The sequence below is a fragment of the Mauremys mutica genome, chromosome 1 (genome assembly GCF_020497125.1).
Source record: "Mauremys mutica isolate MM-2020 ecotype Southern chromosome 1, ASM2049712v1, whole genome shotgun sequence".
NCBI classification, from domain to species: Eukaryota; Metazoa; Chordata; order Testudines; family Geoemydidae; genus Mauremys; species Mauremys mutica.
This window is the reverse complement of record NC_059072.1, coordinates 59,456,466-59,528,554: the sequence shown is the minus strand read 5'-3', so window position 1 is coordinate 59,528,554 and position 72,089 is coordinate 59,456,466. Positions and strand designations below refer to the sequence as shown.

Genomic DNA, 72,089 nt, shown 5'->3' with positions numbered 1-72,089 from the left:
ACTTAGAGTCAAAATCCAATGATTTAGACTTTTGAATTGGGCTTGTTATAAATGGACTAGCAAATGAATAGTAAAACCAGGTATGATTTGTTGATTGAAGGATATTTACTTTCTGTATTTTGATGTGTGATGTTGACTATTTGTGTTTTAATGGTTTATAAAGCTTTTAACTTTATGAATCTCAACATCTGCCATTAAATAATTGTCTGACCTGCCCCCCATAATTACCTACAACTGTGAAAATGTAAAATTGATAAAAATCTGAAAAAATGTTTCAATTGGATATTATCAATTGAAATTATTAAAAATTAAATTAATCCAACCTATAACCTTTTGCCCAGTATTTAGGGAACTCACCCAAGATATGGGAGACCCCAGTTCTACTCCCCTCCTCTGCCTGATGAGAAGATATTTCAACAGGGGTTTGCTACCTTTCAGGTGACTTCCCTGATCACCAGTCTATAAAGTGATTCCCTCTCTCTCTGCCCAATTACAAGTGCTTTTACATTATGTCGGAGCCCTTAATTTTTAACTGCAAACTTCTTTTAAAGTTACTTTTCTAAAAGCAAATAATTTAGCAACCATGGGGACAAATCCTGAGCCCATTAAATTAGTCTTGTAAAACTCCCATTGGCCCCTTAACTGAAGCTTAATTTTTAGATGTGAGGGGATAGCACATTATTAACAATTATTTGTATTATCTTAGTGCTTAGGACACCTAATCCTGGACCAGGACCCTACTGTGCTAGGCGATGTACAGACACAGAACAAAAAGACGGTCTCTGCCCCTAAAGAGCTTATAATAAAAGCGTGAGATAAGAGACAACAGCTGGATACAGGCAGACTGACGTGGGAGTACAAGGGAACAATGAGACACTGTAGGCCTTGGCTACACTGGCGCTTTACAGCGCTGCAACTTTCTCGCTCAGGGGTGTGAAAAAACACCCCCCTGAGTGCAGCAAGTTACAGCGCTGTAAAGCGATAGTGTAAACAGTGCTGCAGCATTGGGAGCATGGCTCCCAGCGCTGTAAACTAATCCCCTCGGGGAGGTGGAGTACGTGCAGCGCTGGGAGAGCTCTATCCCAGCACTGGCGCTGCGACCACACTCGCACTTCAAAGCGCTGCCGCAGGAGCGCTCCCGTGGCAGCGCTTTGGAGTTTCGAGTGTAGCCAAGCCCTATGGGTCAGCATGATAGGCTGTGGGCTCAGTACCCCAGCAGCTTAACTGGTGTCAAGTTTTTGTAGGCATCACAGCAAAGTTGAGTTTTAAGGAGGGTTCTTAAGGAAGATAATGAGTTCGTTTTGTGGGTGTTTATGTAGAGCTTCTCCCAGGTGTGAGAGGCAGCATGGGAGAAAGCTTGAAAGTGTTTGAAAATTTAACAAGTGAGCAAAGAAGGCTGACATCATGGGCTGATCAGAGGCAGGACTTGACCTAATGTGATCCTTGGATGTATAAACAGGAGAATCTCAAGTAGGAGTAGGGAGATTATATTACTTCTGTATTTGGAACTGGTGTGACCACTGCTGGAATATTGTGTCCAGTTCTGGTGTCCACAATTCGAGAAAGGGGTTAATCAATTGGAGAGAGTCCAGAGAAGAGCCATGAGCATGATTAAAAGACTTGAAAACATGCCTTATAGTGAGAGACTCCAGCAGCTGAATCTGCTTACTTAAACAAAGGAAAAGTAAAGAGGAGATTTGATAATATTCTATAAGAAATTACACGGTGAACAAACATTTGATAATAGACTCTTCAGTCTAGCAGACAAAGGTCTAACAAGATCCAATGGCTGGAAGTTGAAGTTAAACAAATTCAGACTGGAAATAACATTGTTAATGGTGAGGGTAATCTTCTTCTTACTGTATGTGCAACGTGCCTCAGGTGGCACATGACCAGAATTCATCACCAAATTTGGTCAGCTGGTTGGATTATTAGCTTCCTCGGCTCGGGCCGGGTGCTGATGGGGAGTGCATGCCCCCCAGTGAGGGTAAGTAACCATTGGAACAATTTACCATTGGTGAGATAGATTTTCTGTCAATGGACATTTTAAATCAAGACTGGATGTTTTTCTAAAAGATATGCTGTAGTTCAAACAGGAATTAATTCAAGCAAGGCCTATGGCCTATGTTATGCAGGAACTCAAACTAGATGACCACAGAGGTCCCTTCTGGCTTCATAATCTATTAATCTAGTAATCATTAATGCTGCAAATCAACATAGCTGGATGGAAAGATTTTCAAAATTCGCAGAATTCCAGAAAAAATATTACTGTATTAGAGCACTGTGAGCAAAATGCAAACTTCATGATTCTGGACAAATGTTTACAAAAAGTGTAAGAAGATGTTGAAGTGAATGCATGGATTATTTTACTCTCTAGACATGTCTAATTAGGTTGGGAAGCACTGTTAGCAGTACCTTCATTGTTAACCAGGCTTAATCACACTTCTAGTTATAATGGCTCCAGCAAGGCTCTCCAGGCTAGGGTAGTTGGATCTACTGAATCTATATTTTTAGTATTTTCAAAAGTCTGTACATTTAGGCCTCAGTTCAGGAAAGCATCCTTATTCAGAAAAGATGCTTCACTTTAAGCATGTGCTGAATTCCCATTGAACTCAGTAGACCAGCTCCCACTGCACAGCACATCCTTGGCCCATGCCACTTCCCGGAGCCCCCATTGGCCTGGAACTGCGAACCGCGGCTAGTGGGAGCTGTGATCAGCTGAACCTGCAGCTGCTGCAGGTAAACACACCATCCAGGCCCGCCAGCGGATTTCCCTGACGGGCTGCATGCGTGCCAAAGGTTGCCAATCCCTGTAGTAGACGTACATCATGTGCCTAAATGCTCTTCTGAATGGCAATGTGCTGCAGTGCTTTCTTGAATCAGCACTTTATACCATAACCTATTACAGCTCTGAGAGAATCATTATAGGCCACTAAATAATGGTAAAATGTCCTTGTTTGCATTTACACAACAGTCAATAATGGCTTCTATTCAATTTGTCATCTCTGCAAACCTTTCTAAGGATGTATTGCAATGTCAAAAGTATACACTTAAGTCAAAAAGCATCTGTTTAAAAAACTAATAAAATAGAATCAGGCAGGAATACTTAAAAGTCTAAACCACCACTTCATCCTTACCTCATGCCATTTCCCCCCTCTTTTTTAAGCAGTGGCATGATGAGTTGAAAGTCAGAGTCAGAGCCTACATTTTTAGCCTTAACTCTGAATGCCCTTGTTTTGTTGGTTTTAGTCAGGTGGTTATTTTAACATATTTCTATGGTTTAATTTTATACAGACATATACAATTTATTTATTTATTTATCAGAGGGGTAGCCGTGTTAGTCTGGATCTGTAAAAAGCAACAAAGAGTCCTGTGGCACCTTATAGACTAACAGATGTACTGGAGCATACATGAACACCCACGAAAGCTTATGCTCCAATACATCTGTTAGTCTATAAGGTGCCACAGGACTCTTTGCTGCTTTTTACATTTATTTATTTGTAATTTAAGAGATTATTTCCTATATTGTCTGAAATATAGAAAAGGCTCACTTTGTTGACTAAATGTTTTGTGATTCTATTTTTAAATTCTATTATATAACTAGAAAGATGCAAGTCCAAGGGTTAACATGACCCTTGGGAGAATTATAATCTCTGTGGAACACGTTGCTCATAGCTGCGGTGAAATATCCATCACTGAAAGTCTCAGCACTTTTAATTCCATCTTAATGACATCGCTGGGGTAGCTGAAATATTACTCACATGTGGGAAGCAGACTGTATATGTGAAATTATCAAAATGACTTGTTCAAAGATAAACTCTAGTAAGGACAAATCTAGAAAGAATTACTTTGTGTTTATTGTTAGCAGGTTTTTTTAAAAAGCTCAGAGTGAAAAATGTTAGGATGAGGTTGCTTAAATTTTTGGATATTTAAAATAATATACAATTCCTCAAAAGTTTTAAAGACCACAATCCGCAAAAGTAGTTAGGCACCTAAGGATATGTCTACACTGGATACTCCGTATGGTGATATGTAGAGTACATACACTGCATGCCCCACTACTACAGGTATAAAGAGCAGTGTAGATGGTGAAGCACTGCTTAAACAAATAAAAACACACCTGAACTCTGTGGGTATGTACTCAGGGCTGTCTAAATGCTCAAGAAGTGCCTCCTTTGTCTATACTGCTATTTTTAGCAGTGAAGACTCTCACTGCCGAGTCTTTCCCTGCCACAGTGTGCTGCTGGACCCCTTCCCCAAGCAGGGAAACAGTCCAGTAGCAGGGAAAGGCTCTGGCAGCAGGAAAAGGTTCTGGCAGCTCCCTTCTGTTGGAACCTTTCCTTGCTGCCTCCCTCCACCAGAGCCTTTCACTGGCATGTGTACAGTGAAGCTAAACACCACATTGTAGATGCAGCCTGTTTTTCACTGCAGCATGTCGCTACACATACACTACTCCCCACTGCCAATGGTGTGCAGGGTAGACATAGCCTAAATCTCAGGTATAGATGCTTATGTCACAGGCGTAAAAGCATTATAGGAACCACACTGTAGCCCAGAATAAGGTGTCTATCTCTGGGCTTGGCTACACTGGAGAGTTGCAGCGCTGGTGGTGGCTTTACAGCACTGCAACTCACTCACCGTCCACACTTGCAAGGCACATACAGCGCTGTATCTCCCTGGCTACAGCGCTGGCTGTACTCCACGTCTGCCTGGGGAATAATGACTGCAGCGCTGGTGCTGCAGCGCTGGAGTGCCAGTGTAAACAGTGATTAAACTGACCTCCGGAATTTTCCCATAATGCTTTTAACTAAATAACTCTCTTTGTTTTGTTATGATGCCTCTCTTTGTTTTGTTGTGAACTCCGGGCTCCCAGAGCTGCTTATCTAAAAAACAAACACAGATCCTGTTTGCTGTGAATGAGGCAGGCAGGGGGATGAATGTCCACAGCCTAGTGTTTGCTTGAGGAGAGAAACAGCATGGCGAGGGGCGGGGGGGAAGGGAGTCTGTGGGAGCAGCTGCTTATCTGGTCTGCAGGCTATTTGCATTTAAGAGTGAATGAGGAGTCGGGGAAGTGGTCAGAATTTGCAAGGCAGGGAGCATGAACAAGGAGGTGAGAGGAGCCGAGGGTTGCACTGATATCACCTTGGGCAAACTTAAAAGAAAGGAAGGGATCGGAACTTGCAAAGCAGGGAGCTGACAAAAATCCACTCTCTCCCTCGGTCCCTGTCACACTGCACCCCACCCCCCTCTTTTGAAAAGCACGTTGCAGCCACTTGAACGCTGGGATAGCTGCTCATAATGCACCACTCCCAACACCACTGCAAATGCTGCAAATGTGGCTTCACTGCAGCGCTGGTAGCTGTCAGTGTGGCCACACTCCAGCGCTTTCCCTACACAGCTGTACGAAGACAGCTGTAACTCCCAGCGCTGCACACCTGCAAGTGTAGCCAAACCCTCTGTGAGAGGGGCATGGTTTAAGACACAAGCCTCTCGTCAGCATCTCCCACTGGCTAGTTGCCTAACATGCAGGCTTTTGTGGAATCTATTCTTAGGTGTTTATCTCTCCTTATTCATTTTATAGCGAGCCTAGGTGCCTCACTCAGCTTTGTGTATCTCAGTGTTGTTCCTGTGAGTTTCTGTTAGGTGTTGCGACACTGAGCAATGCCTAAGTTCCTTTGTAGCTCTGAGCCAAAATGTTGACTAAGCCTCATCGAACATTCTTTAGTCACTAGCTTTTGTTTCAGGAAAATGGGGATCATATTGTGGAATTATCTTAGCCCCATTTACAGTGACTTGTTTGATCACCTCACTCCCATTTGGCTATTGAGGATCTGCACTGCAGCTAATAGTTGCAATTAATAACTGATGGGTTATATAGTTATTTATATTGTGGGGTAATTAATTTATTATTTATGATTTTTATTATGATATTGCCTAGGAATCAACAAAGGATGAGGCCCCATTGTGCTAGGTGCTATACAAACACAGAGTAGTAGCTGGGCCCTGACTTGACTATAGAGTCATTCTGATTCTCTCTCTAATCCAATGCATTTTTTCATTTAGACAAAGTGGAGCAGCTTTAACAGAAGAGACTAAGGGGGGAGTTAATGTATCAGAATATCCCATGGCTTAGTGGTTAGTGCCCACTTCTGAAATGTAGAAGACCTATGTTCAAATCCTTTCTTTTTATCAGGCAGAGGGGAGAATTGAACTGACTTCTCCCACATTCTGCGTGAATATCCTTAATTACTGGCTAAAGATTATAAGTGAGCACTCCCCTGCCAGCTGTTTTGTGTTGAGTTGGGCATACTCAGAGTATGCCTAGCATATTGGGACTCACAGCTGAGAGAATGTCTATTTTCACCTGGTTTGAGAATCACACTGGGACTTAGGCATCTAGGAACTTGACTGAGGTATCAGTGCTCATCTAGAGCCTCATGTAGGCACCTAGGGGCTTTCACAGTGAAAATTTAGATACCAAGAGAGCTTAGGCATCTACAGGGTTAGGTGGCAGCTGATGCCAGGGTTGAGGCAGAGTCTGCCTAAATTTTGGACTTACGCACCTAAAGTGGGGGTTAAGAGCCTAAATCCTCTTGTGGTCTGGGCTTAGGTATAAAAAGCTTTGCAGAGGTGCAAATAACAACCCAAGGTGCAAGACAGTGGAGAATCAAGCATTATGAGATGAGACCAGCTGTCTCAGAGGGTGAAAAAATGATGTAAAATAACTTTACTATGCAACAGAAAGTCAATACTTCAAAATCCAGTCTCCCTGGACTTCCCAGGCTATTGACAGACACTGTGGCTTTCCAACTGTAAAGCTGGGAATCCCCACATACAGTCATGATGAATTGTGAGATACAGAACCTCAAACCCAGCAATGGTAGGTCACCATCATCATCATGTTCCTATTATGCCGTTGGCATTTAGGGCAGTGACGAAGCTCCTCCACTCCTGTCTGTTTCTGGCAAGTCTTTCAATTAGGACTGAGTACTTCCATTTCTGGTGTTTAAGGTAGTGTGATTTTGGGGGAGAAACTGAAAAATTAGGGTTAAAAGTAGAAAACACTTCTCCGGCAAATTGACTTTAATAAAATAAAATAAAATAAAATAATAGATACAATAATTCAAGTGTTTCAAGCAGCTCAAGTGTCTGAAATGGTAGAATAAGTTTCAAGGAAGATAGATTATTGTACAGGTGAGACAGTCAGAAGTGCGTTATCAATACATAATATCACTAATTTGTATATACTGACTATATCTAACCATATCTATACAGTATCTTTTACTGTTTGTGTATATTATATACATGTGTGAAATATTTATAACAGGCAAAAGTGGATAATGTGGCATTATTACTTATTTTTGTAATATATTTAATAAGTATCCCTTATGGAATTTTTTTACCATTGTAGACATTCGACAACAAAACTACCTGTTTAAGGAACACTGTCAATTTAGAGAAAAATCACACTTCTGTGAAGATTTCACATTTCACTTCTGTGAAAATTTTACCTGCTACTATTACAAATAGCATTTAAGATTACTGTAACTTTAAGAGATTAGAGAAAGAGATATAAGCATAGTCTAATCAGCACTACTGTTTTCACTGTCAGTCAATCTATTTCTCCTGCAGTTTTTGTGGTCTTTCACAAAGCAACACACTTATAAAAATAATAAAATGTCATAAAAAAGAAATTGGTGAGGGAGGGGTTGGCATATTATTAACATATTTATTTATTATCAATATTATGGCAGCACCTACCTGCAACTACTTTTAACTTATTTTTATTTAAATTGACTACATTTCAACTTGAGTGTTCTTTAAAGATTTCTAAAATGAAACTTTTTTCTTCTTTGAAGTTACACAATTGTAAATGTTGATTGTTTAATTAACCTTCCATTCATGCCTTTAACTTCCCACTTAGCCACATGCAGGACATGACTTGAAGACATTAACAATCATTACTACATGTGGATTGCCTTAGGATTCAAGTTTATTTGTAATTGAGGCAAATACTCTGCATTTGGATGAATTCAATAAAAGCTGAACATTTTCTGCTCAAGGCACAACTTTCCAGCTTTTTGCTGGTTGTAATGAGTAATATGCACTCAAATTATGCATAATTTGGTTTTCATGGTTTGTGTCTTGGAGCACATAAAGTCAAGTATAATTACTACCAAAAAGGAGACTTCTACATGCACTTTGGGACATACACTATGGACTTATGATACACCAGAAAGAGATTCACAATTACAGTACTAGGAAATTATTTAAGAATGTTTATTGTTTTTCCTCAAAGGCATGTGAAATTGCAATGAGTATTCACAGGAACTGCAGTAAATGGTCATCAGGTTTTAGTGCTATTATAAACTAAAACTAGTATCAGTTGATATTCGTATATCCATGGGGGGAGAATTACCCTTTTAATCCCAGTCATTTCCCACAGTAAGATTCCATAAAATGGGAATCTTGAGGGCCCCAGGAGGGACCGGAATAGGAGATGGAGAAGTCTTCTGTGTTCAACAAGGCATTCTGCTGGGAGTCTCTAGTTTCCAGACGGGTGCCTGGGGCAAACAGTTTCCACTGTCTGCTGCAAGCTATTTTGTGTATGTGAAAGATCTCCATCTCCACCCACAAGAAGACATGCATGTTTTTGTTTTTAAACAGAAGCAGCATGTGGACTTTGCTGGGCTATTTCTCCCCAAGTTGTGGGCACAGAAGGAGTTGCTTTAGCTTCCCACTTGTCCACTGACACTTTAAAAATCCGTGCACCCCAATCTGGGTCTACGCCAGTTATGTGATATGTTTGTAACTTTTCATCCTTGCAAATGATATCTGTAACCCCTCATAACCCAAGCCTGACCCCAGATGTACAGTACCTTCCCTCTCAACCTGTGTATATTTCACTTCAAACATTCACTTTAATAAAAATTTTAAATCTGAACTCCTGGGTTTTTTTTACATACAACTTAAGTAGCCATGAGAGAGGGAAACTCCAGATAAGGAGTGTAATACTCTTCAGGGTGTGAGTTATCTGTCCTGTACACCAAACAGTTCTACTAACCAGCCCTAAATTGTCCTTTCTGTTTTAAAAGCCACCAGAAAGGACTTTCTGCAAAGAAACTGCTGTGAGAATTTCACTACAAAGATTTTCTTGCTCAATTACATTAAGGATATAGCGTTTACACCCCTAAGATGACAGATCTTTCAGGATCCATGAGAGGCCAGGCCTAGTCACATGATAAGAGTCAGAGGAGAGAGTTAACTTTTTTATTCCTTGTGTTGGGCCAACATTCTTTTGAATAGGTTGGCCATGTGTGCAGTCAGCATGCATATGCATCGTTGGAATTTTGTGCCCTGAGTCCTTTTTTACACACACACACACACACACACACACACACACACACACACACACCAGACACCAGCGAAGGAAGCAGGTGCCTGGGGCGGCCAATAGAAAGGGGTGGTACTCCATCCATTATTGGGGCGGCAGCGGCAATTCGGTGGCGGGTCCTTCAGTCCCTCTCTTCCTTCGGTGGCACTTCAGCTGCAGCTCAATCGTTTTTTTTTCTGTTTTTTTTGCTTTGCCGCTTGGGGTGGCAAAAAAGCTGGAGCCGGCCCTGCATATATATAATAATTTAGAAAATGAGTGACACTATTGATTAGGAGAGGACATAGCTTCATTTATTAGTGTGTGGAGAGAGAGAGAGAGAGAGACTATTATCTATATATATACTAATAAATGGAGCTATGTCCTCTCATACTAATGTCACTCATTTTCTAAATCATTTTATCAAGCATTGATGAGTGGAAAATCTGAAATATTTGACTAGTGTCGAGATTAGCTGTTAATACAAGTTTGTGGGGAAGCCTCATCGCCTGTTTTCCCATACAGGACATAACCTTTGGTGGATGTGACTGGTAATTCTTTTTGATGTTCTGACATAAATCCCAGCAGATATAACTATGCTTTTGATGATGCAGTAAAGAGTCCTTTGAAAATGGACTGAACAGTTCAATTTAGATGCGAATCAACCATTATTAGTTATGTAAAATATATGTCAATTGCAACAGAGGATAGCCCCAATTCAGTCAAAGGCAAAAATTTTAACTTGGTTTCGTTTAGTATTAATAAGAGAAAAATATCTGACATCTGTCTGATTTAGACTCTCATCTCAGAGTTATGTCTATGTTAAAGCAGTATCTTAATTTAAATTAATGCTATCTATAAAATTTTACTTAAACACTTTGTAGATGTTAGTCTGCCTAAAAGTTAATGGACCTTTCAAGAAATACAAATTAAGCACTTGAGCTGGCAAACCCTTATTCAGACTTAAATAAAATTATCATGGCCTGTACGAAGAAACTTGGGATCCCCTGCAAAGCCATTTGACTTCCTAGGTTCAAGACCCAAGAGTCACTATGCAACTTTCTTTCCCCTGCTCCAACCTACCCCAGACTCCTGTGAGCTGTGCCATAGCAGATTGAGGAAGGGCATAGCACCTGAAATTGGATCTCAGCCGGGGGGAATAGATGTATCTTGTTAGACAAGAAGAGGAGACTCAGATGTACTGCAATCAGAGCTATGACTTAAGTGAACCACGAACCCACCTCTCTTTCATTTACTCATGTGCAGAGTGCTATACTCTAAGCAGTAAACATGAAACTAGCATTGGTGAGAGAACCCTATGTGTCCCCATTGGTGGAGTCCCAGGCTCTTGCAGGTTTGACAGCACTGGCTGAACAGGCTCTGGGGACTACTGAAGAGTATGAACTACTTATGTGAACAGAGGTTTGCAGTAGTAGGCTCTGTATTAATAAATGCAAGGGCTTTGAGATCCACTAATGAAATGTGCCATATAAAAGCTAGATATTATTACTTTATTTTACAATTCATAACACGAGAGAGACAAACGCAGCTAAAACAACTCGGCTAAGAAAATACGCAATGTGCTAAATTTAAAATTGCTTTATTGAGCATTAAGAAAAAAAGTAGAGTCCACAAAAAATCCAACTGAATAATTAAATTAGAAGGTAAAGAAATTAGGAAAATTAAAGTATCAGAGGGGTAGCCGTGTTAGTCTGGATCTGTAAAAGCAGCAAAGAGTCCTGTGGCAGCTTATAGACTAACAGAAGTTTTGGAGCATGAGCTTTCGTGGGTGAATACTCACTTCGTCGGATGCATGTAGTGGAAATTTCCAGGGGCAGGTATATATATGCAAGCAAGAAGCAGGCTGGAGATAACGAGGTTAGTTCAATCAGGGAGGATGAGGCCTTCTTCTAGCAGTTGAAGTGTGAAAACAAAGGAAGGAGAAACTGGTTTTGTAGTTGGCAAGCCATTTACAGTCTTTGTTTAATCCTGAGCTGATGGTGTCAAATTTGCAGATGAACTGAAGTTCAGCAGTTTCTCTTTGAAGTCTGGTCCTGAAGTTTTTTTGCTGCAGGATGGCCACCTTAAGTGAACCAATCCATGCAACAAACCTCGATGCCAACTCTGCCCACATATCTACACCAGCGACACCATCACAGGACCTAATCTGCCACACCATCACCATTCATTCACCTGCACGTCCACCAATGTACCGGTAATATATGCCATCATATGCCAGCAATGCCCCTCTGCTATGTACATCGGCCAAACTGGACAGAACCTACGGAAAAGGATAAATGGACACAAATCAGATATTAGGAATGGCAATATACAAAAACCTGTAGGAGAACACTTCAACCTCGCTGGCCACACAATAGCAGATCTTAAGGTGGCCATCCTGAAGCAAAAAAACTTCAGGACCAGACTTCAAAGAGAAAGTGCTGAGCTTCAGTTCAGCTGTAAATTTGACATCATCAGCTCAGGATTAAACAAAGACTGTGAATGGCTTGCCAACTACAAAACCAGTTTCTCCTCCCTTGGTTTTCACACTTCAACTGCTAGAAGAGGGCCTCATCCTCCCTGATTGAACTAACCTCGTTATCTCCAGCCTGCTTCTTGCTTGCATATATATACCTGCCCCTGGAAATTTCCACTACATGCATCCGACAAAGTGGGTATTCACCCACGAAAGCTCATGCTCCAAAACTTCTGTTAGTCTATAAGGTGCCACAGTACTCTTTGCTGCTGTTACAGGAAAATTAAAGACATTTCATGCATTATTTAACACTTCAATCGTATAAAGTTTTCTTAAGACTGTGCACTGAAATAGAGTTTTTTAAAATTATGCTTAACGACCCAGAAAAGACACTATACAATTGTTACATAAAATAGTAACACTTGCACTCTGCAGTGTTTTAAGCTGTGTTTTTTGTGCTTTACTTCCTCAGTTCAGCTATCTCTTTTCCTTTTTAACAGTTCACACTTACACAAAATATATCATTCAGTGTTATGATAAAATAAGTACAGAATGTTTTGCTTTTATTTTTCCTCTTGGATGTAAAAACTGCCAGCTTAACACTTCTGCTACTACTTATCTCTGAGTCACTGCCCTTGCCAACACTCAAGATAAGACAAGCTCGCATATTCCAAACAAAGAGGCACTTGCTGTTCATTCTGAGAACTGTAGTAAAGTGTGCTACCGAACTGTTCATATTCAATTTTATTTTTAATACATGCATTTGATAATTCACTGTGATAGAGATAAAGATTTTCCTCTTTAAACAAGATTTAGATTACTTTGAAGAAGAGACAAATACTAAACTATATAGTTAGCCATGGAATGTGTGGATGTATTTACATCTTAATATGCCAGTGTCTCACTGTGCAGTGAAATCCTGGCCCCATTAAGTCAACAGAAATTTTACCATTGACATCAATAGCAGAATTAGGCCAATGGTGAGTGGCTTTAAAAATCTTGCCTGTGGTGTCCTGTCAGCCTTTTTCCACTGACTCCGCTGGCTACCATGACACCAGGTACACTCCAAAACTGCTGTCTGGAGAGCAATTTGTATCTGAAATGTTTTCAGTTTATATGATTTAAGTGCTGCGGGACGGGACGGTTTGTTTACCTGCAGTGTCCGCAGGTTTGGCCGATCGCAGCTCCCACTGGCCTGGAACAGCGAATCATCGCCAGTGGGAGCTGCATTCGGCCGAACCTGCGAACACTGCAAGTAAACAAACTGTCCCGTCCCATCAGCGGATTTCCCTGATGGGCCACGTGCTAAAGGTTGCCGATCTCTGTATTAGAAAATAGTTTTTCACCACCATTTTAACACATTTATGCCCCATTCATAATGGCATCAAAAACATGCCAACAGAAAGTATTTTTCCAAATGAGACTAATAATGGTTTCCCCACTTGTTTTTTGTAGGATAGGTGGGGGCAAAAACAATAAGACAATGAGCCAAATCTTGGCCCTACCCTGCTGTGCAGTGGAGCCACCAAGCATACAAAACCCACTTGGTTTCCTATCAGCAAAACTGCAATCAGCTCCTGAGGTGGCAACTGTATGTTCAGGTGAATATTATTGCTCAGGTGAGTGCTAGAGAAGCATATAATTTACATGAAGTCCCCAACCTGGAGTTGCTTGGCACTCTGCTTCCAGGGCGTGGAATGTGGTGTAATAGATTCCATTGTAGGATCAGGGTATTTGGGACTTCTGAGCAATAATTAATATTGACTAATGTATAGGCTACCTCAGTCTTGGGAAAGAGATGGGGAAAATATTGTCCCTGTCTCATTTCCATGTACCATGCAACCTGAACAGTGAACGAAGAGGAAGAAATGTAGAGCTCTGATCATTGTGGCTGGCCCAGCTATGCTGGACCTGGATGGGACAAAGCTGACCTGTCACTACCTTTTAAGTTCCTCTGACCTTTGGACTGAGAGGTGGTTTGGACTCTGGCATAAGCTGGAGCAGCCTCAGAGTTGCTCTAACTGTGCCAGTTGGTGTAATATCTGGATGTCCCAGTATGCCTGTTCACGCTCCTTCCCATGCCAAGATCCCTTTGCTGAGGACTGAAGAGTTGGTGTACCAGGGATTCCTCTTTGCTGGTGGAAATCCTCAAGAGATGAAGTAAGCCCCTGGAAGGGTGCAGAGGGGTCTTAGCAGGGGCTAAGCATCTGGCCCCATTATCTGATCATACCCTTCCTCTGCATTATGGGGCAGTCATATCTTTTTGGTATCTCGGTGGGGAGGGCTCTGGGTGCTAGCCAAAACAGAGGGTGGTAATGCATTTCCCCGGGGCTGGGGGGTGGGCAAGGTTGGGGTTGCCCGGATTCTTCACACGAGGGGAGAGGGGGAATGGTTGGTTTCAGGTGAAATCACACAAGTGGCGGTGACTTTGCCAGGTTTCTGACAGTGCCTGGAGCCGCGCTACGCCCCCGTGGCTCTATTGGCAGCATCTTCCCCCCTTCGCGGATTTACTCCTCGGCTGCTGGGCCCCTTCGTGGGGCTCGTCCCCCCTCCGCAGGCTTGTTGTTGTCACGTGGCCGGGGGGCGGGCCGGGCTCAGGGGGAGGAGGCGGAAAGTTTGTGGAGCGGCTGGGGCTGGCGGGGACTGCAGCGGGCTGGGCGCTGTCTGCTTCTCCCTGCGGCCCCGGGGCATGAGCAGGACCTGCCGCCCGCGCTGAGAGCCGGCAGGTTGCGCCCGGGCGCCGTGGGCGAGAGCGGGGCGGCGGCCCAGGGAGCCCCGGCCATGAGCTGCCCGCTCCGCGCTGCCCCAGCTGCCGCGCTGGGCTTGCTGCTGCTGCTCGGCCGCCTGGCGGGGAGCTCGGCCGCCGGCTCCCCCTCGTGCCCGGCTCCGTGCCGCTGCTTCGGGGACCTGCTGGACTGCAGCCGCCTCAAGCTGAGCCGGGTGCCCGAGCGGCTCCCGCAGGGGGTGCTGCAGCTGTGAGTATCCGGCGGGGCGGCAGGGGGACCCCAGCACGGCTCCTGCGCAAGGGGGGCTGGGCATGGCCGCGGGTGGGGGGGACCCCAGCCCGCTCCGTTACCGCTCCGGGCTCCGGCAGGGTGCGGCGGCGCAGCAGCCCCCGAGTCCCCCTCAGCTCGGGGACTTGTTTCTGGGCTGGATTTGGAGGGTCTGGCCCTACAGCTGCGGGGGGAGGGGAGCTGCCTCCCGCCCTCCACGTCCGTAGTGAGTGGCGTCCCCAGCGCCCCCCTGTGCAGGCTGCAGCCCCTGCCCATCTCACGTCGGGCTCAGCCGGGGCATGGGTCACCTAGGGGAGCGTCTCACCCCGCACATGTGACCGCTGCCTTCCTTATCCATCGCCCCGCCGGCCTCCTCCTACGCAGTAGTGCTGACTTGGGGGGACGGGACTCGGGACGGGGGGGGGGGTATGGTCCCGATCACAAAATTGCCCAGAGGAGAAGGGGTGTAAGGGCCCTTTGTCACTTACAAGGCGCTGAGTGTTTTAGTGATGGAGAAAGTTTTTTATAGAGGCGAATAATGCGGGACTGGAGCTATTGGAAGTGACTTGTTCTTTCGCAAGTTGGGGCAGAGTCTGGTATCCTGCCAATAGGATGAAATAAAACTGATTCTGAATTGAAATCTAGGGGGGTTATATTGGAGGGAGGGCTGGGGAAGAAGAGAGATGCTAAGATCGAATGTCTATTTCTGTTTTAAGTTTAAAAAAAACACTAGGAAAAAAAACCTTCTATAAGAAAACAGATTGCTGATAGGCATTGAAAATAATTGGGCCCAGAAAAGTTGCATACTGCTGTTACCAGAAAAAAAAAAGTGCATTCTGGTGACGTTATCTAATGAACATTTTTTACAATTACATTTTTGCGAAGCATAGTGTATCTTTTGTCGGTAGTGTAAAATTAGCTAGTGTGGAATTTATATCCTTTCCTATTGATCTTTTTTTTTCTCTAGTAGTTTTAAGAAATGTATTAAGAAGGCAGCTTATATCAGTTATTTTAGCAAGACAAACTTGAAGACTACTTAGTAACAAATATTAAAGTGTCATATTTAGAATACTTAATTTTAGTAATGAATATTTTTGAACAAATCATAAGATACTGACATTTCCTAAAATGAAGAAAAAAATGATACAATCTGGAACCCTTTTTACATTGATTCTTAATTTCTTTTCACTCATTTGACTTCTATATTTGTCTTATTAATTTTCCATTAAATTTCAAAAACAGATAGAGATAAAGACTTTAATGTAAACAGGAAGGCTTTCAATTAGTTTTGACTAATTCTGTTCAATTGCCTCATCTGGAGGTCATGCTTCTTTACTCATGAAACATGGATGGCTGTATTGACAACATATGGAACTGAACATATGAATGACTTTGGGAGGTGAATATTTCCATGAGTAGTATTGGAAAGTATCTGTGAGAGAAAAGAAACTTAAATTTTCCTTTTGGTTGATATGGTTAAGATGTTTCAATTATATACATATTGAACAATTCATTGTTCTACCTACTGAATGTTGATCCTTCTGATTCTTTTGAGTTGTCTCAGTAAGATAAAATAAATCTTTTGACAAAACTTGTTAATATGTTAGAAAATTAGCATTCCTTTACCTTAATGCTGTTAACTTAACGTTTGAATTTAACATTACGACAAACTAAAACTAAAGGGAAAGCATAGAACCTTTAATTGGAACTTATTTCTAAACGTTGTCTTTAAAATATATGTTGTGTTAACATAAATAACCAAATGTGTTGCCTTTTGCAATTATTTTAGTGATAGGCACTAAAATAAATTAGAGAGTTTTCTGGTTAGCACAATTGGAAGTGTAAATTGTTTTTATGTAAGTTCACATTCCTTTAAAGAAGTGAGAGAAAATAAGTTCCATTTGTATAAATAAATAGGGCCTGTTGTAAGACATCCTGCTGTGATCACTCATTGGACAGCTGTGTCATTTGGTCTTAAATTCACAGGAGTACATCTTTGTAGGTGTCACCAAACCATGTGGTTTGGCTGCTTTTGTGTAAATGTTTCTTTTGTTTGTGTCAAATGCCTTAGAAGTACCCTTAGAAGTACCCTTGTTTCTTTCTTCCTTCCCTTCCCCTTAATAAGAGAGTGCAGAAATATGTGGCATTGTCTTTTACCTCCTCCTGTTTAGTATTTGGAATTTTGACTGCTCAAGGTGCAAGATTATTGGTTACCTGAAACTGAAAATTAAGTTTGAGTTAATGTGGTGATTGTTACTGCAAACTATTTACTTACAAATAGTAACAGATTTTGTGTATTTTGTTGACAAATAGAAGAAAATGTATATAATCTCGAAAGGGAGTAATTTAGTTGAAAAACTGCCAAGCCTCATTAGAAAAGATTGTAATATCCATTAGACCTAATTCTCAAGACCCTTGTGGTTCAGTGGGAGTTCTTGCTTGAGTTAGAATTTCAGGACTAAGCCCATATTGAATGTTTTCCTCTCCTCTTCTGTCTCCCTATCCCCCAATGCCTCCAAAAAGTCTACTGATATATAGTATTATGAAGTGATGGCTCGGTCCTGTCTCATTCAACTTCTCACAAAATTAATTGAATGTTGTGCAAAAAATGCTGGATTGGAGCAGACCTTATGACTACAGACAGTGAAATTAAGAAAATGAGCTTCACTGTCTGAAGGTTGAGTGTTTGCATTCTGTTACTGTGCTGTCAAAGTTGCAGTTGCTCCATTGATACAGAAGCAGCCTCATGAAATGTAGTGTAAATAGAGGACTCCGACCAGCTTTATTGGGGATTTTAAAGTAAAGTGCATCATCTTCCTTAGTGCCATCTTCACATAATTTAATGGAAGTCCATTGAAAACAGAAAACTGATAAATATTTGTAATGGCTTTGTATATAAATATCCTTAAAGTTAGATTTCAGTTTACTTCTAGCATATGTGCTTTGAGATTGAAAGAATGTTGCTTTGTTAGAATTAATGTTTCAAAGCCAGAATTGGGGGAGGGAAAGCAAATACTTGCCAGTGCTTTCGTTATTTTTAAATTCTCATTGGAATTTTAGAATATGTCTTACCAGGTTCACCTTGGAATGCCAAAGCTGTCAATGAGACAGAAGGGAGCATCTAAAAGATGGTTTCAGCTAGTGTTTGTACTGCGTTTTTAGTATTTACATTTTATAAATCCTCTAGTTCTTTACCAGAATTGCCAGAAAAAAAACTCCTTATGGTTTTCACAGCTGTTTTTCAATATTTTCCAGACTAAAACTTTAACATAGCAAGCTGATTTATGAGTCACTTTGGATCAGTGTCTTAAAAAGCCAGGCTGTAGCTGTTTTGTTTTTTAGCTTTCCTGATTTCTGCTGAATTAGCAGCTCTAAAGGCCCCAGTGGGATTGATTAAGAAGCTGTTGCTGGATTTGCATTTTAAAATTGCACTTGAGGCTCAGGTTTCTGAGTTCTCTAAGGAAGAAGATGATAATTGCAACTAAGTGTTGTAAATTAAGTTAGGGTCTAAAATTGTATTTATATAGTGTGTGAAAATGGAGAGGTACCACCTCTTCTGTATTAGGCCATCCCTTTGGTTTTTCATTACATAAATATTAACACTTTAAAGTTGCAGTTCAGCTTTCCAAAGAAGAAGCCTAGTATGAAAGATTGTTAATGCAAAAGTAACTAAATATGAATAATTTTCTTTCATAAAACAGGTTCTTAAAGGACAGGGTCAAAGAGGCTTGAAACACTGCAGCACATAAGTATTACTGTTCTGTTGCAGTATAAATTTTTAAGTGAAGAGTGGAACATATAGTTTCTACTGTCTAGTAAGAATTTCTTAAATGTAAATTTGGTGTCTATCAAGTCTCTGAATTCAGTCCCCATTACATCTTTCATGACTCTTAGAATTCCAGTAGTAAAAGTAACCATAGGAGAGATTTTCTTTCGCCATTTAATATGGTTTTAGTGTGGAGGAGAGAATCAAAAATGGAAAATATTTTGCAACCATAGTATTTAGTGTTTCCCACTCCTATTTCTAAGTGGAAATAAAAAAAAATACCAGTCCACTTGCACCTCACTTTCTTAGTGGGTTTTAATTCAAGGGCGGTAGTTAGATTTTGTGTTGGTTTTGTTTTTTTTAAAAAGTCTGTATCTTACATTTTTATGCCTAGGGCTCATGAGAAACTATAGATTTAAATTTCACCTAAAATACTTTTTCTAATTGCTAATTTTCTAACTGTAGTTGATTCACATTCAAAAGTTCTGTCTTCACTTATAGTTCACCTGCAAGGAACAAACTTCCCCATAACATTTCTAAAAAAAAAGATTAAAATTGAAACTGTGGCCTTATTAACTGCTTTTTATTTTTATTGTATGTAATGTTAAACAAAAAAAAATACACAAGTATGTGTCCTTGAGAGAGAAGGCTCAGAATTGACTGTTTTTGTTGTTACTTTTATCTCCTATTTGAAAAACTGTTGTAAGTGAATCAATGTGGAGTTTCTAGATGTATGTATTTTAAAAAGTAGATGCCACATGCAAAATTTGTGGGTATCTGCAGCATTAAAAACACAAATTTTGTTTGAAACAAAATGTAAGTTGTTACACTCACGGTTGCCTTGATAGACTCCATATGGATGTGAGCTTGAGCTATGAGTGAAAGTGTCTGGCTCCAGTGTGGTGATCATGCACAGCAGTGGTTGTAATTGCAGGATTTTTATAGTTTAAAGACTCTGCCAATTTTTTTTACATGTTATAACTCTAGCAGAACAAATCTACTCACGTCTGTTACTCTCTGGTGGGTCCTTAGGCAAACATGTTTTAAATAAACCTTTTGCAGGGTTTTTAGATGAAATGAAGAAATGCAGGTTTTAGCAGTGATGTTGAAAGCTCTTAGTTGAAATAATTGCTGATTCCTAATTCTTGTCTAATGATGATGAGCAGTAACATATTAGGCTCTAATAGCCATGACTTCATAGAATTGTGACTGTTATTTGCATACTTATCATAATCCCTACAGACAGACCAAAGCCAAATATTGAATTAAGTTTGAGGTGGTGGTGGGGAGTCCTTACTAACTCTCTTTTAAAGTAAAAAGTTTAATTCAGATCACTTTTAAAATCTATTTCTTTGTTGTAGGAGACTTCTTCAAGATTTGTTTTTGAGTGAAAGGGTGAAGATGTCAAATTAAATATATATGTGTGGTTTTTAAATGTAAAATAAGTGGATTTTTCTCAAATCTAGGGTCTGACGGATGGCTACTCTGGTTTTTTAAACAGTGAAAGAATTAATCTTCCACTTTAAGTGTGACCAACCTCATTTACAGGAGAGCTCAGTCATGCTAACAAGACTAACATTTGTAGGTTTTTGAAAATGTTAGAACTGAACTGGTTTCCCATCTTCAAGATGAAGCTCCTTAGGTGCTTAGTCCATTTGCTGTCTCTGGACACAGCATACACTGCTCACTCCAAGAGGACACATGTAGAACTTCACTGACATCATTTGCACTTTCTGATTAATAAACCATGCTAACATGAAGCCCTGTGGGGTTCTCAGTCTGGCATGGAAGAGAGCTGAATTTTATGACACAAGGTTGTTTCCTTAAATACAAGTTTTTATGCTGAAGTTCTGAGTAGGATATAGACTGGCTTTTAAATGTAGGTTGGTTTCAGTCCTATTTGTCTACTTACAGCTCCCGATACTACATATGATCAGTATTAACTTTGTGTACATGAGAATAGGATTCCAAATCAAATGAAAACATCAATTCTGTTTCATGCTTCCTTGCCTGTTGTGTCTAGGCTTTGCAAGTTGTTTTAGATTATTTGGTTAAAAACTATAAATGAAACTAACACATCCTATTCTTTTGAGCCTATATTAAAATGTAAGACTCAAGTGCAGCTCCATCTGTGAATTTCTCTTATAGTAGCCAAGAGGCTACTTTACCTACACTTTTTTTCTGTATGACATGGTTTCCTTGACAATGTATATATATGAAGCTTCCCATGGATGTTAAGACTTTTTCGTGCTATTGCCTTTTTAAAAAACGAAAGGGATTGTTCAGTCACAAAACACCACATACAAACTAAAGGCCTTTCTTTCCAGTTATTGGCAGTGGTCAAAGCATTTAAAATCACCTTCCTTGTTTTCACAAAACAATACTTGAGTGAGTTTCTATTGTAATTTTATTGGTAGCAAAACTAAAATGTAGATTAGTTAGACTACAGGTTCAGTCTAAATATGTATTATGAGAGCTAGTAAAAATATACCTGATATTTCAAAAGTAACATCTCATCTATTTTTGTAATCTCCTAGGGACTTAAGTCACAACAGATTATCTTCAATCAAAGCCAGTTCCTTGAGTCACCTTCATAGTCTTCGAGAAATGTAAGTGATTTGTGTGTGTTTGGGTATAAAAATGTACTTTTCTGTAAGGATGGCTCTCTGAGAGACAAAGGTGTGTGCTCTTATAGTGCTGTGTGCTGCAATAAGTGAGTTTATAATTAACTTTGAATTTTAGGGGGTATTCAGCAATTTAACATATATAGCATATGCACTCCTTGTTTATGTTGCAACAGACTTTCTTTTTTGATCTCAACAGAAAACTGAACAATAATGAATTGGAGACCATACCTAATCTGGGACCAGTCTCTGCAAATATTACTCTTCTGTCCTTGTAAGTAGACTTTGATGGTGCTCTTTCTAACTGTAAAGATGAAAAAAATAGTGGAAATTTGCATTGATGTTAAAGTTAAAAAAACTGGAAGTTTCTCAGATTGTGGCTGGGAAGTTGCTTATATGATGTTGCATCAGGTTATTTTAAAATATATATGTGTATGTACACAGACGCTTGTGTGGGTACACACAAAAAATTAAACTTAATCCTAGTAGTTTTTGATGCTTCCCTAAGATATAGACAAACTGTATTAGTAGTATTAATTTGTATTGTGGTAGTGCCTGCAGGCCCCAACCGCAGTCAGGACTCTGTTGTGCTAGGCACTGTACAAACACTAGTAACTAGCATGCAAAAACTTGTATAATGCAGGCCTTCAAAACAAAAGTTTGTGTCTCTTGGGTGAAATTCTGCCTTCTATTGATGTCCGTGACAAAACTCCCATTGACATTAGTGGACCAAGGATTTCACTCCTTAATTTTAGGACACATATATGATATGTAGACTAGGATTCAGAATAAATCATGTGCCAGTAACTTTGCTACAGCTTGTTTGGTCTATCGAGTGTGTGAGAAAGAGAGACAGAATTATTTCCTGTTATTGCAGATGTTACACAAGCTTTTGTTTGGTTTAGTTTGCATGCGATATGTTTATAATGAACCATCATATTACTAAAAGTATGTCACCTGCGCTCAAAGGCAGAATTTTTACATTCAGGAAAAGTAGATATCAAGTTAAAATGAAGGGACTCAAAACAGAGATGACTTGATTTTCATTTCAATGGGAAACTTGCATAACACTTATATTTTCTTTTCTGTTCATGGCTTTTGATCAGCTTTCATAAAATGTGTGTATGAGGATACTTAAAATAGTAATGTCTAACTACATTTTAATTATTTTTTCATAAACTGTCCAATACCGACATACTAAAACATGGGTATTTAGCTGAGGGGTTTACAAGCAGGATTTTTTAGTGTTAAAGCAGTGTTGTTTAGCCCTACTCTTAATACAGATTGCAAGCTGCCTTGCAGAAGAGGCCTCTGAAGAGTTAAAACAATACAGTACATTTTGGGAAGCTGTTCAATTAATTAAATTGATCACTATTCAATTGCTTACATCTGGTGATTTATAGGGGGTTTGTTTTTACTCTGATCCTAGGTCAGCTAAGTCAGCTGGTGCAGCCGCTGTGTCTGCACTGCTCTGTTTGAATAAGAATTAGGTGACATTTGATACTGATGTGGTTTTTCTACAGATCAAAATCAGAAAAGAATGAAAGAAAAAGCAGATGGTGTCTGACAAATAACTACTGAATTTAAACACACTATCTACTTTCATATTACATTAGTGTTGACGCTTTTTTACAGTGACACATCATTCTATAGTTTAATCATTGTAGTCTGTTTACCATGAGATTAGAAACCTTTGCATAATAAAGCATTAGAAATCTTTCCTGTCTTGTTTCAAAATGTATGCAAAGTTGAGAATTTGTCCTAAAGCATCCTCAACCCCTTTCCATGGAAATTAAACTCTAATTCAGAGGAACCTAAAATTATCCTTCTGCAGCTGTGAAAAGAATTTTTTGATAAAATGAATTAATCCAGCCGCAGTTGGATATTTGTCCCATAACCATGGATCACTAGCTTAGTTTAGTTTACCCACCTGGCCAAACATGGAGAAATCTTTATTAGATTTGATTTGTGCACTGTGTTCTGATTTTAATTTTAAAGTACCCCTTAAAAGTGTTTCAGCTGCCATGCACTGAAGGTATTGCTTGGGAGCTGGCTTGTTGCCATTCTGCTTTGAAGCCCATGCCATGCCTATGTATGATGTCAGGAAACTCCTGAGTATGCTCAGTGGAGCTGAATTAAAGTTACTAATGTTTACCATATACCTCATGACTACTGTGGAGAATCATTGGAATTAGAAATGGAAGAGACCTATTAAGCCATCTAGTGCATTCCACTATCAGTGTAAGACCAATTTGTAGAGCATATTATGTAATGCTCTGTTGGAATGGGTAGTCAGAAAAGAAAGCTAGAGAATGGTATTTCATGGTTCAGGGGGAAAAATTCTCTTGCCCCCAAGGTTTTTCCCCCAAAAGACACCTCACAAACTAGGGATTGTTAATGGCGCAGAGGGTCACAACTTCATTAAATAAACTAGCATGTAAATAAACAGAGGAATGGACATACTCTTTGCAGCAGTGGATGGCTGTAGCTGGTTGGTAGGTCTATAAAAGAATGTACAAGAATGATAAAAGATATATCATTATCACACATCAACACATATATTAGTCTAATGGCATAATTTTTGTTGTTAGAGATAAAGAAAGAAACAGAATACTGCTTGACTTTTTTTCTCATAGACTTTAAGGTCAGAAGGGACCATTATGATCATCTAGTCTGACCTCCTGCACAATGCAGGCCACAGAATCTCACCCACCCATCCTAAATTCAGTTTGTAGTGCTGGCAGTTTTGGGGGAAAAAAAAAACAAAACAAAAAACCCAATCTCATAAACTGAACTAATTTGATTTATATAAGTCAGTGGAAGAGAACAATATACAGCAGTATGATGTAACTTTTTAAAGATGGTTTTCAGAGACTGCTTGAAGCAAACTTCTGATGAACTCTTTAGGATCTTAGTTTTCATGGAAAAAGGAGATTGTGAAATCTTCCCAATGCAAACAACTATTGTGTTCCTTAGTCTTGGATCTGACTCTCAATAGCAGAAAAAAGGGCGTGTTAATTTACCTAAATGGGCGTTCTCCTTCTGAAGCTTGATTTGATTACATTTCTTACAAGATGCGCACAAAAGCTAGCCAGCTTGTTCAACAAGTCTTTTAGGAATGCTGCGTAGGGTGCCTTGATACGCTTTTCTTTCCTTGCCAGACTATAATGGCCCAGGATCTCTCTTCGAAGCAGTGGAAACTTCTCCTCCCTAGCAACTGTTAGTACAGTTCTGGAACCTTAAAATTCTACAGAGTGAATTCCACAGAGGGTATGTCTATAAGTACAGTGCGGCAGTGGTGCAGCTGTACTGATACAGGTGTGCCGCTACAGCACATCTGGAGAAGGCACTCTATGCTTACAGGAGAGAGCTCTCCCGTTGGCATAAAAAAAACACCTCTGTGAGCAGCAGAAGGTGTGTCGGTGGGAGAAGCTCTCTCTCTCTGACATAGTGCTGTGCACACAAGTGTTTATGTTGGTATAACTTATGTCGCTCAGAGGGTGGAATAGTCACACTGCTGAGCAACATAAATTTAGCTGACATAGCCTGAGTAACAGATGCTCCCTAAGCTGCAGGGCATGTACAGTCCTAAGGGCTTGATAGGCAATGTAAGTCTTGACTTAACTAACACTGACTCACGTAACTGCTGAAGAATATACTCAAAATGTCTAGTAAATGCCCTTGTGTGGCATAACAGGACATTACTTGGCACACTGTGATGTTCCTTGAGAAATTCCTGAGGGGACCTTATATCAGCAGTAGCATCTCTTTAACCAAACTGTTTCAGGTTTGGTTTTTGAAAAAAATGATCATGGTTTAAACCAGGGGTCTCAAACTCTAATGACCACAAGGGCCACGTGAGGTCTAGTGCATTGGCCCGAGGGCCGCATCACTGACACCCCTTCCATGAGGCCCTGCCCCTGCCTCGCCTCTTCCCACACCTTCCCTGCCCCTTTCCACCCCCTTCCTCAAAGTCCCCACCCCAACGCTGCCCCTTCCCTGTCACCAGGGGGTGCAGGAGGGGTGCAGGGTGTGGCAGGAGCTCAGGGCAGGGATTGAGGTGCAGGAGGTGTGCAGGGGGCTCAGGGCAGGGAGTTGGTGTGTAGGGTGCAAGAGGGGTGAAGGATGTGGCAGGTAGCTCAGGGCAGGGAGTGCAGGAGGCGTGCGGGGTGCGGCAGGGGGCTCAGGGCAGGGAGTTGGGGTGCGGCAGGGGGCTCAGGGCAGGGAGTTGGGGTGCAGGAGGAGTGCGGGGTGCGGCAGGGGGCTCAGGGCAGGGAGTTGGGGTGCAGGAGGAGTGCGGGGTGCGGCAGGGGGCTCAGGGCAGGGAGTTGGGGTGCAGGAGGAGTGCGGGGTGTGGCAGGGGGCTCAGGGCAGGGAGTTGGGTGCAGGAGGGGTGAGGGATGCAGCAGGTAGCTCAGGGCAGGGAGTGCAGGAGGCGTGTGGGGTGCAGCGGGGGGCTCAGGGCAGGGAGTTGGGTGCAGGAGGAGTGCGGGGTGCGGCAGGGGGCTCAGGGCAGGGAGTTGGGCGCAGGAGGGGTGTGGGGTGCGGCAGGGGGCTCAGGGCAGGGAGTTGGGCGCAGGAGGGGTGCGGGGTGCGGCAGGGGGCTCAGGGCAGGGAGTTGGGCGCAGGAGGGGTGCGGGGTGTGGCAGGGGGCTCAGGGCAGGGAGTTGGGCGCAGGAGGGGTTCAGGGTGCAAGCTCTGGCCCGGCGCCAGTTACCTAGAGCGGCTCTGGGATGGCAGCGGCGTGCATCGGGGCCAGGGCAGGCTCCTGGCCCTACGCTGTGCCATGCCGTTCCGCTCCGCTCTAGGAAGCAGCCGGAACCACGGCCCCTGGGGGAGCGGGGTTGGGCACAGGGCTCTGCTGCTGCTCCTCCAGGTACCTCCCATGAAGCTCCCATTGGCCGCGGTTCCCTGTTCCCAGCCAATGGGAGCTGAGTGGGGTGGTACCTTGAAGAAGCAACGCAGGAGCCCTCTGCCTCCTTCCCCCTCCCCTCCGGCCCAAAGGGACGTGATGCCCGCCACTTAAGGGAGTGGCGCGGGGCTCGCGGCGCAACAGGGGGAAATCCCATGGGCCGGATTCAGCCCACAGGTTGTAGTTTGCACACCCCTGGCCTGGAGGTAGGCAGAGGGGCAGGGGGGTACGGGGAGCTTGGTGAGCCAGACAGAAGAGTCCCGCGGGCTGCGTGTTTGAGACCCCTGGTTTAAACCAAAAATGGAACTGACTTCTCTGACCTACTCTTGGTTGTTTCTGACTCTTCAGATTACACATACAATATCATTTATTTTTCTGCAGGAGAAAAAATGAGCTCTACATCAATTCAGTCCCTAGTTTCCTGCAAATTTGGGTAATCCAAAACTAACACATACTTCTAGTCACTAGAATTTAATTATTAAATATGTAATGTTAACTCAATACAATGTAAACATTTTTTGGGTATACTGGATTTAACAACTACCACAAATATTTACACTGGCTATACATAGTAATATAGTCTCATTTATCTATCCCTAGAACTAAAATATTTTAGATGTTTCCTTATTTGCATTCCTCAAATGCTTGTAAAGCCAGTTACAACTAACATAGGACTGTTTTTAAAACTTGTGATAGTTTCATGCTACAAAACTTTGCAATTCTGGGGAAAAAAGCAAGTTGTTTTAAGTATTGCGGGTTGTTGATCACTTATTTGCTATTTTGTCAAGCTTAGAAGTGAATGCTAAATGCCCCAACAGTTAGAGACATCTTTGAATAAAATTTAAATAAGTTTTTGTTCTGAGTCACCTAAATACTGTACTTCTGGTTCTTGCTCTACATGGCAACCTAAAGTCGACTAAACTGATGGTGTCATATTAATCCTGGGGAGATTTAGTGCGGGAGAAGGGACCTGATAAATGAGTGAGGTGGTGCGTAGGTTAAAACTAAAGGGAACACGATTTGCCAGCTAACACAACCACGCTGTTGTGTGGATGCAGGTTAGCAACGCTCAAGTGCTTCTAGCCCTCCAATGTGTTCCCACATTTTCCCTGCCCGCCATGCCCAGAAAGGCAGATAAGTTTTCCCGCAGTTCACTGGAAAAGAATTAATAAAATAGCCCAGCTTACTACATTAAGGATGTGCACCCCACAATCTGTGTTTTTTCTCAGTGTGACTGAGATAGGTTAACTGGAGAGAAGTAATATGAGTGTTGATTTGAGCTAACTCTGCAGTAACTACGTAGCCAGAGTCTTGCATGACTTTTTAATGCTCAATTCTGTACCTAATGTGGGATGAACTTTGAAATTAAAAAGTGCAAAAACATACAGGTAATCAGTTTTTAAAAAGTCACTTGTCCTTCATAGCATGAGTCCATTCTCTAGAAGAGCCTTATGGTTCATAATGATTACTTAGGTTGGTATAACTTTAATCCCAGGGGATGACAAACTACTTAATATGTAGCTAAGAACACTTGAAGCTACTTCTGGGGTGACACATGATTGTTTCAGTGTATAACAACATTATAAAGCAGTTCAAGAAAGGAAGGAAATTATACCATATCCAACACAATGGGCACTATACAATAGGGAAATTTTAGGCATGTGAGATATAATTTGGCCTCAGCACCAGGGTATAATAATTTCCATGTGTTTGAAAAAAGTATAATGTGATACTTAATTACCACAAGTGGTTAGGGACCTCTCTCTTTATATATTAATATTGTCTGAAAAATTAACTTTCATTGGTTTCAGTACTCCCTCATAAGGAAGAGGGCCTTCTGTGAAATTGCAACACTTCTGCAACACCTATGTTTTCTTTGAAGATATCAAAAATATTGACCAAACTGGAGTCTACTTTATTTATGGAATCATATAAAATACAACCTATGGTGTTACACGTATGATGTCACCAGCATAGGTCATCCTTCAGTACCTCAGAAAATGAAAGGCAGGTTTCAGTATCTTTGGAGACCCTGAAAGACCTTTATTGTGTTGGGATACTGGGGGTATTTTTTTGCCTTAAACCTATTATATCTAAACTTCCAAATAAACTTTGAGCTTCCAAAAAAAAAAAAAAGATGGGGGAGGAGAAGAAGAAATACATCAGATTTATAAGCTAAGACCCAAAAATGTGAAGGGTCTTTCAGGGACTCACAAGCCATTGATATATTGTATAAGGGCTATTGTCTCTCACAATAAGGAAACTACACATTCTGAGATGTGTATTCCATATAGCTTGAAAGACTCCAATTAGAATATCTTAAAATAATGAAGTCTGAAATCTTAGTGAAATTCTTTAAGTAGTAAGCTTAGATTATTTTTTTAAATTTTGTACAGAGCTGACAAGTTCAGATGGAAAAATTCTTGTAACAACCATTGTTAATCACTGACCTGTACCGAACAAAAATCAAGTTTGTCTAAAGCTAGACTGGAAAATTTAAAGTTCTGACAAAATATGTGAAGTAATTTGTATACTTTTCTATGTCTTTAGTGTCTCTATAGTATTGGCAGGAATGAGAAAATACTTGATTCAAGTGGAATAATATTTCTTCTAATATAGAACTTGTGAAAAGTGCCATATAGACAACTCTAGAGAGAGTGAAATATTTTGTTTTATATCCATAGGATAGGTTCAGAATGGACTGCATCAGCTAGACAATTTGTCAGACTAGTATATTAAAAACATTCTTCAACCATGTTCTGGGCAAGCTACCTTTAGGAGGAGGTTCAACACATTAAATACCATGGCCATTCAATTCTGAGCTTTGTGATGGCCCAATCAGGTGTCAGTATTGATGGAAGTTCTTGTGATGTAGCCACTTGTTTTTACTAGGCACTAGACTGAAACCACATGGTCATTTTTCTAAAGGTCATCAGACAGCCTTCAGACTGCAATTACTTTGAATGCATGACCCAGAGTTGAAAGATTGTGCATCCACAGATTGCCTCATTACCAGTGTGCTTGACAATGTTCAGTATTAAAACAAAATCCCTTGCATTCCAGATAGTTTTGTTAAAATAAGAGCTTTAGATCAGTTTACCGAATGCACTGAAATTGAATTTAAATACAAACATTTTATTTTTATACATATTACTTACTTTTGGGAAAATTACTTTTGCTGATTTGTACTATTGTGTGTATGTTGTTATTTTTAGTCATATCTCTCTCTCTGATCACAGAGGTCGGAAGGTTTAGTTGGTTGACAAAACTGTTCCAACTTTCTTGGCCCAGATCAAGTTGAGAGTTCTACTTTCTGGTCAGCTGCTCTAAAATTTGTCTAATGGTTTTGTTAACCTAAAAGCTAAAATCAATTGCTGTGTTGGAAAAATGTAAAATTATTCTATTTTGATTGCAATAAAATTTTTTGCAGCACTCAATTTTTTTTTAAATATTGTCTCAGTTGCTCAGCTTTATAAATGTATATTCAGAGAGAAAAATTCTAGAAAGCTGTGATGGATCAAAATAATGAGTTCTATAAAGGTGTTTTTTCTCTCATTGCTTATCTAGCCTGTGTAAACTTTCAAGGCGTCTTTAGGTTTCAGTCTTTATCAGGCCCAGTGAGTGACTCTTGTGAAATTTAAAAATAAGTTGACATCAGTATGGAGACTAAGCTTTGACTAGGAGGAGCCAAGGTTCATCTTTGCACATGTTGGATGTTTTTCTGCTATCTTGCCTCATTGCCATTGATTCTGACTTTAGCTATCACCAAAGTCTCATCAGTGGGCCGTGCACTTAAATCCTTTTTGGATTACACATTCAGATGACAAGGGAACCAGTTACAACACGATTGTTTCTTGAGATGGTTAAAGCAATTGCTCCATTATGTGATGTAGATAGGACCTAACTATGTTTTGGCAATTTGAATTTTGCCACATTCTCTGGTATTTTAAGCATGTCAGTGGACAAAAGTATAACAAAGTTCTCTCTGCATATGAGGATTTTAGAGTGCTTGGGGCCTTTGATGCTATCAACCTAGCCATCTAATCTAAAAAGGTATTTATCCTTTAGCTAGCCTTTTAACTCTTAAAAATGGAGAAGAAAAGCTGTTTCTTATCTGTAAGACGTTTTTTGTTTAAATCGGTTAAACAAGTTGCCTGATGTATAGCTAAAAGCGCATAAATTGTCCAAGGTTAGTCGGTTTAATTCTTCTGGCTAAAATGAATTTTTAAGGGCCAGGTCCCGTTACTGGGAAGAATGAAAAATGGCTTCTCTTGAGGATTACTGGATGGTTTACTAGCTAGCTATTTTCATCCTTGCTTCCATGTTAAAAACCATATGGCAATCAATCAAAAGTTCACATAATTTCAAAGTATTTGTGTTACTGATTGCCTAGATAGAATACTTGAACAATGTTCTTCAGGCATTAGAACTTGCATTGTCTCATCCAGGTCCTGATTCATTGAAATACAGCATTCTTAAACATGCCTAACTTTAAATGCCTGGGTAGTCCTACTAATTCCAGTGAGATTTCTCATGTGCTTAAAGTAAATTGTGTGCTTAAGTGCTTTACTGAACTATGTCTCTAATCTAAGTAACCTCCTCTGAATGTTTGAAGATGATCTTATACTACTACTCTATGTCCATTTCTTAAATAGAGATGGAAATGTGAGTTAAATATTTGTTTTAAGACAATGGCCATTATGCTCCACGATCTTATTCTCAAATGAAATTACACAAATTTAAGAAAACATACAGAATAGTTTATCCACCTCCACACTTGCTCAAATGTAGTGTAATGGGCAATGTGAAGGGGCAATGTTTGAATCAGGGTGGCAATTTGATGCATCTTTGGCTATGACTTAATGAGAGAATCTTAACAAATGCCTAAAGCAGGAGGACAAAATCATCAAAGATGACTGTCTGGAGGGGATAGGTGTCAGGGGGATCCAGGGCAACAAACTGGCAGGAACCCACCTCTTTGCCATCTTGCAATAGCAAAGGCATGGATCAGTGCACATTCCAAAGGTTATCTTTACAAGTACACCTCTACCCCGCTATAACGTGGTCCTCAAGAGCCAAAAAATCTCACCGCCTTATAGGTGAGACTGCGTTATATCGGGTTTGGTATGCTGGTATGTCATGCCGGACTGGACTGGCTTCCCCGGCGGTGATTTAAAGGGCCTGGTGCTCCAGCTGCTGCAGGGAGCCCAAGGCCCTTTAAATCACCGCCTGAGCCCAGCTGCCAGAGCTAGGATGACCAGATGAGAGACATGAAATATCGGGAGGTGGAAGGGGGGGGTCGCTGGTGGAGCAAAAGGGGGGTGGGGAAGAGCCGGCGGCATAGGAAAAATTGGTGGGGGCTGAGCACCCACTGGCAGCTCCCCCCCCCCCCCCACCGCACCAGCTCACCTCCACCTCCCCTGAGCGGGCTGTCGCGTCCTGCTTCTCCCCCACTCCTGGTGCTTGCGCTGCCATACAGCTGATTCACGCAAGCCTGGGAGGGAGGGGGAGAGGGAGGAATGCGGTGTACTTGGGGAAGAGGCGGGGCCAGGGCTGGGATTTGGGTAGGGATCCAATGGGACAGGGAGGGAGCGGAGTCGGGGCGGGGCCAGGGCTGAGTTGGGAGTATGAGCCCCCTCCACCTGTGCGCCGGAGTGCAAAATATTGGGACAATTCGCATCCCGACCGAACAATGGTCGGGACGTGGGACAAACAAGTAAATATTGGGACAGTCCTGACGTCTGGTCACCCTAGCCAGAGCCCCGGTGGGGATAAGGGCCTGGTGCTCCAGCTCCTGCTATTTGCTAGATAATGGCATTGTCTCAAAGCCAGAATGTCAGATGAAAGCAGAGGATTAGGATATGTAGGCTTTCTGGAAGAGCTTTGTTTAGAAGAGGGACTCAAGAAGAAGAGGTTAGAGCCATGTCAGACTGGGTTTCAGGCATGGCGTGACTTGGAGAAAATCCCAAGAATGAGAGTGATTGTGAACAGTGAGTGATGTGGCAAAGGTTGTGAGCAAAGATGTAGACAGGAGCTAGGTTTTGCAGTCACTTAAATTCAATGTGGTGAACAAGGGGAAAGAAAAAAATTTGAAGAGGAACTGGGTATGATCAGAGTGGCAAACAAGGACGATGGATTTTTTTTTTGTAGCAGCAATTTGGATAGATTGAATGGCAGGAGAAGGAAGACGTGTCTGGAAGATGACAACTTGTCGTAGCTGAGGTATAAAATAAACAGAGCCAAGACAAGGACTTTTGCAAAGATAACAGAGGATATCAAGTAGATTTCTGAGATATTATAGAGGGAAAAACTGTCACGATTTAGTGAGTGTTAGTGTTGGAGGACAAAGTGAATTTAAAAATTAGTATGAGGCTGCAGGTGTAAGGAATGGGGAGGATATTAATTTCAGTGGTGATAAAAAGAGAGGAAAGATGATGAATTCATTTGCTGCCATGTTAAATTTTACTTGATGGTGGGGCATCTAGGAAGAAGTGTCAGATGAGCCCGAATGGAGCGGGGCAAGGTCTGGGTGAGATGGTAGATGTGGTCTCCCAGGAATAAGGCATTAAAAGGAGAAGTGAAGATACAGCCCTAACAAACCCTGGCAGGGAGTGGGAAGAAAAGGAGCCCCAAGACACGCAAAAGAAGCCCCAAGACACGCTCAAGGAGCAGGTGGAGACTGGAGGTGGACATAGAACCAGGGGAAAGCACACTGTCTCAAGCTCAGAGAGAGGATAGTTTGTGAAAGGGAGCAATCTACCGTGTGGGGAAATGAAGAGCTGTTGCTACTTAGTGTTAAGTCAGTGGTGACTGACAAAAGCAGCTTCAGTGGAGTGGGGAAAGGGTGGCACCAGATTGTAGTTTAGCAAGGGAAAAGTTAATATTGTAGTAAAGCGTTGCTTTCTCTGATAGGATAAGGGAAAAACAAAACAATCCCCCACCCCCATATTTTCACCCTTTCTTCTCTGGACACTTTTCCTGGAATATATCATTTCATAGCTCCTTTCCCTTCCTCCCCTCATCCGTGCCTGGCTTGGGCATCAGTTTCCCTTCCAGAAACTCATGGCCACTCACATGACATCCTCTCTGCCCCTTCCTTCCTTCCTAGGAAGGAGCCAGGGTCATTCAGTAGATTAGCATGAGAAAGGAGGGGACTTAATGTTAATTTTGTACTTTTTGTGCCTAGATACCACACATACAGGCATAATAAATGCATAGAGCCAGGGCTGCTGTAAAGTCTGATCTGAAAGCCTGTCAAGAATATCACAGAATGTGAAGTTGGAAGAGATCCTCACAAGGAAAGCAGCAGTGTGGCTCAAGGAGTGTCCAGTGTCTGTGTGTGAACCAGGCAGCAGACCTGTAGACTTATCAGCTGACTTGAAAGGAGCCAGAATGCTGTCCTGGCTCTACTTTGGCATCTGCTTCTCTGGGATATGAGTGTCTCTTAAGGATCTAAACATAATATTTTAATGACTGAAGAGAGAATGTTCCAACTATAAATGTCTCAGGCTGCAGTCAGGTGCACAGTTGTGAGAAAGGTGCATAGTCTCATTTATGGCAGTAGGGTGTTAACTTTGAAACATGACAGTTTAAATGACATCATTATTAATTATACTACCGATAATTTTAGTAGAAACATCCTAGCTAACGTGCTTTTTAAGTTGGATTCCATAACACTGGAAAAGACGTCAGAGATCATTGTCTCTCTTTCTCCCCTGTGGCCACTGGAGAATTGTTTGCCACAGTAAATGCTGCAGTAATGTGTGCAGTTCTATGTGCCACAAAATACTGGGCTGTCATCACTTACCTTGGGAGTTTATTGCACAGAAATTGTCCTGCTTTTTTTTCCAGCTTAAATTTTCCTTTCTTTATTGTCCTCCCATTATTCCTTGTCATACCATGGGCCCCAGATCTCATAGCATAGTGGGAGCCATCACTAGGAGACTTGGAAGAAGAAACCAACCATGGAACAGAGTAACAGCCAAAATGAAAGAAGCAGGCACCAGTGAAGGTGGAGAGGAGAAGCTGGGGGAACCAAAGAGGAGAGATTGTGTGCCAAGTGGAATGTGACTAGGTTATTTTTTTTAACCACTTTTTCTCCCCCTGCCTGTCTCCCCTTCTCACCTTCCACACTTGTCAATAGATCATGAAATAAGGCCTGACTAGGAGTGTAACAAAAGACAAGGACCAAGAACAGGTTCGAGGGAGAACTTTACTGCTGGAAGGGGGAACAGTAATATGTTGCATATTGGGACTTTGGACAGAGTTCAGCATAAGGGTGAGAGAGAGGACACCAATTCTCTCCCTGTTGTAGTAAATGTCAGCCTTCATGCGGTAGGAGTCCATAGCCTAGATAAGAGTTCAAAGTTCCACAGGTGTTTCTTTAACATATGGCATACAGGTTGAAAATAGTTATCAGTAGATATTTAGACATAATCTTCGGAATAAAAAGTAGTGGTTTCCTTTAACACGTTCGGGACATGTCCACACAGCAGTTAAGAGCTGTGATTCCCTGTGCAGGTAGACAGATTCGCACTACCTTAGTGTGAGCTAACTTGCTAAAAATAGCAGTGTGGACATTACACCATGAGAGATGACTTGGGCTAGCTGCCCAGGCTTGGAAACGGGTTCAGGTGGGCTTGGGCTTCTAGCGGCCAGTGACTCAACATCCACAGTGCTATTTTTAGCACACTAGCTCAAGATGAGCTAGCACAAGTCTATCTACCCGCCCTGGGAAACACAACTCCCAGCTACATTGTAAATATATCATTTAAATACTTTTTCTAATGGCATCACAAGACAGATATGGAAGTTGCTGTCCCATTTTTTTATTTCTCCCAGAAGCAAGGAAACTGTACAAGTCAATATGTTGAATATGCTGTAGCTGCTATTTTGTATGGGATAACCCATTATTTCATGATTGGATTGCTATAAACTTCATGGACATTAGTGATGTGGTAAAAGTCATGAATGCTGAGATGATAAATGTGCTATATTTTAATAATCCTAATCTAAAACTAATTCATGGCACATTCTAAACTCTTACTAATATTAATATTTTTACCATTGGTCTACACACAAACTTGTATGGATCTAACTAAATCCAGTTTGAATTCTCACATTTTGTTGTTTTTGTGCAAGCCTGTGTGTGTACACTTGAATAAGAAAAGGTATAAGTTCAAACATCAATGCTAGTTATTTTGGTGTGTTTGCAAGTAGACCAGCCCCTGGTATCTTTGCCTCCTCTTCAGCCACCACAAGAAAAGTCTTTTACTTTATTAGTACTTCATTATGTCAAGATATAGGATATTGTTTGGTTCTTCTCTGAGATGTTAGCTAAAATGTTCTCAAAAATGTTCTTTGTGCCTAATATAAAAATAACTTGGAATATAGGTGTCTGATATAATTTACTGTTTAATTTGCTACAATGATTATAAAGAGAAAATCAAATTAGAATGGTTCAGTAGGCTTCCAGCACTGGAAAGTCAATTTCTTTCCCCCACCCCATGTCTTTATTTTAGAAGTTTTAACAGGTAAATACCAGAGACAATACAGTAATCATTACAACAGAGAGACATTATACGGTAGGATAATCATTGGATCTCTATTTAACAGGTGTTACTGTGTTACAGAATGAGCATCTTTACACTACCCACTACATGTCATTTCTAGTGATTTTTATTACATTGAGTGAAATCTCTGATTACATAAACATTTCACACATCAGGCATGCCTATAAAATGTCAATATTGAAAAAAGTGGGCAAGTGTACAGAGGTTCTTTTGCAGGTGAATATACCGAAGTCCTTTGTCTATTTTCCTTGGTATGTAAATGGCACATCAATTTTTCCATAAAGAACGCCTCCCATATTTTTTTTGGAACCACTGCTCTAGAGTTGGACTATTTTTTTCCCCAGTGGGAAGCCATCAGCCTAGCAACTATTAGCAGATGAAAGATTAATTCTTCATTTCCTTTGTATGATTGTTTCTGCTAAGAAGCCCCTGGAGGGATTACCAAAGGACCAGTTGGTAATAAATATCTAATAATTTGTGATACTTGGTTACAAACTGCATCACAGTAATGGCTGGATGTGTCTACCATATACGCATAAAATCTTCTTTGACCACAATTTCTCCAACATTTATCTTAATTCAATCTCTCTGTATATCTATAGCTATAACCTGATTGGTTTGAGGTACCATTTGAAATAGCAGCTTGAGAAATTTTCTTTGCTACAGCCTAAGTTAGCTTTGTCATTTTTTTCTAGATATAACCCATTCCTTTGGTGTAATTTGTTCAGGTAGTTTTTAATTCACTGTAGGATTTTGTTTGTTTTAAGAGGCAGTGGGATTAAGAAGCGGGGGCAGTCAGTAGTAAAGCGTTCAAATATCTTAAAGTATATTCCACAGTCAAGAGGCAACATAATGCACAGTGGGGGCTTAATTACCATGGCTTTGACCCACATAAGAGTTGTAATAAAAACACTGATATGTAGCCTTATTTTTGTGAACAAATGAGTTTACTTTCTCTCTGCCTTATGTGACTCCACTACCATCCCCCTCTCCCCTAGCCCAAAAAGCAAATAAACAGACTTTCTGTATGCTGGTCTATGTCAAGTAATGGGCCAGTTAGTTAAAGCAGTAATCTGCAGATAGTATTTGGGTTTTATTCAGTTCTATTAGAAATGACTGAACTTTGTGATACAGGGGCTATTATCCTGTCAGTTGTAAAGAATTTCTGTTTTATGAGCAATACTGACACAAAGACAGCACTGTGTAAGCCATGTCTATAACTGAACACTTTCACACTGCAATTTAGGAGGCGTGCAGTTCAGGAAATTGCTGGCTTCTGCTGGAGCACACTTTTACTGCAAGGAAAATTTTATTCATCACTCAAGTAATTGGCAGTTTTAATACCTAGTTAGTAATTACCTTATAAACAAACTAATATATAAACGAAAGGCTCTATGACCTGTTATCTAAATCATAGCCTTATTTGGCCAGTGAAAGTGACACATGATGGTTGTGGTTGTTGTTGTTTTTTATTAAAGTAATTTGTTACCATTTATTATAAATACTTCCAGCTAAGAGGTTTTTAAAAAAAAATGCAGTGTACCTTTACTCTCCTTCTGTATCATGTTTCATTCCTCAGGCTGTCTGGTAATGTTGGAGAGGCTGCAAGATCATTTACTCTTAATGGGAGGGCCTATTAATCTATAACTTCTGGTTAAGTTTTTGAGTCTGGATTTTTCTGTCCTAATGAGTAGAAACTCCTTTGCATGTGCATAAGCAACCACCCCAGAATCTGTGGCCTACCACTTGATGTAAGGCCAGTATTGCTAATGTTTTTTCAGAACGTATATACTTGTTAATATCTTAATTTAAGCCACTTAGGATGCAATCTCTAAATGGTGGGGGAAAAAATCCCAATTTTTGAACACTGATAAAACTAGGTATATGAACTATTTGAACTAGACCTGGTTGAAGCAGACTGGAACCTAACCAGCAAAGAGCGGACACTGGCAGATGGTTACATTCCTATAACCATTTCAGCTCCATTCTCCCCTTCACCTCCCCAGCTCTTTACAGTGGGATATCCCAGAATGTATTGCCCTGTGTACTGTTGCTTCTGATCTCTATGCGTGTCTCTTGGGCACGCTATTCCTCACCGAAGCAGTATAGGATTGCTGCTCAGATTTTCCTGGAATGCACCAATACAAAAACAAGGTTAGGTAGAATGGCTGGTACGAATGTGGAAATATGGTTATGATAAAAGAAAAACTGTTTCTTGTGACAGGCTATGATGCCAGTGTCTCTAACCCAGTTGCAAAGTTACTGTTGTAGTGTGCATGGAGACAGGAAATACCATTAGTTGTGATGACCACACAAAAAATCCGAGACACTTCTATATAGGTTATGTAATATGTACTAGTTTCTTTCTTAATTACTTGAGATGAATTAAAATATCAACTCCGCTTACAAAATAGCTGCTCTCTCTCGGTGGTGCACACTGATCAATCTATCTTCTAATCTAGCTCTTTGTCCTTAATGGCTGTTTGGGTGGATGAACATTCTTGTAACACTTATTTTAAAACAACATTGTGGTATGACTTGGTTAAACCTTGACCTTATTTCACTGCAATGCTGAGTGTCCTATTGCTCAATGTCAGTACTGTATAGCTTTAAAAAAGATGTGCTCTTGTTCAACCACAAGCCTTTTGGAAATGATGCAGGAATTACTGGATGAAATTCTATAGCCTGCACTGTGGAGGCCAGCATGGATGATCACAGTGGTTCCTTTAGGTATTAAAACATATGAATCCCAGTAATCAGATTGTAATACAAGTAGATTCTTTTTTCTGTCCTGGCAGTATGATTAAGGAAATACAGGTAAACAAATTTCTTCAGAACATCCAGAATTGTAACTTGGTATATCATGGTAGCTAATCATTTTACTAAAGAGAACTTGCTGAACAGTATCCCTTCTCCGAAAAGTTAATTTCTTTATGGGAGAGTGGACCACTAGTTTTTGCCAGGTTGATGTATAGTTTGCAAATGTTTATCACCAGAATGGCAGAATCTTTGACTAATATCCTAAAATTGCAGGACCAGTAACAAGATTGGAGGCATCTTGCCTGAACATCTGAAACCATTTCAGTCTCTAGAAACTTTGGACCTGAGCAACAATAATATTTCAGAGTTGAAAACTGCATCATTTCCTTCTTTGCAGCTCAAGTATCTGTAAGCAAAACTTCATTTTATAATTTTTTCCAAAGTGCTTTCAAAATGTTGAATATGCCATCAAATTATTTTGGTCGTCACTGCAAACCATAGCCATCCTGCCTCTGTGCTGAGGCGGTATTAGTATCAAACTGAAAACAACTTTAAATATTTAGTCCCATCTTTACCTGTTCACATCACGGATCATTGGTATAGCCACATAGACTGTTGCAATGGAGCTTTTAGTTCATAGTACTTTGATTTTTTTTATTTTCTAAGACTAAACCGGTTAACAAAATATCTCTTGTTGAGGCCTAAAAATCTTACAAAATAAAGTTAAAAAAAATCTTCAGTTGGGTTTAATTATATTGAATTACGTTTGGAATTTTATTAATTTCTTGAATCTTTATGGTATCATTGATTTGAGAATTAAATTAAATTAATCCGTAGTCAGCATAGTTAAGGAGCATATGTTGATAACATACCTGTCAACTCTGATAGCAGCAGACTCTTACAGAATTGAACATAACTCTTGGACCTCCAGTTACCGACTGGTGAGGACTCTGGTTAGATCAGTGATTAATCTGTTAAATTTAAGAGTTATTTACTCTGGGGTAGGCAGTGTATGATCATTATATCCTCCTGCTTTGTATTAGAATTCTGTTAAATAACGGTGTATCTAACCTCCTAAACATTGTCTCAACAGGTACATTAACAGTAATCGAATAACCTCCATGGAGCCAGGTGTCTTTGACAGTTTGTCTAGCACACTTCAAGTATTGAAACTGAACAGGAACAAAATTTCAGTCATCCCTCAAAAGATGTTTAAACTGTCCCATCTGCAGCACCTGTAAGTGCAACCTACAGTTGGCTGATTGTTTTCAGGTCTTGCAAAGCACTGGCAATGCTTGAACTTTAGCCCTTAATTTAACCAGACACTAAGTGAGGCAGACAAAGAGAACCTGTACTGCAGCTTCTAGTAACTGCAGCTTTATAGTGAAGAAAATACTCTTCACTATAAGGCTGAGATGGGAATAGTCTTTGTGCTAAAACTGGATTTGCCTGATCAAGAAAAATACACATGAGCAGCAAAAATGCTCTAGTAATTAAGACACCTGAGGAGATACTAAATGAACTAAGGGCTTGTCTACACTGGTGCTTTACAGCACTGCAACTTTCTCACTCAGGGGTGTGAAAAAAACCCCTCCTGTGCGCAGCAAGTTTCAGCACCGTAAAACACCAATGTAAACAGTGCACCAACGCCGGGAGCCATGCCCCTTGTGGAGGTGGGTTTTTTGTGACCACACAAGCCATGTTAAAGGGCTGTCACGGCAGCGCTTTAGCATTGCCAATGTAGACTAGCTCTAAATATACATAATTTGGAGACAAGATCAGCCTCTATGTATTTTCTTGGCAAATACAGATGAAGGGAAATCACTTGCTTTCAGAAATTGATAAGACAGGGAGCAATAGCCTAAAGTTAGATGCCATCATCTTGACTGATGCTCTACTTCTGTCAGAACTTTTTTTTTTTTTACCTTTTAAGTAATATCTAAAACTATTATAAATGAAAGGAATTAGAGAAGAGGCTTTTTTTGTTTTCTCTGTGCATTTTTATAGTACATTGTGTCTAGGGAGTTTCAGTGTTTCTCCTGTATAGAGAGAGCTCCTCTGCTGTGTGGGTCTCCTGTATATCTTTCTTAGTATGCAAATATGACTTTGAAACCACAAAAATTGACAGGGGGATTTACATGAGTTTGGGGAGTTGTAGTGTGATACCCAAAATAACTCTTAATTGACTGGATTTCAAATTGATAATGCCTCTTTAAGGGACAAACCTTAATTTGATTAGCTTTTAGGAAAAAGTATGTAATAAATAATAAAGGCAGCTAGGCAGGAGGATACACTGTCGAGGAAGGTGGTTGTGTACCATCCACAGATATTGAAAAGCAGTTTAAATCAGATCTCAATGGAAGTGAAAGTAGACTTGAAAATTCAGGGTGTATTAATGATCTCCGTGGGCCTCTCAATCTTTAGATCCATGTGAAACTGTCATTCTTGCCTGTTCTGATGTTCAGGGATTCAGATGAATGGAAAGCCAATCCTTATGCAGGTGGATTTATTACCTTAGGTAGTGTGTTTGCAGAGGCAAAGGAATTATATGACTGTGTGTGATCTCATAATCATGCCCACCTTGACGTGCAAAGCTAGGCAGAGGAGGAGCAGGGAAACACCAGCATCCGCTGTTAAGTGTGGTTCCTTTAGTGCTTGTGTACATTAACCCCAGATGCAGAAGTTGGGTGATTGAGCAGGTTTACAGGGATGGTGGTTTAGTTCCTGAAAAGCTAAAAAGTGAAAAGTGAACTAGGTTGGAGGTGTAGGGTTTTGTGTCCCTGGGTGGGAAGGTGTAGAAGCAGAAATCTCCTAGGGAGGGAGAGGCAGGTTGGCAGATCAGTAGTCCTTATGGAGAAAACAGAGGACCAACTTTGGTCCCTTTATAAGGATTCTTCTTTATTTAAACCCCTGGTTACACACTAATTGCTGCTAACTAAACATCAAGAACGTAAAAATAAATGTAAACTTCAGAAGGTGATTTGTTATCTCCTAAACCAGCTTGGATCTTTTAAATTTAAAAATCAATGTAATAACACACACATGTCCTTCTATTGTTGAAATATATTAAGATTAACTGTGCTAGGACTATTCTGTGTTACAGTAAAAAGGTCTCATTTATCTTGTTTACTTTGTTTTATGTGTAGTGTGGGTGTTTAAAGTCTGATGATGAAGAAATGTTACAGGCATCCAGGTAAACTTACTCTGTTGTAACTGTAAAATTTATTGATGCAGGGAGCTGAATCGCAACAAAATAAAAAAAATAGATGGGCTTACTTTCCAAGGACTTACTGCTTTGAAATCACTAAAAATGCAACGAAATGGGGTAAATAGACTCATGGATGGAGCTTTCTGGGGACTAACCAACATGGAAGTCTTGTAAGTATAAACTTTCAGTCTTTTCAGAAGAGACATAATTTGTGTAATTCAAAATAGACATGCTTGTTCAAATTTGAAGATATTTTCAAATTAAAATATTTTGGTCTGGTTTGACAAGTCATGAGCAATAATAATATGTAAATGCAGTTCTCGCAACTCTTCATGCCTCTTTTTTTTTTTTTTTTTTAATATTCATTCTGTGAAAACCAGGTAGCTAGCCAGTAACATATCACAATCAATTTCTGATCCATGACAAAGCATGCACTTCATTTTTTTTTTTTTACCCTAAATTTTGTCTGTGTGTGTTTTGTAGGCAGCTGGACCATAACAACCTAACAGAGATTACCAAAGGCTGGCTTTATGGCTTGCTGATGTTGCAGCAGCTCCATCTCAGCCAAAACGCCATCAGCAGGATCAGCTCCGATGCCTGGGAATTTTGCCAGAAACTCAGCGAGCTGTGAGTAGCTTTTATTCTATTCCAATTCTGAGAGCAGGGTACATGCCAAAGCATGAGCTGCTTACCACTGATCTGTGAATTTTTCATAACAAAGTTTCCAAAGTGACAACAGCTTTTTTTGTGTGTGCAAGATAGTCATATTTTGTTGTGAAAAGTTGAAGCCAACCATGACCGCTTCAGTTCTCCATGGCAGTTGTGCTTGGGCTTTGACACAGCAATTTTCAAATAAAAGAAATCCATTTGTGAATAGCAGGAAATAATACACAAGCTGTATAATAACCAAAAATTGTGTAGGAGGCTTTGTGATAGCTGCAACTAAGAAGGTGTTTTGTTTAAAAAATGATGTGGTAGGGAGAAATGAGTAATAAATACTCAAACATTGAAAGAAATTTTTCCATCTTGAACTTGCAGAGATTTAACATTTAATCACTTAGCAAGATTGGATGATTCAAGCTTCGTTGGTTTAAGCCTACTAGTTGGACTGTATATTGGGAACAACAAAGTAAACTACATTGCTGATTGTGCCTTCCGGGGACTTTCCAGTTTAAAGACTTTGTAAGTTGACATAATTTATTTTAAGGTCAGAAACCTTTATTTTAAGGTGCATAAATATACCCTCCCCCCCCCCTTTCTTGAATTACTTTTGTTTTGAAGGAAGTGTAGAACTACAAAAGTTTGTTTTAATCTTTCCTAGACCTTAGATTGGTTTCTTTTTTTGGTAAGATTTCATCCAGGGTAGTAGTATCTGTTTCTTTTTTTTTTTTTTTCCTTGCAATACAGGTTGTGTACAAATTTATACATTCCCAGACCTTCCTATTTGTCACAGTGATTTCATAAGGAAGCTTCTTAAAAGAATCTCTGAGGGGAGAAAAGGAAACTAATAAATGGCTGTTTCTAGTCTCCTCATGGCAGGGAGCACAGTACTAGCTCTCAGCAGTGGCATCGTGGCATCTGCTGTTCATGTGCACCCCAAACGAGCTATATGTGCATGGGTGGCCCTGGCAATTGGCTGTCACTCAGAGACTGGAGGGAGGGGGACTCAGTCCCGCTCCCTCCCTCACATCCAGTTCGTTGCCCCCAGAAACATTCCTCTTCAGGCACTGCTTGTAAGGGAATGTGGAGGGAAGCAAAATTGTCCCTCTGCCAACACTGCTCCCAATCCCTGTCCCCTCTCCACAACCTCATGCCTTTTTAAGGAAAGGATTTGTGAGGAGCTGTTCTGTCAACCCCTGTGTCACTTGAGTACAATCTGACCATCCTCTGTCCTTTGTCTAACCTTTTAAAGAAGTTGTCTTTAAATCTAATGAGATGAATACCCTAACTGCTAGCTGTCATAATTTATGTCTAAAGCATGAACCTGCCATGCTCCAGAGACTCTTGCAAATCCCAGTGGAGCTAAGAGGGAGTGGCAGAAAGGCTAAGGCCTGGTCTACACTGGGGGTGGGGGGGCAGAATCGATCTAAGATACTCAACTTTAGCTACCAGAATAGCGTAGCTGAAGTCGACGTATCTTAGATTGACTTAGATAGACTTACTTCGCATCCTCAGGGCATGGGATCGACGGCCGCCACTCCCCTGCTGACTCCGCTTCCGCCTCTTGCCCTGGTGGAGTTCCAGAGTTGACGGGAAGTGCGTTTGGGGATCGATGTATCAAGTCTAGATGAGGTGCAATACATCGATCCCCGATCCGGCGGGTAGTGTAGACATACCCTAAGGCAGCACTGCTGTGAGCCTAGCACTGACATCTTAGGCACCATGGTTATAGGTTCCACCTAATTAAATAAGAGTTTCCCTCTTGGTAGATGTCATGAGGGTAGAAGCCTAAGCCCAGACATAGATATATTCAGTGGGTCATTAAAGATTAGGGGTTGATGATTATCAAGGCTTTGGATTATTCAGCTAGTCATCCTTTAGCATTTGTCTGAGCACTGTTTGAAATAATGCTGTTTTACTAAATTTATGAATCGGGGGAGAGGTGAGAAGTGTGTGAATGAATTAAAATTGTAATATTCTGGAGGATGTTCAGCCTCAGTGTGTTACTGACATTTCCAGTGGCCAGAACAGTAAGTCAGAGCTTGGCTATATGCATGCTAAACTTATTCCAAGGGCTAGGAAAGTGTACCGTATTTTCCGGCGTATAAGACGACTTTTGAAACTTAAAAAAAAAAACCCCCAAAATCGGGGGTCGTCTTATACGCCGGGTATGTGGGTGTGGGGCGGTGGGTGTGGGGGAGGGGGCGGGAAGGCTTACCTGCGGCGCCGGTCCGGTGTCGGCCTGGGGAGCCGGGCCCCGCGGCTGCGGCGCCGGCTCCGGCTCCGGTGTCGGCCGGGCCCCGCGGCTGCGGCGCCGGCTCCGGCTCCGGTGTCGGCCGGGCCCCGCGGCTGCGGCGCCGGCTCCGGCTCCGGTGTCGGCCGGGCCCCGCGGCTGCGGCGCCGGCTCCGGCTCCGGTGTCGGCCGGGCCCCGCGGCTGCGGCGCCGGCTCCGGCTCCGGTGTCGGCCGGGCCCCGCGGCTGCGGTGCGGCGCCGGCTCCGGCTCCGGTGTCGGCCGGGCCCCGCGGCTGCGGCGCCGGCTCCGGCTCCGGTGTCGGCCGGGCGGGGAGCCGGGCCCCGCGGCTGCGGCGCCGGCTCCGGCTCCGGTGTCGGCCGGGCCGGGGAGCCGGGCCCCGCGGCTGCGGCGCCGGCTCCGGCTCCGGTGTCGGCCGGGCCGGGGAGCCGGGCCCCGCGGCTGCGGCGCCGGCTCCGGCTCGGTGTCGGCCGGGCCGGGGAGCCGGGCCCCGCGGCTGCGGCGCCGGCTCCGGCTCCGGTGTCGGCCGGGCCGGGGAGCGGGCCCCGCGGCTGCGGCGCCGGCTCCGGCTCCGGTGTCGGCCGGGCCGGGGAGTCGGGCCCCGCGGCTGCGGCGCCGGTCCCGGTGTCGGCCCGGGGAGCCGGGCACCGTGGCTGCGGCTCCGACCCTGGCCCCCGGCAGAGGTCAGAGGCCAGGGCCAGGGCTGGGACTGGGGCGGGGGAGGAGGGGTTGGATCGGGCAGAGGTTCTGGGGGGGCAGACAGAGGAGGGGGAAGGGGGGGTTGGGTCGGCGCCACGTGGGACTTTCTGGGGTCTGTTGGGATGGTGGTGGATGGAGTCGGGGCAGTCAGGGGACAGGGAGCGGGGCAAGTTTGGCAGGGGGTGGGGTCCTGGGGGGGAGTTAGGGTTGGGGGTCTTGGGAAGGAGTGGTCAGGGGACAACGAGCAGGCCAGGGCGGGTTGTGGTTTCTGAGGGGGGGGGCAGGACGTGGGTGGGGGGTGTACTCACTGGACGGTTCCCTACCGGGTCTTCGGTGGTGGGTCCTTCAGCCTCAGAAGGGGGGGTAGTCTTATACGGCGAGTATAGGCCAAAACCTATGTTTTAAGTGGAAAATTAGGGGGTCGTCTTATACGCCGGAAAATACGGTACATTAAACTCTTACTTTTCGGGTTCAGACTTTATGTATATTCTTCTCCTGTGACATGGTTCTGAGTTTTTTTCTTAAATCCTATCCCATTGGTTCTCTGCTCAGACACCACTCCTCTTTGACAGATCTGGTCGCACACTTTTGCTGTCATGGTCCAAGGGTGTGAAACTTGTTCCCCTTGACATCCATCTGTTATCATATTTAACTTACTCTCTAAAGCTTTTGTCTTAGGTGTGGTTTTATTTTGATATGACAACTGTTGGTCCCCTCATTTCTTACCATCCCCATTTTCCTTTTTCCCTTCTTGCATTTGGATGCCCTTGCATTTCTTTTAAATAAATTGATTCTTGTCATCTTTTAAAGTAGTAGTGAAAAAGGTCAGGCCCTTGAACTTCAGACATACTAGAAAAAGAAACAAATTGGGTCAAGCATCTTTGAAAATTGATATTAATATTGCACAATGTTCCTTACACAGACCATTCTAGAAATTGCTTTAAATATCATGTACTTCTTAAGAAATATATACCTTGGTTGTTGTTTTTTTGTGGAATTTTCCTTTTGTGATTGGGTCTGATCTCTTCAACCAGGGATCTGAAGAACAATGAAATCTCATGGACTATTGAAGATATGAATGGTGCATTCTCTGGACTTGACAAACTTAGAATGCTGTAAGTATGACTGACCTGATTTTGGATTTTCTTAGTTAGTTAAAAAAAATTAATATTGGGCTAAGCTCAGATAATATACTGTGAGGGAGCCCAACCTTGGGAATTTTATTAGTCTCTTAAATTTGTGACTTCCTTCCTTATTGTTTTGCTCTTCATTGAAGCCTCCTTTTCTAGAAAGCAAAACACCAGCTCTTTAGTCAAACAAAATCTGAAGAATATGATCCTTCTTGAATGTTATCAATAACATGATAACATGTAACATGAGATTCATGCAGTTGCTGCATAGAAACCTTTCACACTGAATTAGGATTGCTCATAATAGGAAATGATGAGAGGTGTGTTTTCAAAGATTACAAAAGCACAGTGCCCAAGGGAAGTCTTTGATAAAGTAATCCAGCATCTAGTAGCAATGGCTCTTCTATAATGCAAAGATGTCATTCCAAATACACAGCTATGGAATGAAAAGATGCTTACATTTATAGATTTTAAAAAACAAAATTCCATGTTACTGAACTGTACACATTAAACATCTTTGAAAATCATGCCATGATCTATATAGTTACTGAATAATAATAATAAATAATATAGTTATTTTAGAGATGAGGTATTTTATTACAGTAAGAAAGGCTGAATGGAGAACGTTAGTCACAGTTTAGTAATAATTGCCTAAAAAAGCAATTGTATAAGATTTTCTTCATAGTTCCAAAAAATGCCCCCATTTTACTGCATCTGTTTGGCATTAAGTATTTCTATTTCCAGGATACTCCAAGGAAACAGGATTAGGTCCATTACAAAGAAAGCATTTTCTGGTTTGGATGCACTTGAACACCTGTAAGTAGCTGAAATTCATATTTAACCCAACAGTGGCCAAAGCAAATATCAAGATTAACCAAAACAAATATAAGACTACCAAGGTTACCTCATGACTGTCTGAATGAAGCAGATTTACCTTGTTGATCAGTAGTGTGGTACTTCTTAAGAACTTTCTGTCTAGGAATTCTGCTCAAAGTGCTATATTTTTAAGTGAACATCAGCATACTATAGAAACTTGTCTTTGTTCTTTTGGTTTCTGAGCTGATCTCTACATTATCAATACAGAATGGAGCTAAGTATAGCTTGAATCTTTATTTTAACCTTATTTGAGTTAATAAAATGGATTTTTTTTCCTGATCCTTTTTTTTTTTCTTCCCCAGAGATCTAAGTAATAATGCAATCATGTCAGTGCAAGGAAATGCATTTTCGCAAATGAAGAAACTTGAAGAATTGTAAGTTCTTGCCCCTAAAATCTCCATGTTAGAAAATACGTAAGCCATATAAGATACTGATAGATTCAGTATTAACATCTCATTGCAACAGTTCTGAAGTCATGTAACAAATGGTGCATCAATAGATTTTTCTCTGTAGTTGCTGCATATAAGCTAGGTAGCATCAGGTGGCAGGTGTTCATTTTCTACTCCATTTGGTACCTAGAGTCCTGAGTTTAAACTGGTTGATTCCTAATGCATGAGATAAGACAGACTTTTATTAATATACTGTAAAGTGAGTACTGGTATCACTGAACTACCACTTACTGGACCAGTAAAATGCAATATCATAATTCTTTACCAAAGACCCATTCGCAGATCCTTATTTATTGGCTCCCTCTGTCCTGAGGCAGCATAGGAACAATTGCAAGGTAAAGTCCCCCTTTCTGAGGGAATGCTATAAAAACTCTTTTTCTGTTGAGCAGTGCAGCAGCTGTTACAGCTAACTCTTGCTGAAACGGAAAAGACCTTTTGTTTTCTTTCCTTGAGGCACAGCTAATTTCTTGTCTCCAGTGCTTCTGTCTCATTCCTTCTCTAACTTTTCTTGTCTCAGCCCTGTCCAGTCTAGTTTCTGGAAGTAAGAGTTTGCAACATGACAAAGCTGGATAAGTCAAAAAGAGAAGCTGCTCTTTCTGTGAGGAGAAACTACCTGAAACATTGCTGGAGGAAAAAATGTGTGTTCTGCTGTGGCTCAAGATTGCTATTCTGGGTCAGACTCAGAACTGCTTAGAGGCCAGCCTTCTTCTTCCTTCCAGATACCTGATGACATTTCCCAGTGTTCAGGCCTCGGAGAGAAAGCAGTCAGCAACCTTCAGACAGTAGCATCCACCAAGGGAAGTAAGATGCTTAAGGACATGGTGCTCAGGGAAGTTCTGAGTCCTTCAAGGACATGGACATTCCCTCTGTTTATAGAGAGATTTTTCTAATGTCTCCCCTGCCCACTCCCAAAGTTGTCAAGTGTGTATCCCTCATGGCTGATAAATAACTGGGCAGATGATAGGACATGCTTTCTCAAAATTGGCTAAATTAACTCCTCATAATATGAATTCCCAGGAATTTTACCCATTCAAAGGACCCTAGAGAAGGTTAGCACAGTGAGGGTATGACTGATGTTCACTGCATCAAGTGGTCAAGACGGCCATGATTTTCTTCCATCCTAAGGATAGCAACAAGACCACTCTTCAGTTTTCCATTAAAAAAGACCTGTTTCTTCTGGATCCAATTCTGCCTGATGATGTGGCATTTCTAGGTTTTGAGCACAGAGCTTGTGTGGAAAAACTTGATTGAATAGGAAATGTTCAGAGCTGGAAACGTCCTCCTTTTTTGCTTCTAGAAAGTAGTTATCACAGTATTTCTATATTAATAAATGGGCATGTTTCACTCACTACAAGTACATATATTTATCCCCCTGGACACACAAAAATTAATACTGTCTTTCCTCCATCAAGGTAACTTTTAAGACTTTTATAATTAGCTCTATCTAGATCCAAATAATTATCAGTAGTCCTTGGGGAGAAGTTTGATTTCTCACTCTTTTTGGTCCAGATTTGTAAGAGGTTTCAAATTAACTCTTCCAAGTAGGAAGAGTTCAATTTTTTTAGTGGACATTTAAGTTGGTCCTATAAGCACTCACAGAATGTTCTTTTGAAACTATTACTTTGGTTTCTTCCCATTTCTTCTTTTTGAATGTGGCCATTCTCCTAGGTTTGGTAGTACACCTCTACCCCGATATAATGTGACCTGATACAACACAAATTCGGAGTTAACGCAGTAAAGCAGTGCTCTGGGGGGCGGGGTTGTGCGCTCCGGCAGATCAAAGCAAGTTCGATATAACATGGTTTCACCTATAACGCAGTAAGATTTTTTTGGCTCCCAAGGACAGCGTTATATTGGGGTAGAGGTGTACTATCAATGGAATACTACATCTGCATTTGTGGTCCTTCAAATATCTTCCTAGTTCCTTTCCGAGATGAACTGTAATTTCCATCACTCCAGTTGTTTTGAGATCTAGCTTTTAGCTCCAATCCTGTGGAGAAAAGATGACATAAATTGAGTATTTAGGGTTCTAGCTATTTGAGCTGATGTGAAGCTGTGAGTTTAGTGCTGTTTCTGACCTTGAATCTGAGATTAAATTAAACAAAATTTTGTAATGTACTATCGGCAATTGAATGCATTTTCAGTTCAAATGCTTACAAAACTGGATGTTCAAGCTCCAGCAAACCTTAAGACTCACAGTACAAGATCTCCAGCTACATCTGAGGCAGAGCGGGCAGGAGACTTGGTGTAAAGCCAGGAACTTGAGGTGAAAATCCAGGCCTAATGAAGTCAGGGGCAAAATTCCCAGAAGCAGGATTTTACTTGCAGTATCACAAGATACTGCAAAGTGGATCTTTTGGTCTTCATCTTGGCAGCAGGGTTCTTGAGGCCAAGGGGATGAGTATTTCTGCTGTTCATATGACAACATAGGGATTGGTGTATACCCACTATTCACATAAATACCACTGTTACTGTTACCTTACTCATGCTCCTTCTTTTGTCAGTCCTGGTACAGTTCTTTAGATAACTGAGGTCTGTTGGGGTGCAGCTGGGTTACAGCTTATAGTTGGGCTGAGCATTTTTTTCCCCCAAAAAAAGTTTTTCTTTTGTGAGGGTATTTGAATTATGTCGGTTTTGGAACTCCTCTCTTCTGAGTGTTCTCTCAGGTGGCCTCTTTACATCACTGCCCTGCCCCTTTATGTAACTATCCTTGTCCTGACTCAAGATGGAGACATGAAACTGTAAAGAGTCACAAATGTGACTTTTCAAAGAATTGAATAAGAATGAAAATGTCTGCTTTGTAGACCTGAAGTCCAATAATGGTGTCATGTGAGTACTGGGTGACATTAGTTTTTTTTATAATAAATCATTAAAACATTACGTTTTACAAAAATACTATTGACTCATACTGTTTGGGTGGTTCTGCATCTTATACAAGAAACATTGACTGTAATTGTTTTCCTTAGGCACTTAAATACATCAAGTCTTTTGTGTGACTGCCAGCTAAAATGGCTACCACAGTGGGTATCAGAAAACAACTTTCAGAGCTTTGTGAATGCCAGTTGTGCCCATCCTCCACTGCTAAAAGGCAGAAGTATCTTTGCTGTTAGCCCAGATGAGTTTGTGTGCGGTGAGTATAACTGTTTCTCCTCACCTTCATAGGTTTTGCTTAGTGAATTTATTTTAGTCTGGTTTATTTGGCATATTTTAATTTCTCTTGTTGGACTGAGGGGGTGTTAATATTTTGTGTTAATGCTTTGTCCTCTGCTCCTCAGACTTTGATCTGCAGGTACTCAGAGCTTGTGGTTTCATTCCAGTTAGGGAATAGCATTTTTCTGACTTAATTTCATGTATTGCATACTTGAGTGTTGTGTACAAAGGAAAGATCAGTGGTTTGTGGTGGTAAATCTATGTGCTGTTAGAGTTAAAATATGAATATTGTTTAGGTAAGCACCATTTAAAAATATGGTGCATCTTGGTGTTCTTTAACTGACATGTCTATTAATATATGCAATATGTTTAATTATATATGCAAATTGTATTAGTGCTTTATTAAATCTGAGATTAATTGCACTGAAGTAGAGTTCCCATGGTAACCTTGACCACGTCTATGTGAGCTTTAAAACACTATTTTCAACTTTAGAAATCATTGTGACCGCATATACATTTCTTGTTTACATTACTAACACCTCACTTTAATAAAATCAGAATCATTTATAAAAATCCAACTCACTTTTCTGTAGTTCCGTTTTTACCTTTTGCATTTCTCACAGGTTAAACAGTGAATACTAATTAGAATCAGTTTTATTTTGAGGTTTGTAGTGCTGCAAATACTTCAGGGTAGGTTTTATTTGTTGCCTGTCAACTTTGGGTTGAAAGTATCACTTCATAATAGTTTTTCAGTATGTAAATTATACAATAGCTTAATACGTAACATTTTGTATTAATACATGTTTGCAACAAAAGTGCTGTTCACTGCTGCGAAATACTGCATGTCAAATATTGTCAATTTGTTCTCTAATCATGTAATGAAAGACCCTATCCTAATGCACAAAGTGGGAACCTTAATTCTTAATTTCTTGACTGTTTTAAGATAAAAATTTGGTACTTTATCTGGCATTCATATATATTTTTGCTTGCAATTTCCATTAATAGAGGAAAAATTAAAGTTTACAAAAAAAGTATACTGTCCAGGATTTAAAGAGGTAAATTGGAAATTTGATCTTTCTTCACTATAATTTTGTTACCACAAAAAAATTCAACATTGCGTAATTTTTACTAATCCTACCCTTATACCTATACAACTTCACGAGTCTTGGTGGAATTGCCTAGGTGTAAAGGAGCACAGAATTTGCAGGGTCTTGCTGCTGTCTTAACAGCCACTATGAACATTACCATCTTATACAAGTGTTTTAATATTTCAATATTAAATTAAGAGTAGCTAATGTATAAACTTCTAAGGCTGATGTGGACAGAACAGAAAGTAAACAAATTAATAGACAGCTAATTAAGAACATACCTTATTTATGAGGAAATCATTTTGGAAAACCAGCGAGGAATTTGACATCTGAAAATAGCACTATCTATTAAGAACATAACATAAGAATGAGCACAATGGGTTAAACCAAAGGTCCATCTAGCCCAGTATCCTGTCTTCCAACAGTGGCCAATACCAGGTGCCCCAGAGGGAATGAGTGGAACAGGGGCAATTACTGAGTGATCCATCCCCTGTCATCCAGTCCCAGTTTCTGATAGTCAGTGTCTTAGGGACACCCAGAGCTTAGGGTTGCATCACTAGCTAGCTTGGCTAATAGCCATTATTGGACTTACCCTCCATGAACTTACAGAATTCTTTTTTGAACCCAGTTTTACTTTTGGCCTTCAGAACATCCCCTGGTAATGAGTTCCACAGGTTGACTGCGTGTTGTGTGAAGAAATATTTCCTTATGTTTGTTTAAAAATCTTTATTTCATCGGCTGACCCCTGGTTCTTGTTATGTGAAGGGATAAATAACACTTCCTTCTTCACATTCTCCACACCATTCATGATGAGACCTCTATTATATTGCTCCTTGGTTGTCTCTAAACTGAACAGTCCCAGTCTCTTCAATCTCTCTTCATATGGAAGCTGTTCCATAGCCCTAATCATTTTGGTTACTCTTCTCTGTACCTTTTCATATACAGTATATATAGGACAACCAGGACTGCATGCACTATTCAAGGTGTGGGCATACCAGACATTTACATAGTGGCATTATGATATTTTCTGTCTTATCAACTGTCCTATTCCTAACATTCTGTTAGCTTTTTTGACTTTCACTGCACAATGAGAAATTTGTTTTTAGACAACTGTTTACTATGACTCCAAGAACTTTCTTGTGTGGTAACAGCTAATTTTGAACCTATCATTTTGTATGTATAGTTGGGATTGTGTTCCAGTGTGAATTGCTTTGCATTTATCAAGTTGAATTTCATTTGCCATTTTGTTGCCCAGTCACCCAGTTTAGTGGGATCCCTTTGTAACTCTTTGCATTCAGCTGTGAACTTGACTGACTTGAGTAATTTTGTATCGTCTGCAAACTTTGCCACCTCACTGTTCACCCCCTGTTTCCAGATTATTTATGAATGGATTGAACAGCTCTGATCCCAGTGCAGGTTCTTGGAGATCACTGGTATTTGCCACTCTCCATTTTGAAAACTGAGCGTTTATTCCTGTCCTTGGTTTCCTACCTTTTAACCAGTTATTGATCCATAAGAGGACCTTCCTTTTTATCCCACAACTCCCTACTTCACTTCAGAGCCTTCGGTGTAGGACCTTGTCAAAGGTTTTCTGAAAGTCCAAGCATATTATATCCACTGGATCACCCTTGTCCATGTTTGTTGACACCCTCAAAGAATTCCAACAGATTGGCGAGGCATGATTTCCCTTTACAAAAACCATGTTGATTCTTCCCCTTGTTCTTCTGTGTTTCTGATAATTCCATTCTTTACTGTACTTTCAGCCAATTTTCTGGTACTGAAGTTAGGCTTACTGGCCGGTAATTGCCACAATCACCTCTGGAGCCCTTTTTAATAATCAGCATTACATTAGCTAGCCTCCAATCATCTAGTAGAGAGGCTAATTTAAGTGACAGGTTACATTTAACTAAAGGTAATTTTTATCAGTAGTTTATTGCTTGATGCCAGCTGTGATCGATTTCAAAACCTTTAAAATAAGCACAATAGCCCTTTCCCCTAAAAGGGGAAAACCTAAAAGGAAATTAGTACTAGAATAAGTTTAACAAGAAAAGTAAATTGTGAAATAGGAATAGATGCAATCCTTTGAATAAATGAAGCGGTGTGTGCCAGTTAAATCTTTAAAATGCCGCAATCACAATGTCTCTACATATGTGTTCATAAAAAGACACAAAATTAACATAACAGATATTAACTGCACAAGACATTATTTATAAGAAGAATAAAGAGACTCCTCCACGTGTCAGATAAAAGTCTTGCTAAACAGAAGTGTTTTTTTTACTGTGCCTACAAGGTTGATAAAATTGGTCTTTTATTAGACCAGGAAAAAGAAGCAAGGACAAAGAAATGAATCTTGTAGTACGTTGCTGTCCCGCATTGTCATGTGAAAGCACACAGATGAAATGTTAACTTAAGAAGGCAAGGCCAGTGGTGTTGGTGGGGCTTGTCCAATGGAGTTGGTGATTGAGGCTGTTGAAATGGAGATGCATTTGTACCATTGACCTACACTTAATATCCAGCCCTTAAGCCTAAAGTTGCAACACATTGTGGCCCCTGTAATTTATGGCATGTATATGTCTGCTCTGTTATCTGTTCTGTGGTATTATTATTTTCTAAAAATTGTATGAATTTCTGGTGACAAACTAAAAGGAAAGAGTTACTGTTGCAGAGTCCTTTCCCAGAATACAATTTGCAAATTGAATAGAGGCCACCTTGTTTGGCTCTGTAGCATATTTGTTAATTTAACATCTCAGTGGGAGAAGGTGCATTTCTGCAGTGTTTAGTATTCTGTCAAGGTGCGCTTCTTTCTTTTGTATATTTCAAATAGAATGATTGGACATCTGGAGAAATGCTTCTTACACAACAAGTTATTTTCTTTAACTTCAGAATGATGTATGTGTCGTATATTAATTTTAAATCTTCAGTGCCAAGTTGGAATTTTGAAAACAACTCAGAGGAAAAACATTTAAAATTTGTTAATGGGATGGACACATGGGATGAGTGGTCCATAATAGTGTAGCTCAAAAATGGCCAAATTAATGTATTTCACACTTTCTAAAATTATGCCTTTCAAGATGAAACAAAGCATGAATAATTTCAGGCCAAAAGTTAGCTTTTGAGAAAACTGTTAGCAATTGAAAATAGGTGCCTAAGTGACCTGTATTAACTGCTTAATTATATAGTGGTCTTACTATAGTGATTTTTGTAACCAAATACAACCCGCTTAATAGCTGTCTCTTTTTCCATTGTTTATAAGTCAAGTGCTGAAGTTAATGGCTTGAACAAGATGATGAGAAATATCCTTCATGATTTTATTTTAAAGTGTGGTTCTACTCTGAAAATGGGCTATATGAAAATGGCAGAATCCTACTTAACAGATCAGTTCCTTTTGTATATTGTATCACATCTGCTTATTTTAGTGCCTCCCCTCCCCCAAACAAATGTTTTTAATACTTTTAACGTCTGTTAGCAGAGCATAGACAGCACAGCCACAAGAGAATGAGCTGGATACTCTCCCGCCTCTCACATTATCAGTATAAACATTTAGTATGTTTCAGTAAATTTATACCACTGCAAAACCTCTGATGGCAGTGTGGTGACATAGATGTCACCAAGGACATAATTTGGCTTGTGGAACTTATTATAGGTATGATGCACAAGAAAGAAATAACCCAGCAGGACTCTCAGATCCCAGGTTGCATTTGAAGGACTGGCTGTAGAACACATTTTTACTTGTAAATAATTGAAGGACAAGAAACATGGAATCCAACAAAATGCAATTGTTAGGGGCTTCCCCATCATAAAAAAAGCCCACACTTGATCTTTGTATAGTATGCTTAACAGATTTTCAGCACTGCTGCATTTGAAAATTGGAGCAAAGGACTACAAATCACTGGAACCACAACTTTTGTGTGCAGGTTCGGGGAGAACCCTGGACTGTGTCTGACAATCTCTGGTGGCAGAAAGAACCATGTTTTAGTGAAGAAAAACTTATTGCAGCCTTAAGGTGTAGAAAAAAGGAGTCTTGGCTTTGTGACTGACAGTCAAAGTAGCTTTTACAGATGTTAAACTGTAGTTCTCTCCTCTTATATATAAACAGCACATAGTCTGCTTTAGATGTGCTTTCTCTTCACTAAGAGATGGCTTAGCACAGTAAACTCATAAGTACGACATCTTTAAATGCCTGGAGATAAATGAAATCTAAAACTAAACCACTGTATCTCTGCTTTGTAAATACTTGTCTGACTCTTCTCTAAAACCTATAAAACAAAGCTTACAAAATCTTTGAGTCCTGGGGACCTGGGTATTTGCCTCTCTTCCTCAGTGTCACAATTTTTTTCCCCTTTCCCATTTTTACAGATGATTTTCCTAAACCACAGATCACTGTCCAGCCAGAAACCCAGTCAGCAATCAAAGGCTCCAATTTGAGTTTCGTATGTTCAGCAGCCAGCAGCAGTGACTCCCCTATGACGTTTGCATGGAAAAAGGACAATGAATTACTGCATGATGCTGAAATGGAGAATTATGCACATCTCCGGGCACGGGGTGGTGAAGTGATGGAATACACTACCATACTTCGGCTACGCAATGTTGAATTCAGCAATGAGGGAAAATACCAGTGTGTTATTTCAAATCACTTTGGTTCATCCTACTCTGTCAAAGCCAAGCTTACAGTTAACAGTAAGCATCCTTTTTTTACCTGTGCATTTGAAGAGGAAATCATTGTAAAGCAAAATACAATATACACTTTTCTTTTCCCATGGCATTATTTTTAGAAAATGCTTTATAACCTAATTTCAGCTCATGAAAGCATGCTGCTTCCAAAATCTGTTTATTATTAAAGTTGCATTTATGGGTCCAACAAGAATCTGTCACTATTGTGTGAGGTGCTGTACAAACACAGTTAGGAAACAATCCCTGTCCTGAAGAGCTTGCAATCTAAATAGACTAAGGAAAGGATAGGAGAAGGGAAGAACTACTGTTCACCTTTCACAGGGGACAACAACCTTCTGTACTGAGGTAGGCAGACTGTGACTTAGCAGAGTTGACGTCTGCCACAGGCTTCCTGAATGAGGATGAAATCCATGTTGCCTGATTTAAACATAAGACCATCTTCTCACCAGATATAAGCTTAGGTCTTGTGAGGTTTTTTTTTCCAGAGCTTCATGCACCAGATCCTATCAGCAAAGCCTTGCACATCGCCGTTGCTGAAATTGATATAAGTTTTACACTTGCTGGAGTTGGGTGTACTGAAATTGAGAAAATACAATGCAAAGGAGGAAACCTAATTTGTCCCAGAATTGGAAACAAACTTACTTATAGTATGTATCTGGCTAAACTTTTTATTTTGTTTTTGCTTTAGTGCTGCCATCATTTACAAAGATGCCCATGGACCTAACCATTCGTGCTGGGGCAACGGCACGATTAGAATGTGCTGCAGTTGGTCATCCAGTACCGCAGATTGCTTGGCAGAAAGATGGTGGCACAGACTTTCCTGCAGCACGCAAGAGACGTATGCATGTCATGCCCGAGGATGATGTATTCTTTATTGTTGATGTAAAAATTGAGGACACTGGAGTTTATAGCTGTACAGCTCAAAACACTGCTGGGAGCATTTCAGCTAATGCAACACTGACAGTACTAGGTGAGAAACTGTCAATATGTAATGATATAAGTCTTTTCTATTGAAGTGGGGTGACAAGTTTTTCCATACTTTTATATGTTACTTAATAAAATGTGTTTTAGGGTTTAATACGAAGATGTATCAATTCACTACTAGTGAGTGCTTTTGGAGGCACGTATTTAGATTAAAAATGTCTTTTCAGCTTAGTTCTGTGGTAATGCATTTCCTGAAGTCATCATTCATTAAGCAGTGGCCACTGGTTAGCCACTTATAAGTTTTAATACACAATCATTGTTACTAATAAATAGTTACATTTTCCATTTAAATGCATAGTTTAAAATAAAAATTATTTAGTATACACAAAGAAAGGAGCAGGTTTCTGGGATTTTTTTCTGAAAAGTTTAGTTTTAATAGAAAAAAGGAAAGGATTTGTTTTTTTTTTTTATTCAGAGTTAAACTCATTTGTTTTTTTTTCTGTGGGTTGGGTCGATGTGAGGGTTGGAACCACCTATGTTTTCTTGTAAAGGTAATTTAGAATTTATTTATTTATTGCAGAAACACCATCATTTTTGCGGCCCTTGCTAGACCGGACAGTAACAAAAGGTGAAACTGCAGTCTTGCAGTGCATTGCTGGTGGTAGCCCTCCACCTCGGTTGAACTGGACTAAGGATGACAGCCCATTGGTGGTAACAGAAAGGCACTTCTTCGCTGCAGGCAACCAGTTACTGATTATTGTGGATACAGACATTGAAGATGCTGGGAAATACACTTGTGAAATGTCTAATACACTTGGAACAGAGAGAGGCAACATTCGTCTAAATGTAATTCCTACTCCCACCTGTGATTCTCCTCAGAACATTGCTCCATCGTTGGATGATGATGGATGGGCCACAGTCGGCGTAGTGATCATAGCAGTGGTTTGCTGTGTGGTGGGCACTTCCCTTGTGTGGGTGGTCATCATATACCACACAAGGAGAAGAAATGAAGATTGCAGCATCACAAATACAGGTGTGTAAACTGAAGCTTGGCAGCGTAAAGGAGTAGTCAAGTGTGTTTGTGGTTGTCCTGCAGTAACTTTCTTCCAGAAACGTTTGTGTGTTTTGACTCAAATTCAGAACGGTGAATCATTTGTTGCCTTCAGCATGTTGCTGGCTGGTTTAAAAATATTTCAAAGAAACCTAAAATATACTGATGGTTTTATGCGTGTTTGTTTTTTTTTTCCTCCCCCTCTTCAATCACAGATGAGACAAACTTGCCTGCTGACATTCCAAGTTACCTGTCATCCCAGGGAACATTAGCTGAAAGGCAGGATGGGTATGGGTCATCAGAAAATGGAAGTCATCATCAGTTCATAACTTCTTCAATGGGGGGATATTTTTTACAGCAGAGAGATAGTAATGGTAAATACTTTAAATATAAAACTTGGCACTGTTTTTGGTTACTAGAAATCAGACACTGTCTTCTTAACTAATGTAATGAATTGTAATGACACCAGTGAAGCATCTTTGTTGATTGCCATGTAGGCCCTGTGACTGACTTACCGATTGCTTCAAGACATGACAATAATATTTGAAGCTGAGATTTTACTATGCAATACAGGAATGAGAAATGCTTGTGCTGATAACAGAAACTTGGTTTTACTGATCCACTTGACATATGGCCTCATCTACTTAGGAAAGCTTCTTCAGTATAACCTCAGGTGTGAATTTAAACTGATCGTACTTACACCAAAAAAAGATTGTCTACACATGAACTCTACCAGTGTAAGAATACCCTTTTTGTTATGTCTCTTGGGATTATAACTTAAGCTATGCCCTTTCCCTACCCTCAAAAGCAGTCTTATACAGGAATAAGTGTCCATAGAGGGCATTATATTGTTTTACTATATGATTTAACCAATGAAACTTTCCCATGTAAGCAAGGCCTTAGTTTGTGAAAGCACCTCAACATGATCATTGTGTTTTAGAGCAGTAATCTACTTTGTAACACTTGATGACTTGTAGCCATTATTTGGACCATGGCTTCAGTATTCAGAGCAGAATTTTTTGTTGCAAATGAACTTGGTGCATGTTTGTTTGTTTGTTGATTATAAAATCCTGGCTCTCCTGGTGTTTATTGTATACTCCTAGAAGATAAGCCGGCCAGCAGAGTGGTGATATACTGAGAAATCTTGACATCGCCATTCTGGAGAGGGTTAGGGCTAGGCTGTAGCAGCCTTATAAAGCTGTTTAACTAAACTCTTGAAAACTCCTGCCGTATGCTTAAAATTCCAGTGCAGGTTTCATCCTGTAGTTTCTTTGTTTGCAGAAGAACAAAACTCCACTAGTAAAACTAACTGTGTAGGATGAAGCCTAGAAAAAAGGAGTCTGTTAGCTGATACATTGTCTTTATTTTTAAGGCATTTGTCATCTAGATAATGGCAGTGAAACAGACCTGGAGGTTGTTACAGATCCATTCTTATGCCACTATCTGGGGACTTCAGGGACTGTGTATTTAAAAGGGAATGCTTATGGCTCTGACGCTTTTGAAGCATACCATACAAGTAAGTCAAATAAATATTTTAGTTCTGTTTCAGTTTTGCAATATCAGATTCCTAGTAATACTGATTTCTCCTTTTTATTAAGGCTGCAGCCCTGACCAAAGAACAGTGTGCATGGACCCATGTGACTCTAGTTACTTAAAGAAAAAGGAACGCTATCCGTATTCACTTGGAACATTATCACATTCACCAGAAGATCCCTTTGACCAGTATGTTGGCAGCATTGGAATGCAGGCTACAAGTAACAAATTGCTTAACTCTACTTACACGCCAAATGAAGGAATTGGAGTGAAAAGCTTGAGTCTAAACTCAGACATCTTTGATTTGAACAGAAATCAGGAATCATCCTCTATTACCACTAGTAGCACTTTCATGGGTATGTTTCAGCTACTGCATTTCTTAAAGCTGCAAACATCATTTGTATACACGTCCCTTATGACTTGCATGTACTAGAAAACATGTTTATCCTTTTGTCAGAGCAGTAGTTCAGGGTTGTACTCAGTGATTGCTTATATGATTGTTACATATTGTGAGAAACCTAACTAAAAGCTGGTCACATAAGTAGCCTGACTCTTTTTCAGAGACACTGAGCACATGCAATTGCCACTGAGTTCAGTGGGATACTACAGTTTATAAAATATATATTGTTTGAAAATTTTGGTAATTTAACCAGTGAAACTTTCCCATGTAAGCAAGGCCTTAGTTTGTGAAAGCTAACTTTAGTATTACTTCTTTTCCTCCATTATTTGTGTCGTGCCAGGAGCATGCAGGGCACTTCATATTCAGACAAGGTACTCTGACAAGGCCTTCGAATAGACAGTGTACCAACACTCGAGGGGCTCAAATGAGGAAACAAAAAGTAGTGTGACTATATGGTGAAGTTATGAACAAGCCTTTAGTTTCTTGATTTTTGTTTGGGGGGGGTGGATTTAAAAAAATATTCAGTGCATTATAAAATATCTTTTACTATACAAGGGGAATAACTTCTGCATGCATTGCTTAGTTGGTAGCATCAGTTTCTGGGTAACTGCATCTGTATTCCCCCTCCATGGTCCCTCAAGGGCACACACGTAAGGTTTTCTGCTCCCAGCTGTCACCTCTCTTGGGTGAAGACCCAGGTGTCTGTCTCTCTCTCTCTCTCCTGACTGGAGTTTTAAGGCTGCACATCTCTCTGCCTTACACTATGATATCCCCCGCAAGCCAGTCTGCTTAAATACTAGTGCCTGTGCTTTTGCTTTCTTTCCAACGGCTATGAAAAGTGTATTGCCAAAGGTTACAAGCTATCACCCAGTCTTTCTAAGCAAGCACACTTTGTCTTAAGATAAAAGCATTACCAAAAAAGGGGGGAAAAAAACAAAAAAAAACCCAACACAACCCCACAACAATAAACAGATTTAAACACACACTTAGCATACCAGGAATCACGCACCAGTCTTATGGGGCCCTAGTAGGCTACTGTCTTTCTAGCCCTTCCGTGAGGTTCTCCCTTTGTCCATTTGCTGCATCAGAAAGAAGCCATAAGTCAGTTTAGGCTCATCCTTTTAGATCAAAAGCTCTTCCTTTGTTTCCTAGCCTCTGGAAACCCCAGCATGAACTAGTATATACAAACCGCCCCAGGGGGTAGAACATCTCTGGAGTTTCAGTTACTCATCTTAATCACCCCCCACTGTTTTTTAGTTCCTGTGGTAGCTGAGGTAACCCTCCCCCATGGAGTAGAACACAATCATGTATGAACAGTTCACAACTGTAATACAAGATGGTCCTAAAAAGCGCACTACATGCAGCACTCAGTTGCCTCCCAGAAGACCTGAGTTTGTTGAGAATGACTTAAAATAAAACCTTCTTCAGTAAAATGCAACTGATTGCAACCCCACTTCAAACCTGCCATATGTTTTTAAAGGTCTACACAGCATAACTTATTGAAGCCAAGTGTGACTAGGAGCTTCTCCTTTTCCTCCTTCCCTTCTGCCTGCTGGAATGTTACATTTCTGACTCCTTCTCTAGTGGTTATGGTGTTCCATTCCATAGGTCTTTCTAGAGAAGATAAGTCTTGAATCAACAACCAATTCCACTGAGCATGGAGCTTATTGCTTAACAAAGTATCTTACTATCAGCCTAGGTAAAACAATCTGTTCACTTGTGCAAATTCTTCTTCTTCATTCATACACCTTTGTATTAGTTGGTTTTATCTTTTATCTGAATATAGTTTGCATATTTCCACAAATTTTAGAATATATTTAAGTACAGAAAAACACTGCAAGCTTTAAGCGTGCTATGGAGGTCATTGCTCTAATGAATCACAAAAGAGTTTTAAGGTTTAACTCCTTTAAGGCTCACACATTTAACTCCTAAAGGGGGACTACAGGGTTCATGCCCTACATTTTCTTTTGTAAGATTGGTTTAAATTAGAATCCCACTACATTTCTTGTTTATACGGTTTTCGGCACTGTGGTATCTGAATGCTGAACACAGCTATGAGATAAGAGGCTGGGTTATATCCTGGTTTATGAAGCAATAGAATGTGTAAGGCCCAGATTGCCCCCTCCTGTAGGAAGAACCACAGGAAGGAGTGAAGAATGCTCCTGTCTAAGTTCTTTGACTCTTTATCTCCCTCTCCCACCCACCCAGCCTTCTTTTTTGTGGGTAAAGGTAGTGTAGTTTGCCCCCGGCAGAAGCAGAGGTACAGACTATAAAACCTTGCTGTCACCAGGAGACCTGGGCAGAGGCACCCTACCATTACTGCTGTGGGGGAAACATGCAAATAGGGCTTCACCAGCTGGCTACTGTCTGCCTTAAAGGGGGAGCAGTTTCATGGCAAAGAACTCTACCTAGGAGTCAGTGCAACCTCAGGGCTGGGGGATAGCTGATATCCTCCCTTCTGCTGGTACTTGGTGATATTATAGATTTATATCTAGAGGCTTCAGCCAGACTGGAGCACCATTGTGCTAGGTGCTGTACAAACCTACTGTGAGACAATCACTGCTCCAGGGTTTAGGGACCTCAGGAGGTCATCTAGTCCAACCCCCTGCTCAAAGCAGGACCAATTCCCAACTAAATCATCCCAGCCAGGGTTTTGTCAAGCCTGACCTTAAAAACCTCTAAGGAAGAAGATTCCACCACCACCTCCCTAGCCTCCTCCACCTCCTCCACCACCCATTCCAGTGCTTCACCACCCTCCTAGTCAAAAAGTTTTTCCTAATACCCAACCTAAACCTCCCCCACTGCAGCTTTAGACCATTACTCCTTGTTCTGTCATCTGCTACCACTGACAATAGTCTAGATCCATCCTCTTTGGAACCCCCTTTCAGGTAGTTGAAAGCAGCTATCAAATCCCTCCTTATTCTTTTCTTCTGCGGACTAAACAATCTCAGTTCCCTCAGCCTCTCCTCAGAAGTCGTGTGCTGCAGCACCCAATCATTTTTGTTGCCCTCCGCTGGACTCTTTCCAATTTTTCCACATCCTTCTTGTAGTGTGGGTCCCAAAACTGAACACAGTACTCCAAATGAGGCCTCATCAATGCCAAATAGAGGGGAATGATCACGTCCCTCAATCTGCTGGCAATGCCCCTACTTATACAGCCCAAAATGCCGTTAGCCTTCCTGGCAACAGGGGCACACTGTTGACTCATATCCAGCTTCTCATCCACTGTAACCCCTAGGTCCTTTTCTGCAGAACTGCTGCCTAGCCGCTCAGTCCTTAGTCAGTTGATCTTGGAGAGGTGGAAGGCATGGTGATTTGTTTCTAATTTCCGATTGTAGAATCACTTCTGCAGCACCATTGTCTTCAAATTCTGCCCAATCATGTCTGTTCAACCCCACTGAAGACAGTTGGCATTAGCTTCATTGTTGATGCATGAACCAAAAGGTTCACAGCTTGATTTTTTTCAGAAGCCAGATTGATGCTATGAAGAACATCTTTCATATTATGGTAAACAAAACTGATCTGCACATTGATGCAAATATGAAACCCCATAAAGTCATTTATATTTTCCCCCCAAATACAGATTCACTTTAAACCTGTGATTGTCAATTTTTGTCAATGGATACAATGCCAGAGAAGTATGAATCTTCTAGCACAATAAACAATTTTAGAATCAAATTATTAACAACATCTAGTGTTTAAAAATGTGTGCCAGCCACTTTTTGGGGGGTGGTATGTGTAAGTGTGGTACCTTAATCAACAGATCTATGCCATGTGTCAGTCATATCTAATTACATTTTCTGTCTGTGTGAAAAAAGTTAAGACTTTCAGTGTAATGATGTTAGCTGTGGAGCCTCCACATGGAAAAGGGAGAAGAGAGAATTTATTATTTTCTGGCTAGTGCGCCAACAGAATTGTTTAATGAAGATTCAGTTGAATGCCAAATTCTACTTGGGTTACTCCTGTGCTAGCCAGCTGAGCGCAAATGGGGTATAAATGAAGAAAGAATTTCACTGGCAGGATCTTTGTTACTGATGTGTGACACAAACCAGAAAGACACTGTCTGGCATTCAGATTGCAGGGTGTGTAGTTTATTTAAAAAAAAAAAAACAAAAAGTTTTATAAACACATCTTAATATCAGCCTAGCTAAACAGATCGAATGTTTGAGTCCCTTTTCAGAGTACATTAATCCAAAAAGCATGTTGAAGAGATTGTTCCTGGTTATGCATTAGAATGTCTTTGTGACTTATTTGCAGGTTTTTGTTTGTATTTTGTGTTTGAGAATAAGGAAATTCATGAAAACATAAACAAGGAAATTAAAGGGGGTAGGTTGTTCTGAATGGCTATCAACCAAGTTATTTACTTTGGAAACACTTTTAACATCTCAGCTAAGAGTTTTAAATGGGTACATATGAGTATAGAGGACTTCTTTTTTTTTCTTTTGGGTGGGGAATAATAGTACGGCTTAGAAATAAAGCCAAATCTCATTTCAGAGAACTTGAGCTGTGTCTGTCCTTGGCTTGTATTCTCGTGTACAGCCCTTGGTAAGACATAGAGTGGTTAACACCAGCATTTCTTTCCTTACAAATTTCTGTCTTGCAGGAACATTTGGAAAGTCTCTATGGAGGCCTCAACTGGACTCTTTTTCGAGCTGTAGGCAGCCAGCAAGTTGTCAACCAAAAACCTTCCATAATAATAATCCTCAAGCCTCATTGGACTTTGACTCAGAGGCAGAGGAAGATGGAAAGGACAGGACGGTTTCTCATGAGGAAAACAGCATTTGTGCTTACAAACAGGCCTTTGAAAACTTTAGGACTCCTACTTTCCAGTCTTATGACCTGAACACATAGCTGCTTTTGGAATGGCTGTTGATCGATGGAACCAAAGAAATATTTTTGACATACTACCTCAATGTGGAGCTTTATTTAAAAGGGGCGGGGGGAATCCATTTTTTTAATGGAGCTATGATATCAGAAAGAATGGATACATTTTTATACAGATAAAACATAATTGCCAAAGTGTTATAAAATTTTATACAGGGAATACATTCCTTAGAGAAGTACTATATTTCTAATTATTTTATAGCTTTGTTTTATGCAAATGGTATCTCTTGTAAATTAATGATGTAAATAATACCATGTATATTTCCTGTCAGACTTCATTTTATTGAAATGAGTACTAAAGCATCCTAAACTTGTACCAATATCTGTACTTCTTTATGAATGGACGTTCCATGCCGTTCGCAGGTACCATGCATCTTATTTGCACATCACTTTTAATAAAATATGCTGCCTTGTGGTCTTGAAACACAGTAGAGTGTGAAGAATGCAAGGTGGAGGTATGTTGATAGAAATTGAAAATGTATGTTGTGCATATAACCCTCTGGCCCATATCTCATCAGTTTGTCTAAAATGTAGAGCATATGGATTCATCATATTAGATATCTGCTGCCCTTAGAAGTAGTTCTGGTTATACAGTTTCCCTAAATTGTCCCACATGCACACAAGACTGGCTGTCTAGTCAGCTGTCTAGCCGTGTGTGTACAAATAACTTTAACGTACACCTCTAATGGTGGATATGCAGAGTGGACACACAAATACACAGCAAGCAACTTAGTGTAAAAAAAAAAATAAATCCATCCTAGACGTTTACCTGGTAGTATCATTCTCCTCTAAATAAATGGCTTGAATATTAAATATTGCCCAAATTTCCAGATTCTGTGTTTTCCCCTATGTTTTCTCGGCTGCTCCCCCAATCACTTCCACACCCAGCGTTAATAAGGTAACCAGTGTGCAAGATAATTCTTCCTTGGTTTACCTTCTGCTGCTTTTCCATTTTTTGTCTACTCTCTTCTCCATATAGATAAATGTGAACTGTACTTCATTCCTCACTCGAGTTGAGCAGTTGTTATAAGTTTGAATTCTTGCTAGATTAAATTGAAATTGAGGAGCCCAATATTATTAGCTGCTCTAAGCCAAAGAAAGACACTTGCTATGTGATGGTAATTAAGACTAAATGAGAATTCTCCCTTTTGTTTTCGTTGATACAGATGTCCAGTATTTTAAAAAGCTGTGAATCCTCTTGTCAGCATTGTATTAAAACAATGTGCCTCCACAAGTTTTACTATTACAGGACTTAGGTTTTCAAATCTGCTCACTTTGAAGGTGCAAATTTATATCGTTTTCAAACTTACTTTTAAACTAAATTGAAAGCAGCTGTTAGACCAGCACATCATAGACAGTTTTCGGAGGATACGTCTAGAGCAAAAGACTTCCCTGCCTAAAGTAGATGAGTTAAGGGCTTTTTGTTTGTAGCCAGAAACCTGGTACGCAGATTGCAGAGTAATTTTCCTCCTTTAATTTAGGCGCCAGTATTAGAGACAGGAAGTTAATCCATCCTTAATCAGTGGTGGTCTGAATGTAGAGAATGGATTTTGCGTGCTTTAGTTTATCATATTGCCAGATTGTCTGAATCTGATTCTTAATTTGCCTTCATTGCAGCCAGATGTGGCGACGTGGTGACAGACATTGGTATGGGTATTTGATAATTAACTGCATTTTTAAATATATTATTTTTTCCTGAGTTAAGCACAAATCTCTAAGTCAATAATGCTTAAAATCTTAAAATAGATTCACTAAGTCAATAGTTTTTTTGCTTCTCTAGTTTTTCTCCAGGTGTCATAACTTAGATCTCTAACCAGACACATTTCCCAAATATCTAGAGAAAGGAAGTAAAAAAAACAAACCATTTTTAATGCTGTTCATTACAAAATAAAATGTTATGTTTAAAAATCCAAGTTAAAAGGCTGTGACTAAAAACAGTCTTTGGAAGCATGCTTTTGTATGTACAAAATGAGAAAAAGACAATATTCCTTTCCTTCTCCACTACTTCAAATATTTTTATGAATTGAACTTTTAGAATATATGAATGCCCCAATCCTGCAATAACATAGAACTCATTATTGGGTCCTAGCCCACATTTTAATGCTTCCCATCTGATGTAAAGATATTTCAAATGGTATCCTAAAAATACAGGTATCCATATTTGTGGTGTCTTTTTTTTTTTTTTCCCCCCTCTTGGTAATTTAAATATCACTGACATGGGAATAAAAATCCTTGTCTTTGTTCTTGCAATGACAGATGAGTTTTAATGTCTAGGAAGTTGACTGTACTTACGGTGGTGTAGTGAAATGTCAGATGATGTACTGACATTTTTATAAATTGCAAGGTACAATTTTTAATTGTTTTAATGTTGGAGGTATAACCGAACTGGGCATTCAGTGTCTGCAGATGTAGTGTTCATTCTGAGATTCTGCCTGTTTTTATTACTCACTTAGGTTCTGGATTCATTTGGAGGAGCTTTGGAAAATTTGCCTCTCCTCACTAATCAAATGGCAGCGATTGAGTTTGTTTTCATTTGAGAAAGTTAACACCGCCATTCGGGGCAGGATTTCAGTTTCTTTCAAAATGTATATCTAATCACTAGTCCTGAGAATTATAATCCTGTCTGCAGTCTTAATTTTCCACAATTAAAAGGGCCAAGAAGGATGTGGTGGAAAAATAATCACTGATTTCAGCTGGTTTACTTTGTCTGTGTTGATGTGGCTTTTGTCCTGGATATAGAACAAAGATTCTTTGTGGCCTCCATAGCTTAATGATGGACAGAGGGCAGGTGTCCATGCTGATTCTTCTAGATTTTTCAGCAGCTGTTGATAATATTTGACCATGACTAATTTGTTGGTCTGCCTGTGGTCCCCAGGAAGGGAAGATAGCACTGGTTTGGTTTGGTTTTTCCTCTTCTCTGCAAGATAAAAGGTTGATTTGGGGTAATTGCTCATCTGCCCTGAGGGATCTTCTTGTACAAATTTCTGCCAAATTTTGTTCTCTCTTCATCCTGGTCAGTGTGTGTGACAGACCATTGAGGCTGCACTGCTATCAATCTGAAAATGATGCATTTGTCACTTTTTCGCTGAATGAAGAAAATGTAATGACTGAAAGCAGATCTTGGATGAGAATGGGTGCCTGAGGCTCAGTCTAGATAAGACAGGAGTGATGCTGATTTGGCGGCAGGAGACAACTAGCTTGCGGGCAGTGATTGTGGCTAAGGAGGTTTGTTCAATCTTTGTTAGAAGTTCTGTTAGAGCAACTTCTGGAACACCTCTTGCTGCTGGCATCCCAGATAGCCAGAAGTTCCTTTACCATCTGCCTTTTGCCATGAAGATTTTAATAATTGTATTGCCTATGTCCATGACTAGCTCCATTGCTGGCAAAATGGTTCTCTGGACTATTTTTGTCTAGCACAATGGATATTTGTTTATCAGCCAGTACCTTGTAACAAAGATACATTTTAATTTTTAGGATGAGGCATTAAGATTTTGTTTAATGGTTTTATAAATAATTGTGGATCATTAACACTACTTCTGCTTGGTTAAATGTCAGAAGAACCCTGTAACCAAGCCAAGCCTTGTTTCTCTTTCGCCATTGTAATTAGCTACTTTGTTGGCTTAATCAAAATGAAGTGCACTTGTACATCTACCTCCTGTGTGCTTGTATGTCAATATCGTTAATAGAGCCTTAGGTACCAGAGTCTGGCTTCTGCCATATCCCGAAGCTATTTTTTATTGCTGTAAACTGCTTTTTCCATTAATCTTCCCCAAGAAAGAGGGAAATGTAACCCTCAACATCGGGGATATGTAAGCTAAAGAATGAAAGGTGTCAAGAGCACCAACAGTCTCCTAGGGATTTGCTGTAAGTGGAGAAAATTTAGTGTACTCTGCCTTGGCAAAAGGACAAAAACTGGGTAAAGTAGCATTTAAAATGAGTTTGATTTTACGTAAGTGTGGCCACACAGGAGGTGGAAAAATTAAAGTGGGCCAATGATGGAAAATATGACTAATCAAGAAACAATATTAACCCCAAGGCTAAAATAATATCTTGACCTTACGGTCCTATAAAGTGATGCACTGGGTTTTTGTTTTTGTTTAGTTCTGATGTACCTTAAGTATAGTTGTATCCTGTGTTTATCCTTAATCCAGAACATTTTCCAGAAACTTCATCTAGAATAATATTCTTACTTTTAAATTAAACCTAGAGTGGCTATAGTTGTTCCAGCCTTGCAGGAAATGTGTTTAAAATGGACTGTTCTACCTAAGAGCCAAACTGAAGGTAAGAATGGCATATCGCACAGTCCTCGCTCAAATTGGCCAGCTGAGGAAACTACATAAATTCTGTAAAGCTTGATCTACCTGAATTGCTTTTTTCCGTTTTGTACTAAACTACTAGGATGATGTCAATCTGAGCATTCCCAAGTACCATTATCTGTTCCAGCCACCCCCCGCCCACCTCATTTTTTTTTCACATTCAAGTAAAGTTCTGGGGGGAGAGAGAGAGAGAGAGAGATTCACAGAAACTGGAGTGAGTAAATCCTGGAAAGGTATCTCTCCTCCCTGCCTCCCAATCTTCACCCTCTGTCCAACAGTCTTGGACCTCTCTCTTCTGACAAAACATTCCTAAATGGAAAAGATGGATTTGTGGATACATTTTTCAGAGATTACAACGAATCTACTGTACAAACCTCGTGAGACTATTTATTTATTTTATTGTTTAATGAGGCCTTTCACAAAGGAGGAGTTTTGAGTCTATGTGGGCTTCTTGTTTAAGTGTCATAATTTCCTCAAGAAAAAAAGTCAGCTTTTCTAGGGCCAGGTGCTAGATACAGTACAGCTAAGTTACATTTACTCTCCCTTCTGAGAAGTAATAATTTTTTGTGTGTAACATTTATCTTATCCGTATCTTTAAGCATGTTGCTTATTTCCAATTCTTTGTAAATCCTCCATAGCCATATGCTATTCGGAAACAATGGAGTCTAAAGTGGACATTGTTTTTCCTCGCTTCCCCCACCATTCTTACAGATGTTGCAGTAAATCAATTACAGGACTGACATAGCGTTTGGCTGCATGACAAATGTTCCATAATAATGCAGCTCAGTAAAATGTGGAATTTTTGAAGTACTGTGTGTAACATTTTCAGTACGGTTGTAAATTCCCAGCCATGTCAGCACAGGTGGAGAATAAGTCATAAATAAAGTTTGTGTGCGATTCCTAAAGAGTTCCCTAGTTGGTTGACCAGTTCCATGATTTAATTCAGCCTCTTAAACTTAAAGAAAGAAAGAGAGAAGAAAAAAAAAAAGCCTTGATTAAAAAAAAATTATGTTGCCAGCAATTTTTGAGAGAGAATGTGTTGTGCAAACCAAAGCAACTGCAGGCATACTGTATTTGTTTATAGAGATGAATAGGTCCAGGCTAAGCCTGGCTAAGCTTCCTGGAAACATATTGGGTAACTATTGCATAGCCATTTCAGTTACCTGCAGTGAACTTCAGCATGGCAGGGGGTATGATAGTGAACACAATGCTGTCTTAACATTTGTATTGGTTAATGATAGGAATTCTCTTGTGTCGACTCATTTGTCTCAATATAAGGCCAGTTCCTGCATCTGGATCTGCCAACGTGGACCCCCATTAACTTTAATGCGTCTATGCACTGATGTAAAAGGTCCATCCATGTGGATCTCTGTCTGGGAGTGGGGGGTGGGGGAGGCTAGAATAGGCAGTAAATGATTTCTGAAAATCTTTTGTTTTTCCTGCTGCCTAATGAGTTGGATTTTGAATTGTAAATGATTTGGGTATTTCATGTTATCAGAGATGGGCTGCCACACTCACTCATCTGTAACTTTAAGCAATCAAACAGGAATTAGAAATTGACTTCAGCTGTGAAGTTTGGAACCAAATGAAAACTTCCCCTGAGTCTGAGTATGTGTGACTCGCCAGGATGTGGTTCAGAATGTTATAAGGAGAGAAGTATGTTCACTTTGAATCTAAATGGGACTTCCCCAGTCCTCGGACAAGAAGGTTGGGTCTGGGGTTCTGATGTAGACTCCTCCCTATCACTTCTTACAATTGTCCCTGAAGAAATATATGGCTAACTAGCTGAGCCAACATTTCTACTTAAGTTATAAGTCTTCAATCTTAACTTTGCCCTTTTGTGTGTGTGCATTATGTTAAAGTCTTTAATTGCATGATCACATACCATTTCTTAAATACAGTAGAACTCTATTTTATGGACTAATTGAGGACTTGATAAAATCGAACATCCAAAAATTGCAGTGCATAAGTTAATTAATCATTCAGGGATTGTGTACTTAATGAATGATAACTATATGGTATGCATGATTTTTCTTTAAGAGAATCTGTATCTTCTCTGTGTCATCAAATCTGTGTAGCCACTTGAATATTGTCTGAAGGACTCAAGTCATTCAGCAGCAGAAAGATGACTTTGGTGGCAGAAAAATGGTTCATGTAACTGGTCATTCATAAGATTGATATTTGTAAAATCAGGGTTTTACTATAGAAAAAGTATTTGTAATACAATGTTTTCTACAACCTTAGGTATGCATATGTAACATCTTGCTTTTTTTCCTCCATTGTTCATACATGAACTTAAACTAATTTTATTTATAATCCTGAATA

At 40.5% G+C, this 72,089-nt stretch overlaps 1 protein-coding gene across 2 annotated transcripts; it reads left to right on the top strand.

Moving 5' to 3' along the window:
- The first annotated feature begins 14,545 nt into the window (after positions 1 to 14,545).
- Positions 14,546 to 66,265, top strand: LRIG3 (leucine rich repeats and immunoglobulin like domains 3). Of its 2 annotated transcripts, XM_045001814.1 has the most exons (19): positions 14,564 to 14,821; positions 21,143 to 21,214; positions 21,429 to 21,503; positions 38,747 to 38,881; positions 39,567 to 39,710; positions 41,708 to 41,851; positions 42,165 to 42,308; positions 42,720 to 42,863; positions 46,327 to 46,407; positions 47,167 to 47,238; positions 47,601 to 47,672; positions 50,714 to 50,877; positions 56,342 to 56,662; positions 57,345 to 57,626; positions 58,161 to 58,613; positions 58,847 to 59,005; positions 60,004 to 60,147; positions 60,230 to 60,520; positions 65,168 to 66,265. In XM_045001814.1, exons 1-19 carry the CDS (start codon positions 14,628 to 14,630, stop codon positions 65,413 to 65,415), a joined length of 3,339 nt encoding a protein of 1,112 aa, XP_044857749.1. In that variant the 5' UTR covers positions 14,564 to 14,627; the 3' UTR covers positions 65,416 to 66,265. The 2 variants fall into 2 exon arrangements, 1 of the variants encoding a protein (XP_044857749.1); XR_006576196.1 differs by lacking the exons at positions 60,230 to 60,520; positions 65,168 to 66,265 and adding an exon at positions 59,129 to 59,304 and having other exon boundaries at positions 14,546 to 14,821; positions 60,004 to 60,136.
- Positions 66,266 to 72,089: the final 5,824 nt, after the last annotated feature.

Bases quoted from the DNA above. Each gene is read 5' to 3' on its own strand.
- LRIG3 (XM_045001814.1), top strand. From the start codon at position 14,628: ATGAGCTGCCCGCTCCGCGCTGCCCCAGCTGCCGCGCTGGGCTTGCTG. The intron at 21,215-21,428 runs GTAAGTGATTTG...TGATCTCAACAG, and splicing joins CTTCATAGTCTTCGAGAAAT to AAAACTGAACAATAATGAAT. The intron at 41,852-42,164 runs GTAAGTATAAAC...TGTGTTTTGTAG, and splicing joins CTAACCAACATGGAAGTCTT to GCAGCTGGACCATAACAACC.